Below are 57,909 nucleotides of genomic sequence, written 5' to 3'. Positions count from 1 at the left end.
GCAAACAGGCAAAGGCAGTTGTGGCTATAGAGGTTTATATGGTAAGCTCCTTTGTTCTCATTTAGATGCTCATTTTATAAATAGTAGCCAGGTTCATTTATCCATTACTCTTGCGTTTTCTAGCTATCAGTTGGAAGTAAGTATAATGCAGCTAAAAACATTAAGCCGTTCTATCTGCCAGAGGGTTATATCTAGAACAAAACAAGATGTGACAGAGGTAAACATAGAAGTACAAACCAGCATTGCTCATTGTGACAGGCAATGATCTCAGACCACCAGCAGTATTGTCTACTTCTTAAACCTTTTCATTTGTTGTTGAGACAGAGGACAGTTTGGAAGGGATTCAGGTAGAGATTAACATGGACACTTTTAGTGGAAGTTTTACTAATATTTGTTATGGAAAGCCCAGAGGAATCTAAGAAATCTGTTGTAGTGAAATAAAACATTGTGAGACCTCTGCAGGCTGGGAGATGGTGAAAGTTGCTGTTGTGGGGTTTGATATCTCACTGTAAAGGGGTCAGAGGCACTAGACTGTGTTGAAGGAGAGATCAATAACATCTCACATGCTAGAACAGATAGTGGTGAAAGATGGGAGACTCAAAACAGACTTAAACCAAAACAAAGTCCTTGCCTCAGCACGTCATCAGAATGTAGGAAGGTTTGCTAAGAATAGAGAGGAACATGCTATAGTAAAGGAGATGTGAAAGCGTTACAATCTGAGGAGCGGGTTTAGTGTGGATGGAAAGAAAGAACTAAATCTCTTATAGTTTTCATTGAAGGTCAGCTTGTGAAATATAGACACCTTTTGGATGTAAGGACATTTACAGAGGTCTAGATGATATCCACACTGTGGGTATTGCCCTGAGTCACAGCAAGACAGTGGTGATGCCTGCAGTAGTCAGAAAGAAAAAGCTCAAACACTGTGCTAAGGTGGACATTGACATGGTGCCAGCAAGACTTTCATTTGGAGGGAGGGATAACAGAATGAGGATGCTAAAGTGTGTGCATAAAGACACTTTTGTTCGAGGCTTTGTAGGCAAGGTTTCCTACAGCTAAGCTGTAGAGGAGGAAGAAAATGGCATCAAAATCCCTATGATCTTGGCAGAAGCTTCTCAGACCATTAGAGAAGTATCTTCCAGCAAACACTGCTGAAGGGCAGACAAAGGGTTAGACAATGACAGCATCACAGAAAGAAAAGAACGGGTTTTGGAGAGGAAAAACATAGGGAGGGTTATGGAAGGCCACTACTTGGTCCAGAAGGATGAAGAGGGTGTGCTTGATATGAGTCTGAGGAGCTTTAGCAGCATGAGGAGAATTACTAGAGAGAAAAAATAAACAACTAGAGAAAAAGAGCCCTAGAGAAAAAGGCCAAGCTGGGAGGAAAGGGACTCCTGACAGCAAGGACAGACAGCAGTCACATCACAGCAGCAAAGGGGAAAGCAGCCAGAAACAGAAGAAGCAGATGGAGATCATAGGTAGGTTTCTAAGGACCATTCTTTCACATTTTATGTTACCAGCTAGCAGATGCACCTTTCACCTTGTCAAGGTTGAGTTACAGCTTCTATTATAACACCTTTTTCACTTCATCACTTTCTGAAACAAAGTATTTAAGGTTTGTTGTTTTGCACATTTGGTTGCAGCATAGAGGATGAAAGCTGCAGAGATCTGAGGTTCAGGATATGCATGCAAAGCTCGTGGTCCCCCCCCATACTACATTTCTGCAGATGCATACACATGTTTCACATGCTGTATACACAACTGGTAGTGTATTGTTTGACAAATAACATGCAATAGAGAGGTGCTATCACATAAAATTAAAATAATTATTAAAATAATTTTAAAATTAATTATAAATTAAAAATTATTTATTAAAATAAATGAAAAATATCTAAAAATTAATATAATTATAAAAATTTACACAGTTCATCTGGGCTTTGACCCTGAGTTCTGCATTTCAATCACATTGTATTTCCTGATAAATGCTTTATTATTAATTTTATTAATCATATTACAATTATATATACAAAACATGAAAAAGGATAAGTACATTTATATATGAAATATACCTACAAAATAACATTCTAACACTAGATGGAAGAAAGTATTTCCCAGATGTAATGTAAAATTGGTTTAGATTTTATGCTGAAAAATGCCACCATTATTTCTTCCTAACCTGTTTTTTCTAACAATATATTCTGGAAGTCCTATCGTTTTCCTGGTAACAGCTATTTCAATTTTCCATACGTAGTTGCTCCCAAATAAGAACATGGATTTGGACTGGAGAAGTTAACAAAATAACAATAAAGTATTTTCTTGAAAATATGAGTGCAGGTGACAGCTTTGCACTGAAATATTGAGTATTGACCTTGTTTTGCAGAAGGGTAAAAAAAATAAGATTCATGGAGAGATCTCAAAATGAGCCAGCATGGGCAGATTTGTTGCCTGCAGCCTTGTGCTCAACCCCCATTGTCATGACTCTCCAGACACCATCCAAGCTGCTTGCTATGGACTCTGATAACAACTCATGCATCATGCAAGTTCACCAATAGTAACACTGTGCATAACTGCTGTAACAAACTTCATAAATAGCATATTAACTGGCCAATACTTCTATCCTCAGATCTGGGACAGCAGAATAGATGGAGATTCCCCAGCTACAGGAAGCTGACAAGGATTTCAGCCTGCTCCAGCAAGTGACCCAAATGTGTGGTATCCTCCAGCTCCAAGAGTTCAGCAGCATTAGTCTGCATATCCTCCCAGACAGGGACCTCTGGAGTGTCTACGTGTTGAAATAGTGACTAACACAGTGAGGCCATGACTAGGGCTTATAGGAATAAGCAGCAAGAAGTCAGGAAATGCAGAGTCATCTTTATCCAAGCCTGTGCAAAATGCCTGTCTGAAGAGGTGGAGTAAGACAGACTAACACCCCTCCCAGTGCAGGACAGACAACATCTGGCAATGAGAGAAGGATGTGGCATAAGAGAAAGTGAAGTGGCAAGAGGATTAAAACAGTGGGTGAAAATTCCATGTTAATCCTAGAGCATAAACATTTTTCGTTGATGCTTTCAAGCACTAGCTTTATATATACATTCTTCAAAGTAATTTTTTCCAGCTATGAAATCCCTTTATGACTGCTTTTATGGCTTTGTTTTTACTAAAAGCCTAATTACAGCTTTTATTCATTTCTACAGAAGATGCCATCAAGGATGTGAAACAACATACATTGTTAATGAATACTAAATAAAACCAGCAGTCATTTACATCACTGTCAAGCTTTAAATGCAAATGTTTTAATCATAAAACAAAACAAATTTGCATTGAAAGGTTTTCTGGTTTTTTTTTTTTCCTGTCATAGGCCTCCTTGTCATCCGAAGTGCAGCTCTTCTCCCACACTTTGAGCTCAGCCTGACAGCCAAACTTGTTTCGGTATTAACCTTTCATTTACTACCCTCTGCTGGCCAAAACAAGCACAGACAGGCAAGCGAAAACCCCAGCCTCCAGTAATGAAAAAGATGCTGAAACTCATCAGTGACCTTCAGCAGATATGACCTAATCTGTCACAGGGGAGAAAGCTAACAAGCACACTCAACCCAAAGTAGAAAAAATCAATATAACGCAATGCAATGCATCTCTCAAAGCCTAAGCAGATTTTCACAATGCAGGAAGTGACACAAGCGCTCTCAGATGTATCATCAGCTCTATTCACTTTCCTAGCGTTAGCTTTTGTTAAAAACAAAATTGCCGCTTAGTCACCTGGAAGGAATGGTGAAAGCCTGAGGTATTTGTCTGCTCTTTCCTCCTCCTACTCAAGGAGGATTGTATGCGAATTGCATTGTAACTTGCTCTTCCCTTCTTCCTCCTTTCTACAGTGCAACCTTTCAGTGAGAAATTTTTCAGTAGCTATCATGTATGAAGATTTCCTACCATGAACTGTACTGTCTACAGCTGAAGACAGTCACTGAGCAGGCAGGCAGGGAGCACCTCTCCACCCCTGCAGCCTCTCCTTCTAACTCATGAAGTGCTCTCCTTTGAGCATGCTTTCAGGCACAGGCCACCTTTGAGCAGCGCCCTGCTTTGCACAGTGATTTGCAGCTCAGGCCTCTTGGAGGCACATTGTTTTGCCTTCACTGGTAAAGGGGCTGTACCTTGGCTATATTCACATTCTGGACACACCTGGGTGACATACAGGATGACTCAGCAGGGTATGCCTGCTCCAGGTTTTGCCATCAAATGACAGGAAGTCCCTCCCATGCATAGCTGACTATGAGCAGACTGAATAGTTAGCCCTTATCCAGCAGGCTCTCACACATCCCAAAACTATGGTCAAGGTAAACTCTGTGCAATTACCCTCAGCCTGTGCTCTTCTCAAATTTCACTGCGGCTTTTCAAGCCCAGGAAAAAGACTGCCTGCATCTTGTATTAATCCAGCTATCCTAGCCTTTATCTCTCCCTACAAGCTGCTTGGATGACTGGCTTGACCCAAGAGAAAGTCACCAACCAAGCAGAGCAACACATTTATTACTCTCAGCTCCCGATCCATGGCTCCAGTGCAATGTAACTACTGGCCTTGGCAGCCAATATTGCAAAAGGGTCTGCTTTCCTCTTGAAGTTGCCATCCCTGGCACGAGTGTGTGAAGGCCAAGGCAGACTTCTCCTCTTGCGTTTTCTTTCCCATTTCACGAAAAAGCTTTGCAGGCTCACAAAAAAAGCAGCAAAGCTGTCAGGCACTCATGTCAAATAACAAATGCCAAGCAGAAGTCTGAAGTGTATGTGTGCATTTACAGGCCTGCCTCAGGTCAGGATGCAGCATGCAATCCAAACACCCCACAGAAACCTGTCGCTGTAGAACAATACCAGAAAGCTCTTGAACCTTGCTTATTACTTCCTCATAACAACACCAGGGAAGCACATTACTGGCAAGTGACACTGTGGTCACCATGTCAGACAGTGGTTTTTAACTATGTCCTCCTCTTTAGGGTAAAACCCCAAAGACCTGGTTTTGGTGTCCTATATAATCTTGCTAACCATGCTTTAAGCAGTCATCAGACTGGCATTTTGTAACAAGGCCATGATCTTGGCAATTGCTGAACTCCAAAGTAACCACTGGCTGAACTGGGCTCTTGACCCTTGATCCTGCCTTGACCAGGATCCACAGGGAGCCCTCCTTGAAATAAGTCTCTGTCAGCAGAGGAGAAGCTCTAGCAAGCAGCAAGGTGGGGGTCTTGTCACAGGCTTTGCCAGATGCAAACATTTATTCAGTTTTTTTTCAACCCTTTATCCCCAGACAATGGAAGGCTTCCTGACCACCACAGGTAACTGTCAGCTCTCCAGATCTCATGGGATCCTCCACCAGAAGGATTTTGGTTTTCCCTCCCAGCATGTCCATGCCTGATTTTGAAAGGATAAGGCCCCTAAGAAAAGTACCTCATCTTTCCTATATCATCTTTGAGGGTGGCATGGAAAGAAGGAAAAACAGAAAGCAGGTGCTGGGCATCACCTACTTAGAAGTGCCTAGAAAGACTGCCAGCAGGAGTAAGGTCAAGGCGGCTCAAGAAGTGTTAGCCCAGACAAGCAGTTCCCTATCTTTCTGTTACTGCTGTGTACCAAGAAGGTGAACACCTCCTGACCAAGCCTGGCTCAGCAGAGGTAATGCACCAGCTCTCCTCATGTCTTCCAGAGTGGCTCTGTGCCAGGCAGGTAATGGCAATCAGTGGAGCAGACAAGCACTGCTCCACTGTGAGCTGGGCCAAAATTTGGCCAGGGCTCAAACAGGGAAGCTGTGCCCATCATTTTCCACAGAACTACTTTGTCTCTAACAGCAATACGCAATACAGCCACTTAAACTTCCCAGGATGATTACCAGCCCCAAATCATGTCTGTGCTATATTTTAGGGTACTCAGGCAAGAAACCAGATTATAATAAAGTAAAACCAGAAGAGGGGCAGAAAAATATTCTTCCTAGCTATGGTTCATCTTCTTGAAAACTCCATTTCAATAACAGGTTCATTATGAGAGCTTCTGGAGTTCATTTCCTGCTTAAGTCCCTGGTTTCTAATGCATCTCCCTGGTTGTTGAGGACCAAACATGGCATCAGGTAAGAGCACTCACATGTTCTGGCATGCTGCCAGTCCTTTTTTCTGTCCTGTATATGCTAGTTGCTTGTCTTTTTCTTTCTCACACACTGTTTGCTGAGCAATGCATGACAATATCCAGGCTTTTTCCTGAGTAATTACTTAATCAGTTAACAACTCTTCAGTATTGTTGCATGATTTAAATTAATTCATTGTTCTCACTGGCATTATATAGCATTTATTGATTCTGTATTTAATTTGCCATTGGAAAGCACTGAAATCTGAAAGCTCCTTGGAGTTCCTATCATCTCCATCTCACTTAACCTCAAAAACACCCTTCCTTGCATCCTGCGTAATTGAACCTGGGCTTAAACAAAACCTTGATGTATGCCATAATTAACACACCTTTGTGCTGAAATTTAACTAAAAAGCTTTTAATCAGTTTTCAACCTGTATGTAAGCCAGGACATTGCTTTAATCCATAATAGCTTAGTACTTTAATAAGCTCTTAAGAGCTGTGTTGGCAACAGATATTTTTTGAGATCACAAGGAAAGTATGCCTTTGTCCACTGTATTGCTGGTGTACTTGAAGTTCAGCAAATTAGAGGAACACGATTTCCTCTGAAAAAGCCATTATCCAACCAGGTTTATAGAAGGACTTTAAAAGTAACTGTTTAACTACTATTCCAGCCAAAATGTGTGATGGTTGAAGTAAGACTTAAATCTCTGAACCTTTCTGTCACTCTTACTTTCTCACATTTTAAAAAATACATACAATAGGCATAAACTACCAGTATTACAAAAATGTTTTGATTCTCTAAGCTTATTCCTTCCTTCCCTTTTGGGAATATTGCAGTGGAGAACCCACACCTCAGAACATAACAGAAACCATAGATGTGGCCAGCAAAAGCTGAAAAAGCTTCATTATCTACACCTTCCCCTAGCATAGTATGCTGAAGCATTTTTCCACTAAAGCTTCAAGTGAAAATCCTTCCTGTTGAACAACAAACACATCATTTCTAAAAATTGGTCAGGTAGAAAGTTCTGCTTCCTTTTCCAGATGTGCTTGTCTGTTTTCACTCCTCTTAAATGCAATGCATTTTATTTCCAGGTGCATTATCTGAGACCCAGGGGATGTGAAGGTACCTCCTGAAGGTTGCATTTCTGAAGACCTCCCCCATCCTTTTCTAAGTATGGTATTCAGCAGGCAGTAGTACCTCCTGGAATCTCAAGTTTAAGTAAAAGTACAAGAGGGATCTTTCAGCTACACATTTCCTCAGCGAATCTCTGACTAGAAAGTCTGAGGAACTCAGAAAGGTCCAAGCTGTTCTCTCTTCACCCTGCTGCAACCAAGATGATAAAATGTAAGAAAAGAAAATCAGGACAGCAGGGAGTAGAAGAAGCTTTGTGTTTGACAGAGAAACAGGACATTACTAGTGGGACGTCTAAGAAAGCTTTTTGCTGTTTTCCTCTGACTATTGACCATAACCCCTGCCTGTTATCCATGCCTGCAATGTCCCAGTTTTCATCATCCAACTAGAAGTAAGTGGAGCCCCATAAAAGTGAAACTCAAGACTCCAGTGAAGCAGAACATGCTAATACTCAATTCTGTGCACTGCTGGGCAGTCTTCAGCTATCCTGTCGCCTCATATAGCTGCACTGTCACCCTGGGAGGGAAGGGAGGGAGACACTGTGAAATGCTTTGCTGTCCATGCTACAGGAAGGGATAACACAGCACTGACCCTAGAGAGTTTTACACAGCCACCCAGTTAGGTGCACAATGCTGGTGAACTAGATCCTGTTTACCCATCCTGCCAATACAGTATAGCAACTTCAAGTTTATGGATTGCACTCTCATCTCACTGAGACAATTTTTATAGTAGCTTTGGGGCAATGTAAGGTAGAGTACAAGATATGAAAAACAAGCTGGTGAGTTGCTTGTTAGGGTGATGATATGCAGGTGTTCCTCAGAAGAGCCTGCTAAAAATACATAGTGCAGATAACATTACTGACAAACATTTGACACAGTCTAATTTAGGCTCACAGCTCATATTACTCTTGCTTTATTTGAACACTTTAGTGTTCAAATAGTGTTCAAAGCAGACTTTAGCTATGCTCATTTAAAGCCATTCACAAGTTATCAGCTATCAGACACTAAATAAGATGGTATTTCCAATTTACAGCTCTAGAAGTTTGCCAGTCTCTGTAGGTATTTGTATGCTCCTCATTCCTCTGAAACTCTCAGATGCTGTAAACATTAATGACTTACCTCTCCCACTTCTGGGAGAGGAATACTGTTTCTGTTGAACAGATGCACCGAGGTCAGATTTGCCAAAGGTCATTCAGAAGGATAGTGGAGAAGCAAAATATTTTTCAAGTCTTAGTTCAGCCTCAACTTGGAAGCTTTTTAACCTACACCAGAGAAGATAAACTGAACGATTAAACCTTGAGAACTATTCCAATCAACCAATAAGTCAAAGTCTCATGTTTAGCACAGATGATCTCTCTTTTGGCCCTGCTGAGCCAGGTTCATGAACTTTAAGACCAACTTTTCTCTAACACCACAGAAGCCAGTATTATATTCTTGGCCAAATATCCATACTGATAATCTATTTCAGTCACACAAATTACAGCCTAGAAGTGAGGTCCCTTAAACTCTAGTCTCTTCTACACATTTCTGGAGATGAAAAGCAGGATCAATATTTTCTAGCACTGTGTATTTGAACCTAAGCGGGGGAGAAGCAGGAAAGGACAGCAGAAGAAGGAACAGGAAAGGAATCAAGGAAACATATGAAAGAAACACTCATTGAAAAGTATGAATGGTGTAAGAATACTGTGTTTTTCCCCTCTCCTCTCTATTTCTTCTCCATCACTCAGTTCCCTTCCATACACCATTTCTGTTACTTTCTGATTCATTCCTGGCACTGGCAAGTCTAAGCATTCCTAAATTGAAAGTCAGACTCATAGAATTACTTGATTGACTTACAGATCACACAGATCTTGAAAACAGCCCTCCTGTGGTGTGCCTGCAAAGTTCATTTCTTCACACAGAGCATAGGCCCACAAGGAGCTTAGAGTAACAGCTGATACACTAAATGCTATTAAAGAAGAGGAAGAGCTTCTTATAGCTCCTGTTGGACCAGACCAAGGCCATCTATTGAAACCATAATGTTCTAGAGAGTTTTGCATTTAAACTTACACCTTAAAAGAATAGGCTTGCTTACGTGTACTAAACCTTTATTCTGGTTTCTGATTTTCAAGTTATTAGAATTTGCTCTGTTTATGTTTCTCTGCAGCCATATGGGCTTTTTTATACAGAAGCTGGAAATAAATCCCATGAGAACTAGAAGGAAAGCCAGAGTTAGTAATACCCTGGCTGTCTTTCAAAAGTAAGCTTACTTTAATTGATATTTAGCTCAGAGACGTGTTGCAAGCACTTGGGGCATTGCAGTGTTCCCACAATTCTTCAAAGAGAGCTGTTATTTACAATCCACTTTCAATCCTCTGAGTCCTGTGACACAGATGGAAACAAGAAGGTTAACCTGGATGAGTGGATCAGCTGTTCGGTAGATGGCTCAGAAACCTCGTATGAGGATTTCACTTATGTAGCAAATCCCTAAAATATTCGGTTAGCACAGGAATCAAATAAATAACCCCTGCTGGGACCCCTAGGTCAACCAAGCGCATCCTTGGAGTTTCAGTCTACAGGGTAAATTTCTTATATTTAATTAGCTCATAGCCAGAAGGCTATAACATTACTTGGTTGATAAGTTGCAGTTAAAACAAATAGCAGTTCTTGAGCTCCCAGAAATCAGCCATTTTAAGTGTCAGCAACACAAAGCAAAGAGAAACCGCATGGAATAAAAGAGTTATTTAGTAGCCAGGAAACAAGCAGGTTATTAAAATTGTGAAGGAGACCTTTAATTATGTGTAACATTTGTGGGAAACACTACCAGTTACATCTCTATAATAGATTTAAATTTACAAGTCATCACTGGAAGGCTGTAATCAATCCTGAAATTGTTTTGCAAGCCAGTTCAAATAGAAGTCTAAGTATGGAAGCAAATACTATATCTTTTCCATAGAAAGAACAGAGTATTTTTTATTTCTACCACCTCCACATTTCCATCAGATTATCTTTAAAAAAGCTTTTAAAATACAGATTCAATCATCAGGCTTGAGAGGTATTACAGAACATGGAACCATGCAAAGGGATTAACTCCTAATATCATCCAGCTGAACAGCATGAGCTCATCTGGGCTTAACCTTCTGAATCTGTTCCATTTGTAAAACCCAAGCAAAAACAATAAATCACAACTAACAAGCAGGAAGGTTTTATTTTAAATATTAAGGAATAGATTACTTCCCTTGAATCTCCAATAAGGAACCAAATTTTTCCTGGAAAGGGCATATTTATCCATTCATAGCTGCTATGTTCCCATTAATGGCAGGCAAATAATTCATAAGGGATCATATGACACAGCACATCCCTTTCAGCTCACAGATTTGACACAAACATACTGTATTTCTCTCTAATTCACTTGTGAACACAGAACAAGGAGCACGGGGATGTCAGGTGGGACAGACTGCCCACTGCAATTCCCAGTTAGCACATGCACTTGTGGACACAGCACTGCACAGGGCACAGATCCTTGCCTAGCCCAAATGAGAGAGAAATTCATCAAATTGGTTGCAGCGTGTGATAGAGAATTAAACCCATCTCTCACTTGTACTTTAGCTTTTCTATTTATAGTTGTATGGCTGGAGACAAAACTGCCCAGGATACCTGTTTCAGGTAGGCCTGCTCAGAGCACATAGATGGGAACAGCCCTTGGGCTGCAGTGAACTGTAAACACGGAGTAAGAGGGTCCCACGATAATCAAACTGTTTGGATAAATTGCCAGAGAAGGGAGAGTGGAATAGCAGGTAAAAGGCAATCCCAATGACTCAGTGTATTAATTACTTCAGTGCATCCCTTACTAGAAAGTCTGAGTAACTCAAAAAGGTCGAAACTGTTCCCCCTTCACAACGCTGCAACCAAGATGAAAAAGTATAAGAAAAAAAAAACCAGACAGGAAAGCTTAGAGGAAGACTTGTGTTTGAGAGAGAATAGGATATTACTAGTGGAACATGCGAGAAAGCCTTTTGCTGATGCACACAGGATGGAAGCCGAGCCGAGCCTAGCCTAGCCTAGCGCAGCCCAGCCCAGCCTACTCCAGCCCAGCCCAACCTAGCCCAGTCCAGACTGCTTGCCTTGTACTCACCATAAAGCAGGATGTCCTCCACATAGCCTAGCCTAGCCTAGCCTGCTTGCCTTGTGCTCACCAGAGGGCAGGATATGCTCCTCCGCCTAACCTAGCCTACCCTAGAATAGCCTTGCATAGGCTAGCGCCTAGCCCAGCCTAGCCTAGAATCGCCTTGAATAGCCTATAATAGAATAGCCTAGAATAGCCCAGTGTAGCCTAGCTTAGGCTAGAATAGCCTAGCCGAGCCCAGCCTAGCCTGCTTGCCTTGTGTTCACCACAGGGCTGGAGGTGTTCCTCTGCTGTCATGGTTTAAGCTCAGTCGTAAATCACATAGTCACTCTCCCACTGCCCCCCCCCCCCCCCTTTCCTTCCCCCACTTCTGGAGAGATGGGGAGGAGAATCGAAAGAATGTAACTCCCACAGGTTGAGATAAGAACAGTCCAGCAACTAAGGTATAACACAAATCACTACTGCTACCACCAATAATAATAATGATAAGGGAAATAACAAGGGAAGAGAATACAACCACTCACCACCTGCCAACCAATAATACCCAGCCCAACCCCGGCATTGAACTCGCTCTTCCAGGTAACTGTGGCATTTAATGACATGGACTCAAGTTGATGCAGAGACTCAAATCCTCATTTATTATCACCAAGCCGTTTTTAATCCCCTTGTTCGGTACTTTCCCAACCTGCACATACATATCACATTCAATCTCACTGGCCACTGTGAAACTCTCCAGGTAAACAGTCCAATCACAATGTTGCAGACCCTCTCACAACCCCCAGATCCTCTGGCCTACAACTGAGATTCCCGCCACAACTACATCCTGGCCCATCCTCCCAGCCCAGCCTATCCTAGCCCAGCCTAGCCCAGCCTACTCCAGCCCAGACCAGCCCAGCCTAGCCCTGCCCAGCCCCGTCCAGTCTAGCTCAGCCCAGCATAGCCTGTGCTAGCCCAGCCTAGCCTATCCTGCTTGCCTTGTGCTCACCACGGGCTGGGATGTGCTCCTCCATTTAGAGGACACACTTCTGAGCTGGGCAGTTGGGCCGGGGCAGAAGATGTTACAAGTTCTGAGGATCCACGTGAACTTCCCAACCACCCTCACGTTTCATGTTTTTGCTCCATGACCACTCTGGATGCCATTCTCGAGGGAACACAGTCAGCTCTGAGCCCAGGCATCCACAAATAAAGCCAGGAGTCCTGCAGCGTGCATCATTTCACGTTTATATGAATTCTACTCGATCTGCCGTTTTATTGCCCTATTTCTCGGTGTCATGCAACCCCTGCAGCCCTCCCCTGGTCTGCCCCCACCTGATAGCTATTTCACAGAGCCCCACCCCAGGCCGCTCGGGAGAGAGCACACCTCCACCCCTCAGACCTCTTTTCCTCTTCACGTCACATCCCACCTCCCTGCGCGCATTCTCTTCCCGCTCCCCGCCCACCGGCTCCCCCTCGCCGCGCCCCACCGCATCACGGCCGTGCCGCGCAGCCACTAGCGGGAGGCCTGGCGCACCACCGCAGTCACGCCGGCCGTCGCACTCAGTAACATGGTGCTGTTGCTGGCAGTGGAGTTGCTTTCTCTGGGCTTTGCGCCGTTAGTGAGAGCGACGCGGGGGACGTGGTACACGGCGTGCAAGGGCCCTCTGGGGCCGTGGGCCCTTCCTCTGCCCTTTACTCGGGGGTGGCCTTCCCAGCTGGGGCGGCGCGGTCCGTGGAGGCAGTTTACGGAGACTGACGGGCAGGGACGGCCCCTGCGGGGGAGCCGGCGGCGGGTGCTGGGCCCGGCGCGGGGAAAGGCTTCACAAAGACGAGCCTGGGGCTGGGTTGTCGGAGGGAGGGAGGGAAGGAAGGAGAGGCTCTGCGCCTTGGGAGGAGCGAGGGAGCTGGGCCGCCGCCTGCCCCGCTGCTGGAGGGTGTGTGCGTACGTGCGATGCTGGTGCCCTGGGCTCCTCTGTGGATAGTGTTAGTAGTTGATACAGGTTCCATGAAATTGTCTAGGGTGTTCGGGGTTTGAAAACTGTCGTTGCTAACCCTCCGCCACCTGGAAGCCTGTGCAATAGGAATTGGTGATTCCGACAGCGGTTTATTAGGGGCTTAGGAAACGCATAACTTCCCTCTCTTGTTATTGAAACTGAGCCTTTGGTTGTGTGGTGTCAACGATGTCTTGTGTCTTTTTGTCTAATACTGTTTTAAGAATTGCTGGACCTGATCCAAGATTCCAAAGTTGATGTATGTGTAAAATGAAAACAGTTCTAGGAATTTACAGTTTCTTCCAGACACTTAAGCTTTCACAATCTCATTTCTTTAGTATTAATTGGTTGAGGTTTAATTTTCAATTTCAGAATATAAATAGCTCCTCATAGCTCTTATTTCTTGTTATCTTTAACATTATTTATATCTACAGATTTCTCTGTACAAACAACTCCTATTTCCCATTTAAGCTTTTTTAAGTTCTGGTTGTTCATGTCTTCTTGCCCAAATACTTCAAGTTGCCGTCTCTAATAAATACCACTATCCACTAAAAGAGACTTTGAATGCTGGTAGAAAAGCAAGGGAATAATTTCTCTTGTGTCTAAATGCAAGCACTTAAGGAGAGATCTAGTGAAGTTTGCACAAACCTTCCTTGAACTTGAGTGTGTTCTGTGTAAGTAGTTGTATCATAGTTCTGTCCTTCTCTTACCTGAAAATAAAAGTAGAATGGTGGCCAGTTCTTCGTGTACTTTTCTAACACTGCTGTGTGTTTGTAATTGTACAGGCAATGGAACCAAGTACAAAGATTTGTGAAATGTGCCTCAACGATAGGTATGAAGTTGAACTTCATTAGCCACTATGTTTAATTGCTTGTGTAATGTGGGTGGTTTTACAATCAGATTTAGACCATTAGTTCCTGAAAAACTGTACATTTTAAAAATAAATATTAAATATTTGTATAGCTTTTGAAAACAGGAGTCTGTAGCTGACCTAACAGAAATATTCTTTAATGTGTAATCAACATTTTGAATAATTTTGTCTGCCATATTTAGGTATACTCAATAAAAAGTATTTATTTTATATTATAAAAAGTCCTTTTCTGATACAAATGTTGTAAAGTGTGACAGAATTGGATTTTTAAGTAAAATGGTACTTCAACAATATATGAAGAAAAGTAAGAAGTATATAGCAAGGTGATTTAAACTGACCGTGTTGTCAAGTTGTCTAAAAAGATATGCTTCAGAATTCAGAGGTATGTTTTGATTATATTAGTTAGTTTTAAGCTATTTAGTTATGCCTGTGCATATTTCTGGACCGTTGTAACTGTCATGAGACTTCATAAAAGCTAGTGAGTCACTACTTAAAAAAACCCCAAACAAAACCAACAAACAAGCCAACCCCCAAAGCCTTCATGCCTTGTTATTAGTTTGTGACTGTGCTCATCAAAGAAATGTAAATTACTTCTGTGGGGGGAGGAGCCAGTGAGGACAGGTGTTCCTTGTTCCCTAGTTGGTCCAGAAAGTACACAATAAGAACATAAGCATCAACTTTTATGTTTCAGTGTTTTAGTGTTAGAAAATATTTCTTAGTTCTATAAAGAAAAAAAAAGGAAAAAAGTTGAATTAAGCATACTTATGCATAAGGACTCTAAGGATAAAATTTGAAGACTAGCATGGAAATGCTTTTTGGTGAAGCATGGGTTTTTTCATTATTGGAAGAAATGCATAAATGCTATAAATGATTAAAAAGAAATCTGAATTTTAAAATGGCTTCATCCTTTCAAACAAGAGGTCACAACATAGGGAAGATTCTTATTGCAAACCAAGGAGAAATTGCATGCAGAGTGATGCGAACAGTAGAGAAAATGGGTGTGAAGTCTGTAGCAATTTATAGTGAAGCAGACAGAAATTCCATGCACATAGCAATGGTGAAGTATATTCATTTTTGACTGATGTTCATTAACAACACTATTTCTCATTGATAAGTTCAATGTGCAAGTAGATTTATGTGCTAATGCAGTTGATTTTCACCTCTGTAGACTTCCAAGATTTTCTTGAATCATTGAATATTTTGTCTAGTCTCTGTCTCAGCACTTGACAGATTTACAGGAAGTGCATTAAGGTTTGGCTTTCTAATGCTGGAGTAGCCAGGAAGTTAGAGGAGGGACTCTGGTTTTGGGAAAAACTGTTCACCCAGTTGAGTATGAAGAGAGGCACTGATGTAAACTGTTGCATGCTAGCAATCTGATAAACAATGTAACTAACTTAGAAATTCAGTTAAATTTGCTTTTTAATTATCTATTAAACAGCCTGTATTAAATGTATTTTTTCTATAACAGGCAGATGAAGCATATTGTATTGGTGCGGCACACTCACAGCAGAGTTACTTGGCTTCGGGAAAAATAATGCAGGTGGCCAAGGCCTCAGCAGCTCAGACAAGTAGATCATGACCTTAAATCTTCTGTTACTACGATGCTCTTTAGTTTATTTTTGCCTGTGGTGCTTCTTGCTTGTGTTGTCTTAGTGAAACTCTGTGGAAGTTTCAGGGTTTTCTAAGGTAAGCATATAAAAATAGGCTGGTAACATTATTCTGTTGTAGGCTATTCATCCAGGTTATGGTTTTCTGTCGGAAAACACAGAGTTTGCAGAGTAGTGCAAGCAAGAAGGAATCATCTTCATAGGTCCACCTTCATCTTCTATCAGAGATATGGGTATTAAGAGGTATCTATTTCTGCTTTTTACTTGGCTGTGCAGTTTACAGTTTGCCAAAACTTATTTTGTTAGGGAATGACCAGCTGCTCCATACTTGTTTTATTCTGTCAGTTTTTGTTGTCTTTTATGGCTTTCTTCAAAGGAATAAGCTCTAGGTTTATAGATTATCTATAGATTCATATAGACTTAGAAACAGTCAAGACTGTTCAGTAATTAAAATTTTGGTAGTTAAATATGTAACTGATTCTAGTTTTCCAGAACTGGGGCATTGCAATGTTACATAGGTAAGGGTTCAGCAGTCAGATCAGATATCTGTATACAGGTCAAAAGAACAGTGGAAGAGAAACACCCATATCATCAAGGGTTAGTGTGTTTATTTAAAATGGGGTGATAAGTTTTGTCCATCACAAAGGATCTTAGTTACTTAATTCAAAGAAATGTTTCCAGGGTATGAAGTATAACTCGAGAATATGGAAATAAGGTGATTACTAACACATGAACTATGTAATACTAATTTTAGATAATTAATTTTTTTATCACTTCCTAATGTGAGAGTAAATTAACTCTGTAATTTAACTAACTTTGCATGCATACTGGAAGCCAGAGCTGTTATGCTGAGGTGTTTTATGTCGAGTGTGAATCCAGCCTGTATCATAAAGAGTTTTGCCTTTGTACAACTTTAAATATAGCTTTGGCAGGATACAGAGTTGTAATTTGAAAATGCTAGGTTTAGCCTATATGATGTGGCTCAAAAGATAGGAAAAAAGCATAAGCCTGAAATTGACTATGCTTTTGTGTAGAGGGCTTGCAGGAAAAAAAACAACCAAACAAATATTTGAAGCATTTTATAATTACAGTCCTACTGTATGTAACCCACTTGTGTAAGTAGTCCTTTTGAGGTCAGTGGAACTACTTATGTGAGGAGAATTAACACTGAAAACATAGACGGGTTTGGAGCTTAAAGCAAAAAAAAAAAAAGGAATATTATCATTCTAAACATGAAACTGTTCTGTCAAAGCACTTCCAAAGCTATAATGTCTGCTGCTGGCATTCCTGTTGTTGAAGGGTATCTTGGAGGAGAGATCAATCAGAGGAGTGTCTAAAGGAACATGCCAAAAGAATAGGATATCCAGTAATGATTAAAGCTGTTCATGGAGGTGGAGGAAAGGTAAAGAAACTAATCTGTTCATCACATGCTGTAAAGTTATCGTGTCTCAGTGTCTGTAACAGAATATTCTAAAATAAATCTAAAACCAAAGAAAATAGAAAACTGCTTTTCCTTAAAATTTATTATTAATATCCAGTCTAGCACTATGAAATCTCACTTCCTTTTGTTGTGTGGTGAGGCACAAGGTAAGTAGCTGGCATGAATTGGAAGAGTTTTGTTTATTTAAAGGGATCTCTAGTAATTCACATCAGCAGAAAAGTTGTTTGATGGTTTTGTGTAAAATTAGATGACTTTAAATTGTTACTTCGATGGTTTCTATGACTTTTGTTTTTGCTAACAGTTTTAAATCATGTTGCATAAGAAGTGATTAGAAATACCATTTAAGAATTTGGCATCAAGACACCATGTATAGTGAATTCCCTGTCTAAAGCTGATTTTACTCTGAAATTTCTTGCTCTTTGTGTACAAGGATTTTTATTGTGTACCAGATTATTAGACATTTAGGTATGCTTTTTTTCTGTATTTTAGGGCATGAGAATTGCTCACTCGAAAAAGGAGTTTCTGGACCAACTAGAATCAGCTAGAAGAGAAGCAAGGTCTTTCAATGATGATGCAATGCTGATTGGGAAATTCGTAGATAATCCAAGGTGAGAAATAGATGTTTTAGTATAAACACTAATATTTCTTCTCACATTAAAAAAAAAAAAAAACAAAAACAAAACAGCAAAGAAGTACCACACAGCTGCTTGTTCCCCCACTGTGGGATGGGGAGGAGAATCAGGAAAAGGTAAAACTCATGGGCTGAGCTAAGAACAGTTTAATAATTGAAATGAAACAAAGTAAAATATAATGATATATTTAATAATATATAATAATTATATACTATATATTATGTAATATATATAATATATGTTATTGTATGTCATGTATATAATATATAATAATAAATTTTGTATTATAAAAATGATTATAATAGCAGCAGTAATAACAATAGTAATGACAGAGAGAGTGAGAAAGGAATAAAACCGAGAAACGAAAGTGGTGTACAATACAGTAGCTCACCACCGATGTCCAGGCTGTCCCTGGGCAGTGATTAGTGGCTCCCAGCCAACTCCCCCCAGTTTTTATACTGAGCATGATGATCTATGGTGTGGAATGTCCCTTTGAAAAGTCCTTGACTTAGGATGAGCACTGCTTAGCAACAACTAAAACATTGGTGTGTTATCAACATTATTCTTGTAGTACAGACGAAACACAGCACTGTACCAGCTAGTAGGAAAAAAAAATGAACTCCATCTCAGCCAAAACAAGGATGCTTGTTTATCCTATGGTGTTTCGCAGCAGTAGCTGGCATTTAGAATTCTGTTTCATTTAGGACATTGAGGAAGTCTAAACCAATTTAAATCCTGCATAATAGCAGCCACATTTCTACATTTTTGGTTATCTGAGGACAGACACTTAAACCTATAAAGTCCTACTGAAGTATACAGGACTATATACAAGTTCAAAGTCTGTTGGGGTGAAGTCAGTCACAGGGTTAGGGCTTTACTGAAACATTTATTATTACAGAACAGGCATGTTGAAGTCCAAGTATTTGGTGACCAGCATGGCAATGCAGTGTACTCGTTTGAAAGAGAGTGTACAAAGGAGACATCGGAAGATCATTGAAGAGGCACCGGGGGCGAGCAGAAAGTTCTTACAGTACCTACATATTTTTAAAATAATTGCTAACCCTCATGAAATTTATTTAGCAGGTAGTAATTTATTTCTAAATCTCAGTACCTGTTTTAATTTTGCAGCAGAAAATGTTCTAAATGAAAAAATTACTTTAGGAAAATGATTCTTGGGGGAAAAATATGTAGATTTCATTGGTAAGGATTTCACTACAGTTACTAAAGATTGCAAAATGTTCATGCATAGTAGGTTTAATATCACCAAAATTCACAATAATAATATTTTGTAGTATTATTATTATTATTATTTACAGCCAGGAATTAATGCTAAAGTTCGAAAGAGACTTGGAGAAGCTGCTGTCAAAGCAGCTAAAGCAGTTAATTATGTGGGAGCAGGTAAGTCTATGGAGGTATGGCTGCTCCAGAGGTATGCTTTTAACTTGGTAAGACTATAAGACTCAAGGCAAATAGCATCTGTTTGTTTTGGACTATGATACACATCCCCCAATTTTTTATTTTTTTTTTTTGAGGTTTGAGGAAGTAATCACATGGTTAAATTTGATGCAGTTACAAATTTAAATTTGCACACCTGGTCTGAGCTCAAGACTAATGACAGCTGAAGAATAGAAGGAAAAAATTTCAGAGCAGATAATTCAATCAGCTAGACTGTCTGATGAAAGATAAATTATCTTTTCCTTGCTCTGATCAAACTTACTAATGTTCATAATGCTCACTTTCCAACAACAAAGAAAAATATTTTATATTCAAACAGTAAAGCCTTTAAGAGAAAAACAGCTCACTGTGAAGTTCACCCTATTTCCCAAATGAAAAATAACCTGCTAAAATTATTTGTCACTTTTTCTCACTTATTTCCTTGGAATTTTATTTTATTTTTTTCCCAGTAATTGCATATCTTATACATAAACACAATAATTTAAACAGTTTTGAGGCACTTTTTACAGCTCGTAATGAAATGCATCTTTTATTGTAGAAGAGAATCATAGAATAGTTAGGGTTGGAAAGGACCGTAAGATCATCTAGTTCCAACCCCGCTGTCAAGGGCAGGAGTGCCTTACCCTAGACCATGTCATCCAAGGCTCCATCCAACCTGACCTTGAACACTGCCGGGGATGGAGCATTTATCACTGCTTTGGGCAACCTGTTCTAGTGCCTCACCACCCTCACAGTAAAGAGCTTCTTCCTTGTGTCTAATCTGAACTTCCCCTATTTAAGTTTGAACTGGTTAAGCACAGGATGTGTAAATGTGCAAGGAAACAATGTGTTTTCAAATTTCAATTGTGTGACCCTTTAAGATAATTTATATAGAATTTAATGAAACTCATGGTATCTGATTTTGAAATAATAGTCTTGTCCTGACGTAAATTAGGTGTGTTAAGTATCCATTCTGAAGAAGTCTTGGTTTAAAGTGCTCTTTTATTACTTCAGGAACAGTGGAATTTATTATTGACTCCCAGCAAAATTTTTACTTCATGGAGATGAATACCAGACTGCAAGTAGAGCACCCAGTTACAGAGATGATCACTGGAATAGACTTGGTGGAATGGCAGCTTAGGGTGAGTGTTAATTGATTTTACATGTAGAATTCCTCTTATCTGGTGAATAGTGCTCCTTGATATTGCCTGTGAGAGACCAGGTAGCTTTTCATATCCACACCTCTTACTCAGCTAATAGGGTAGAGTTTCCTTTGCTCTGAAGGAACATCTTGTATTACTGTATTTGTAGAGCATTGTATAGATGCTCAGAATTCCAACAAATTCTTCCAGTTGTATAAAGAAAAAGCATTTTAAAAAATTGTATTTGAAGAGATTATAGAGAATGCGGAAAGTGGGAGGAATAAGCTCCTGATCTTTCCCTTGCCATGCTGAATTTTTTTGGAAACTCTAGCTGAAGTGTATCTCTGGCACAAAAATTCTTGGATCAGGCTGTAGGAGGAAAAAATCTTCACAAAAACATGTGTCTGGTGTTATACCAGTATAGTCACATTCTAGAATAAATGTATAGTTGTGTGGACTGGAAGCAGGCTATTTCCTCACACACCCAATTTGCAGAGAGATTACCCATGCATTCAAATGATAACAGGAAGTTTTGGACCTTAGGGGACTGGAAATGGAAAACATTTTTTGTCAGATAAATCAAAAAGTGAGGACAGCAGCATGCATTGAGCTTAAGTAGGTGGCAGGGAGGGGAGTGTCTATGTAACCAGACAGAAAACTAAAATGGCAAATGCTTTTACAAAAAAGAAGAACTTCTGGCTTCCTGATGTGGGAATAGAAATTGAGCATTGAGTGCTAAGTTAGAACAGGAATCAAACAATACTTGAAGAAAGAGATAAGGTGGAAAGATATAGTGCTGTTGGCATGTGGCGTAATGAGTCAATAGACGAAAAATGTCTGTCAGTGCTTGGAGAGATTTTTTTTGCCAATCTGTATAGTACTACTTTTTCTTTGAAGACTAAGTTATATTCTGCTGTCTGTGCTGAAATCCATAGTTTGGTGGTAGAAGGCAGGGTATGGAAAACCCCTGACACTTAAAAGATGAATTGTTGCTATTTTTTCAATAGGAATTTGTATTTTCCCATGTAGATGAAAACTGTGTTAGCTTCCTGGTAAAGTCTCCTCTGTGCTTAATTGCAGCAGACTTCTTGTTATTATTTTGTCCTCAAAAGCCCTGTTTTTTTCAAACTGATGTGTTGCTAGTGTTTGTTGGTATTCTTATATTTGTAATTTTAATTCCTTTGAGTAATAAAATGATGCTTCCTGCCCCATTAAAGGGTCTTAAATTGTTTAAAGAAAAATTCTTTAAAGAAACATTCCCTGAAATGTGCAGGTCTGACAGTATACAGAAGAATCAACAGTGTATGCTAGTAGTGCTGGCTGCCAGTAATCCATTTTATTATCTGCTCTTGCAGCAATTTTTCTCTAATAAAATATTGTCTTAGTTGACCAGGCTTTAACTTAAAAATTTAATTATTTTTTGACATAACTAGTAGGAAAAAACCCCCACTATTTTTCTGTCATGTTTTAGATCTGTGAAATATTAGGGGTCAAATTACACAATAATAATTCAAAATCCTTTGATTGGTGACTCCCAGGCAAAAGGAATAAGTAACTTCAGAACTTTTCATGATGTACCACTTTTTTCTCCTTGTGCATTTTGAATGTGTTTTCTATGTATTCATGTTTAGAAGAAAGATACTTACTATTTTGTACACTGGCACTCCAGAATATTGATCCCACATTAAAGAAAAAAAACTATTGTTTTCAGGTTGCAGCAGGAGAGAAGATTCACCTAATGCAGGAAGAGATTCTGCTCCAGGGCCATGCATTTGAAGCTAGAATATATATTGAAGACCCTAATAATAACTTCATGCCAGGGGCCGGGCCATTGTTGCACTTATCCACCCCACCACCAGATAGTTTCACCAGGATAGAAACTGGAGTCAGACAAGGTAAAAACAAGGCAGAAATGTTTTGCATCAAAAGCTTTTCTTTGTTAGCATTTCCCTCTTTGGCCTAAATAAGTTTGTCTGTCAGGGTGTTGTTATAAAGACAAATCTCTACAGAATTATTCTTCCTTGTCATTGTCTGTTTACTTTTGGTCAGTCGCTGAATATTTTATTTACTTCTTTACTTACTTACTTACCTGTATCCAAATTATTGTCCATTGGACCATGCTGATTATATACGCATCACAATTTATCAATCCTGCATTCTGACTGCAAGAGTGAAAACTGAATTTGAGTAATGTTACCTCTTGAAAAGTCTGTACTGAAGTTGTCCTTGGAATTGAAATGCCAGGTCACATCATTAAAGATTATTATTCTTTAAGGACACAGAAATGTGGCCATCGATTGTGTCAAAGTTAGTGCCATATGGTGTGCAGTACTATGCATTACCAACTTTCAGAAATACTTGGGTTAGTCCTACAGCATATTTTATATTTATTTTAGGTGATGAGGTTTCTGTTCTGTGAGGCACTAGAACAGGTTGCCCAAAGCAGTGATAGATGCTCCATCCCTGGCAGTATTCAAGGCTAGACTGGATGGAGCCTTGGATGACATGCTCTAGGTGCTAGGTGAGGCTAGGCACTAGGCTAGGCTAAGCTAGGCACTTGGCAATTCTAGGAGCTAGTAGGCGAGGCCAAGCTAGGCTAGGGCAGGGCAGGCCAGGCCAGACCAGGCAAGGAGAAGGAGCACATCCTGCCCTGTGGTGAACACAAGGCAAGCAGGCTGGGCTGGGATAGGATAGGCTTCCATCCCACCCTGCATCCTGTGTTGAGCACAAGGCAAGCAGGCTAGGAGTGCACATTTCATATGAGTGAAAAACCCTGATATGAATAATCATCCCATGGCACTTGAACTGCAAATAGTCATGTGTGACTATGACATTCACTTGTTCAAAAGGCTTTTCTAGAAAGAACAGCTATGAGTTTCTGGAGAAATCCTGTAGCAGCTGATAAGTGGCAGTGTTCTCCCTTCCAAACAATACTGAATGAACAATCCTGAACAGGCATAAACAGCTTCATGCAGAAACACTATCCCAGTAGAAGAAAATTTCTAGGGCAACAAGCAGAAGGGACATCTGCCTTCAGTCAAGAGCCAGGCCTCTGGCCCTTCACTCCCAATTACAAGGTAAACACGCAAGATGAGAAGCATACAACCAACAGAGTAAGGCAATGTAGGAGCAAGATTCACAAAAAATAAAAACTAGACAGATCTTGTTGAGCAGTAAGTAATTCGAATTCACCTGCAGGACCACTGCTTGCTGCATATGTGCACAGTTGCTGCAAAATTACTTTTCACTGAGGTAATTTGGCAAGTTGAATATCAAATTTAACTGCTATTTTGCTCTAACCAAGGCAGTGCATATGCTCTGTGGAACTCTTCCTTACTGTTAGTTTTCCCTATTGATCCCACTGGAAATGGTGAGTGTCTAAGAGCAGAGGCTTGCTCCAGGCCTTTTGGGAGAACAGCCTGCCAAGGTCATTGCCCTGTCTGCATCCTTTCTGCCTGTTATGTATGTCCCCTGTTGCCCTGATAAGAAACACTAATGCACGAAGGCCAAGCAGCAGGCTCCAGATAGTTCTCACTGTATTGTGTGCCAAGTTTCAGGTGACAGAGGAGACAAGCAGCATTCACACACCTGCTGGACTGGCTCACAAAGCATATGTAGGGGTGCTGCTGAACAGAAACTTTCAGGAGTTAGCTGTAAAGGCAGATTCAAAATGGATGCCTCTAGCTACTTCCACACACTTCCACACACCTTTTCCATGCCTGAGCTGGAAGAGGGCCCAGCACAGCTGCAGTCATGATGGTTGAACTACATATTTGATTTTCCTTTTCTTGCTTTACCAAAAGAATTGTTAATTTCCTATTTTTCCTCAGCTATCAAACTGGGGCCCAGCAGTCTACCGCATAACAGGCAGCCAGCAATGAGATACTGAATCCACAGTAGCACAATCCTTTTCCTCTTTACCATTAAGAAGAGGAGCCAGACCAAAAGTTAAGCACAACTGCTGAGACTCACAGCTTCTAGCCATTGCATGGAGCCTCATCTTTCCCTGCTCCCTGTCAACAGCTCTCCAAAGCTGTATGCAGTGCTCCTGAACAGTGCCTAGTTGATTGCAAGTTCAAAGCATTCTAAAATTGTAAACGTGGTTATACTCTACATGTCTTCCTGAAGGCATTGCAGTAAGTCAGCACAAAATCCACCTTGTAGAATGCTGAAATCCAAACAGCATGTTCCAGCTTTAGCATCTAGGTGTGGCATGGGGATCTCAACTCCAGGCAGCCTCCTGGGGGAAGGAACACCCGTAAGCTACCTCTTCAGATGCAAGCACCTTTTCCACCAATGCACAACAAAGCAGTTAGTGCTTGAGTGACAGAAACCATGTTGCTTCTATAGTTACATGCATCCTTAGCTTGCAATGATCTGGGAGAAGGGGAAGTCATCCAAATTTTTAATGCCATCTGCACATTTATACTTTATTAATGGAGTGGAATTTCTTCCCAGAGCTTTCATTTGGAAAAATGTAACTGTCAGCACTAAAGATTGCCCTGGCTGGTTGTTGAGCTTTGATCAGGAAGCAGCAAGGGCCATTTGCTGCCTAAGGGACAGCAAGGGAGGCAGGTACAGTGACAAGACTAGCAGGACAGGTGCCTTACCAGCCACAGCCCCATCTCATAGTACCTGAACAAAGCAAGCTGGGGATAGCAGCCTAGATCACACAACTTCATAGTGATGAGGAAGGTCATGATTAAGCCAGTCCACAAGCATGAAGCAGCAGGGTCCACAGCCAGGCCCAAACATGGCTAACCTGGAGACCAGCATTTCTTCAGCACAGCTCTGGTTAGAGCTGAAGGCCCAGGGCTGAACTTAAAAAGAACTCCTGGGTCCATGGGCATGGGCTGTGGGTGTAGCCTCAAGGTGAGGCTGGTCAGGGCCATTAAGGCTTATTAGTGAGACTAGTAAAAACTAATTTTTCTACAGAAGGTTTGTAGAGGTTTTTTATCCAGCAAAAAGACAAGTGAACAATTCAGAGACTTTTTGCGTGTGCTTCTAAACAGAACTGACAGAGAGATAATAGCAAAACAGGCCAAGACATCTAGCACACTGACTTATTACCTTATGGTGCAGTGTGATTGTTCTTTACTCTAAAAATTAAGTGACTGTTGATGAGTTATTGATTGACAGCTCTGCAGATAGATATTCTGTGTCCATCCACAGAGCAGCAACTGCAAATAAAGACATGACAATAAAACATCAACAGATGCAGCAAGACAGTGGCAATTATTTTCCTGTGCTGTCAGGTCTGTAGAGTGGTTTCATCACCACACAGTGCAAGCAGTGTGCTTGCTTAGGTTTTAGCCAAAAAACACAATAGAACTGCATAGACTAACTACTTAAAAATCACTTTCAAAACTATTTAAAGTGTTCATATAAGGTGATCCTTTCAGATCTCGCAGGGTAAGAAAGATTTCCACCCAGTTTGCGTAACCTCCTTGTGCCCTTTCCCATTTCCCATGTGGCAGCAGGTTCTGCACAGTCTCTGTCTCTGCTAGTGAAACATTTGTATACTCTCCTCATCAAAAGTACCAAAACCTGATTATAATGAGAGGTTTATCTGTCTGGGGACAGGTGAGCAGTCAATAGAGAGTTTGTGGGCCAGGGTTAAAGGGATAACAGCGATGGGAGACATTACTGTGGGGATCTGTTACAGACCGCCTGATCAAGAGGACTCTGTGGATGAAGTGCTCTATCGGCAGATAGGAACAGCCTCACGCTCGCAGGCCCTTGTCCTCATGGGGAACTTCAACCCCCCCGATATCTGCTGGAGGGATGGTACGGCCCAGCACAAGCAATCCAGGAGGTTCCTTGATTGTGTGGAAGAAAACTTCCTTCTGCAAGTAATAGAGGAGCTGACAAGGAGAAGTGCCATGCTTGACCTTGTGCTCACCAACAGGGAAGGGCTGGTTGGAAATGTGATGCTCCAGGGCAGCCTTGGTTGCAGCGATCATGAGATGGTTGAATTTGAGATCTTCAGGACAGTGAGAAGAGCGTGCAGCAAGCTCACTGCCCTGGACTTCAAGAGAGCAGACTTTGGCCTCTTCAGGAACCTGCTTAGTAAGGTTCCGTAGGATATAGCCCTAGAGGACAGGGGGGCCTAAGACTGTTGGTTGATATTCAAGGATCACCTGCTCCAAGCTCAGGAGTGTTGCATCCCAACTAGAAGGAAGTGCAGCAGGAGGGCCAGGAGACCTCCTTGGATGGATAAGGAGCTGCTCAGGAAAATTCAAAGGAAAAAAGAGGCTTATAGAAGGTGGAAGCAGGGACAGGCGGCCTGGGAAGAATACAAGGATGTTGTCTGGGAAGCTAGGGACCAGGTTAGGAAAGCTAAGGCCCAGTTAGAATTAAGCTTTGCTAGAGATGTTAAAGGTAACAGGAAGGGATTCTATAGGTACATTGCAAATAAAAGACAGACTAGGGACAATGTGGGCCCCCTCCAGAAGCTATCAGGACAAGTGGCTACCCAGGATTTGGAAAAGGCTGAGGTTCTTAATAACTTCTTTGCCTCAGTCTTCACTGGCAAATTCTCTGACCACACCACCCAAGTCTTGGAAGGCAGACACAGAGACTGTGAGAATGAAGACCCTAGGCCCACTGTAGCAGAGGACCTGGTTCGAGACCATCTTAAGAACCTGAACGTGCACAAGTCCATGGGACCTGATGAAATCCATCCATGGGTCCTGAGGGAGCTGGCAAATGAAGTTGTTAAGCCACTGGCCACCATATTTGAAAAATCATGGCAGTCAGGTGAAGTTCCTGACAACTGGAAAAAGGGAAATATAACTCCCATTTTCAAGAAGGGGAAAATGGATGACCCGGGGAATTGCAGACCAGTCAGTCTCACCTCTGTGCCTGGCAAAATCTTGGAGCAGATTCTCCTGGAAGGCATGCTAAGGCACATGAAAAACAAGGAGGCGGTTGGTGACAGCCAGCATGGCTTCACTAAGGGGAAATCCTGCCTGACCAATTTGGTGGCCTTCTATGATGGGGCTATGGAACTGATGGACAGGGGCAGAGCAGTTGATGTCATCTACTTGGATTTGTGCAAAGCGTTCGACACTGTCCCAGGTGACATCCTTGTCTCTAAATTGGAGAGACATCAATTTGATGGGTGGGCCACTCGGTGGATAAAGAACTGGCTGGATGGCCACACGCAAAGAGTTGTGGTCAATGGCTCGATGTCTGGCTGGAGACTGGTAACGAGTGGTGTCCCTCAGGGATTGGTGTTGGGACCTGTCTTGTTCAACATCTTTGCTGGTGACATGGACAGTGGGATTGAGTGCGCCCTCAGCAAGTTTCTCAGTGACACCAAGCTGTGTGGTTCGGTTGATATGCTGGAGGGAAGGGATGCCATCCAGAGGGACCTTGACACGCTTGTGAAGTGGGCTGATGCCAACCTTATGAATTTTAACCATGACAAGTGCAAGGTTCTACACCTGGGTTGGAGCAATCCCAGGCACAGCTACAGGTTGGGCAGAGAAGAGATTCAGAGCAGCCCTGCAGAGAAGGACTTGGGAGTGTTGGTCGATGAGAAAATGAACATGAGCCGGCTTCAGTGTGCGCTCCCAGCCCAGAAAGCCAACTGTATCCTGAGCTGCATCGAGGAGCGTGACCAGCAGGTCGAAGGAGGTGATCCTGCCCCTCTCCTCTGCTCTCGGGAGACCTCACTTGGAGTATTGTGTGCAGTTCTGTTGTCCTCAACATAAAAAGTATGTGGAACTGTTGGAACAAGTTCAGAGGAGGGCCATGAGGATGATCAGGGGAGTGGAGCACCTCCTATATGAAGACAGGCCAAGAAAGTTGGGGCTGTTCAGCCTGGAGAAGAGAAGGCTGCATGGAGACCTCATAGCAGCCTTCCAGTATCTGAAGGGGGCCTACAAGGATGCTGGGGAAGGACGAGGGACTCTTCATTAGGGACTGTAGTGATAGGACAAGGGGTAGCGAGTTCAAACTTAAACAGGGGAAGTTTAGATTGGATATGAGGAAGAAGTTCTTTACTGTAAGGGTGGTGAGGCACTGGAATGGGTTGCCCAGGGAAGTTGTGAATGCTCCATCCCTGGCAGTGTTCAAGGCCAGGTTGGACAGAGCCTTGAGTGACATGGTTTAGTGTGAGGTGTCCCTGCCCGTGGCAGGGGAGTTTGAACTATATGATCTTAAGGTCCTTTCCAACCCTAACTATTCTATGATTCTGTATCTCACCTGGATAATAGGACCATCTCACAGAGAACAGTCATAACTCTCAATTACATTAGTAGATCCCAAAGTTACCTAGGGTTGAGAAGCTCCATATTCCATTACCAGAGATAAGGAAATTGAGATGCCTTGTAATTTAACCCCTCACACAGTGGCATTTTGTCTCCTACTCAAATAACCCAGGTACTTGAAAAGTGCTGTTAAATCTTTGGAGTGATGCTAAACTACTGGCATTTTGCTGTTTCTACTACATATTGATTTTTTAATGGTACTGTAATTTATCTTGCAAATCAATGCTTGAACTTGTGGATTTATATTTTTATCAACTTGCACTCTTTTAGAGAGATTATTTTGATGTAGTTCTTCACTGTACTATTAAAAAATAAGTGAAATGGTGTTAGAAAAACCTAGCCATTATTGTCAGCTATTACTACTGAGGAGAAGTACCCGTCTGACTGCCTATGCCTCCATTACCAAAACTGCCCAGAGGCCCATCAACTTGTCCTGAGCTAAATGAATGCCTTTCAGCTCTATTGGGAGCTCTGTGAACTCCATAAACACTCAACCATTCCTCTCCTACGCACCCAGAGGGAAATGAGTTAGAGGGAAGAATGAAATTTTTGGAACGTAAGGCCTGAATTTAAGACTTAGACTGCTCAGGCATTCCCCAAATAGGGATGTTACTTGTGATCAGGTTGTTTATCCAAGGTCAGAAAACAGACCTGAGAGCTGAGGACCTGTTTGGAAACACACAGCAAAAATATTTAGGACTTCAGTGGAGGTCAGGAAATAGAGGACTTTTTTTTTTTTTGGCATTATCTGCTTTCTGAACGGCAGCATTGTGGTGTTAAAGTGAATCAATAACAAGAATAAAGGATGAAAACCTAAATGGACTGTCAACATCAAGCTGTTCCATACAAATCTGTCTACCAGTCCATCTCAGATGACACTGCATCTCAGATAACATTGATAAATACTCTGAAACAAACCATAGGCAGGAATAGATTAACTGATTATCATTCATTTCAGAATGCAGCCACCTACTTGTAAATATCAGTCTTAAGGAAACAGTCTTGTCTCCTACTTAATCTGCTGTCTTCTGGAAATCAAAGCAGTGACTTAACTTTTCTGGCCGTGACTCCCCACAAAAAAGCACCATTCACACTACTATGGGTCCCAGACAGATCTTCACGCCACCCTGCTCCATTTAGCAATGCAGAAAGGCTGAAAGGGTCATGATCTGCAAACAGAAAATAGTTGACTTAAATGCAGGAGGAGCTGCATACTCACATACTTGAAGTCTCAAGACTAATTCATGAGAGAGACAGGCAACCTGTGCTCTCATTTATGTCCACTCTATGAAATAAGTGGCGTCACTAAGTGTGCAAGTTCTCATTCCTGTCTAAAGTGAGGATTTTTTTTCCATCTGTGGAGAAAAGCACATGCTTCCCAAAGGCTCCAGGGTTGAAGACACAAGCAAGAGGAATTCCTCCCTGAACTCCTCAGTGCATAATTAGATGTTGCATACGATGTACTTTCTCAGGAGCTGTATTTTTTACTTTGCATTTTCTGGAGGGGGCTGATATCCCTGTTAAAACTGGTACTATTATTATTTCTTTCTATTACATTTATTTTTGCTTCATTATGATAATGTATCTGTTATCCCTAGCATGGCTCCTTTCCAGCATTGTAAATACACGTGTTCTTCTATATGCAAGGACACTGGCTGGGTAGCTCACATATTACAAATTAACTTGCTATTAATAAAGGTTCCCTCTTTCCTCATACCTGTGTCAGAGAGACACAAGAGTCATGCTGTCTGGTATTTGTCGTTTGGTTAGCAGCAGCTCTGCAAGGAAGGAATCTCTTCCTCCTAAAATACAGAGACACAGCAGGTGGGGCAAGAATCTAGGCTAAAATCTTTTGAATGACAGGCTGCCTGAATGACAGAATGAGAAGCAAGTACCAAATTTGTCACCAAGTATTAGTGCCAGTGTCCAAAAAGCCTACATGCCCTTCTCTATTATTTTAGTATTAAAGGCTGCTTTAGTTTAAAGAGATTTCCCACATAGAAAGGGTTTCTCTCTGTCCACCCCTTTCTGTCTCACAGGGACTTTTCCTCATGAGGAATACCTCCATGTCTGGTGTAACACCGGCTTGAGATAAGTCTCATTTCTGGCATTGCTCTCCACTGATCGTGTTCCCATCACTACACTGTATGTCTCATTCCTGCACACAGAAAATGCTTGTAGATCTGTGCTGGGAGCTAAGAGAAGGGCCCAGCTTCAATAATCCTACTGGAAGGGTTCACACTGCAGAGCCAGAAATGGCTTTATCCGTTGTCACAGGAGAGGGGAAAGGGTTATCACAGAAGAAACATGCATGTTGCACAGGGATTTTGCTTCTAAAGTAAAAAAAGTTATTCAAGTTTACCTAGTAACTAGATCTGATCATAGTCTTTATTTACTGTTACAGTTCTTTATGTACATGTTAAATACAAAGGCAGTACCCCCAGAGCATATATCTGGGCTCACACTACAGAGCATCCAGAGCCACCAGAACTTGAGCCCTCTCCCAAAAAACTTTTCCTTGTGTCAGGCCAGAGTGTTTTACATCCAAGGCTTGCACGTCAGTCAGTCAAGCTTTCATCGTTGCCTGTCTGCCTGAAAGTCCCATCAGGGGCTGATGTAAAGTGTTAAAGCTGAGTCTGACTGTATCATCTCCTGCCAAAAGTAGTAGGGAAACATGCTGTCTCAGGACTCTCAAGGTTAAAGACAGAGGCCTTTAGTGGACAGACTACTGTGCTGCAGAAACTATATACATTACAATACAATTAAGAAGTTGATATACCATCTCTCACAGGTGCCTGCTGTCCATTACTGATGGACAGAAATAGAGGTAATATCACCACACAGCAATCATCAATCGGCTTTTTAAGATATGCTTGATGGCAAAATTTTCAAGGGCAGCACGACCCGTCAAATGGCAGCTTAACTTCTCTACATGTGCATAAAAAATTGGTATTTTAATATAGGGAAAAGGTAGGCAGCTTCAGCCACACTATGATTATTATAAGTTATGCTTTTCTGTTGCTGTGAATCTATTGCTATTATTTCCAGATGGTTATTTAGTTGTTTTAATTACTGGCACCTACAACAGTTTGTGGGTTTGCCAGGGTTTTTGCAAACATTTCTGAAACTTTCTTTAATCTTCCTGATGCTGGGTTTAGTTAGAAGGCAAAAGTATTGTATTTCCCACAGAACAGAAAGGGCAGACCAAAGACACGCACCTGCCCAGAATGATAGAATAATAATGGAGATAAAATTAGAAACAGGGAGAAAATAGGGAGAAAACTGGAAACCCCTGTACTGTACTCGGTGTTCTTCACGGGGAAGTGTCATCTTTACAAATGGTATCACAGGGCATCATGATCAGGACTGACCAAGGGTGTATGTTCCCGTGTGCCAGGCACAGGGCCTGCTCACACTCAACTCAGTGCAAAGTCTCCCAGTGATGGGTATAAAATGAAATTAATTGGGGTGGGAACATGTAGAGAGAATAGGAAAGTGGAAAAGTAAGAGAGAGGGCTCAAAGTAAATGTAACCAGCAAAGTTCCACATGTGACTTGCCTTCCTCTGTTTTGACCAGTGAATATTATGCTATCCCCATTGCCTGTGGAAGAAAAAGCCTGGAGAGGGCATCTAAGAGAAAGCAGATTTTTCTCATTTAACCAAACAAAGCACCATCATCAACAAAAGCTAAAACAGATTTTAATTAGATAGAAGACCTCTATAAGAGAACCTTAACAGCATGTACAGTTTGGAGCCTTTGCATACTTAAATGCTTATATACATTGTCACTTGTGTAATAAAATGAAGGCACGTTCCTCATGAGTGCTTGGACTACATCAGCTAAAAGATCCTGAAAGAAACTGAGCTCTGGGTCTGCAGCAGCTTGGGAAGGGTTGGTGACTTCACAGAGAATTCACCAACTTTTCAGGAAAAAGAGTTTTTTCCTTTTTTGAGGAAAAAGTTTTATCCTCTACTTCCAGAGAAGGCTCTTAGCATTCCTTGCAAACCACATTTGACATTCAACTTATCCTACAAGGAAAGAGAAGCTTCTGAACCGTTTCTTACCAGCTTCCACTCTTTTTTTCTCCCTATTTAGCTGGAAGTAGTGTGGACACGTCAGCAGAGCGCAGGCTGTTATTTAGCAGGAGCAGTCAGGGAGGTAAGTTAAGACTACTGAGCCAGTCTTTGCCACCAGAAACCTCTTTCCAGTATTGTTTATGGTGGGGAGCTCAGAGGGGGCAGGTTTTCCGTTAAGGCATCATAGCAATATCTTTCTCTGAGCATTAATATTAATCTGCACCTGCACTCCCTTTGCATAGCCTTTAGAAACCTCCAGCCAAGAACAAAGCTGCTCCCCAGGGCCATGCTCAGCCTCTGTGAAAATGCTCAGCCTGCTTCTATTGTGCGGCTACCCAGAACACCACAATGTTATGAGTGGCCTGCTGGTGGTGACCCAGCATACGGGCCTGGCACTTCTCCACTGTATCACAATATGCAGTGTGCACTTACATCCCTCAGGCTTTCCAGATAATGAAGGTAGCTGCAGTCTCAGATCCTCCTGCAGGAGCTGCCAACATGGAAAAGGTTTTTTTGAGAAGTGGAAAATCTCAGGGAAATCTCTTATGTGGAAAGTTAATAGGCAGATACTCTCAAAGCACCTTGGAGAAAAGGTTACATACATTTCATTTTAATAAGTGGAAACTATGTGGTCAAACTGCCAGATTTTTCAGCCTCTTTTGTGCATTAAGCAGCTATATAGAGATGATGAAGTTGTGAGGGGTTTCTGTCTCAAAGACAAGGGGCTCGCCTCTGGTTAAACTGTTCTGTTTGCAGCATTAATAATTTTTTAATTGGCTTTTTAAACCATGCAATTACAAACACACTCTTAGCACCTTTCTAAGCCAGAATGGGCTCTCTGGGCCAAAGACTCAGCTTCATAACTACTCACCCCTATGCATAACTTCACTGTCAGGAGAAGACTTGTTAATAATTCATGAGTAACGCTTGCAGATTGAGCCCCTTGAGTACTTTTACTGTTGTGAAGAAAGGAAAAAAAGGGTTCACTCTGTAAAGGTGTGACATTTATATTAAAAAAAAAACAAAACTGAGAACCCCAAATTTGGAAAGATATTTTTGGCTTGCTCATCAGAGCACAATGGAGCTAACTTGATCATCTGCTCTAAAGTTCAGAGAGCTCATGTGTGGGCTTCTGAAACCCAGGAATAAAGCCAGCTTGGCCCAAACAATGTCTCATTTGTCTTGATCATTCAGACTGCTGACTTTCTTTAGCTGCCTGTTAGATTTTACATCTTCATACGAGTGCAATGTGCATTCTCTACTTTAGCTTCCTTCTATGGCTGGATCAGATTGGCATGTTGGAGTGTGAAGGTGGATTTAATTTCCTTGTGGTCTTGTAATGAGACATTATTCCTTTGAAAGCATTTCTCTGACAACCTGCTTTGTATTTTGAAGTAGATTCTTTGAGGAAAATCTACTTTCTTTCTCCACCATTCTCCCCTGCTCTCTTTTAGCATCTTTCTCTGAGCCAAGATGCTTTATCAGGCTTTTTCCCTTCATCATATAAATGAGTTAGGTGCATACTGCAGTGAAAAAAACATTTTTAATCAATTAACAGAAGTCCCCTGCTGGCAGCAGTGCAATCACTCAGCTAGTACAATAAAGATGCTCATCAGAGGAGATTATGAAGAGATTAATTCCTTTAGGAATTGACTGTTGCTTCCCTGACAATAGTGCTAGGAGCAGTTTTGCCTAGAAAGGTATTCTCCCAGAGCAGACATTTATCAGCGTCTGGTTTCCCAGCAGTTGCTTGTGCTTCTGATTCTGATTCTTCCCATATTCCCCTGTGAAAAGGGGATTTATTAGCATAAATCAGGAATATAAATCTAGGATATAAATCTGGGATATCATGTGTCAGACAAATTCACCCCAGAAGCCAGGTGAGGGGGGACATGTTTTTATTCTTTGGCCTGTGTAGTTCCAGGTTGCGGAAGCTAATAAAACACATTGCACGTTCACTCAAGTTGCTCCAGCCAAAAAAATCTGATAAGCCTGCATTGTAAAAATGCTCGCCCCACCCGCCAGCACCTAGCCTTTAGAGGCAATGACCTGTAGCTAAAATGGGGTGGCGGTTCTTGCTCCCTCCTCTTCCTGACCTCCTGGCTCTCTATTCATCAACTCATTCCCTTTGCTCCTCAGACAACAGCTTCCCTCTCTTCCCCTCTGCTCCTCTTTATGTCACAGGGAGAAGATACTGCTCCTGTGCTGCCCTTGCCATCTGGAGCAGCATACCTATTGCTTTGCACCTAATTGAATTTGAAGAGAAGCAGGGAGTTGATCTCGGGAAGAGACATTTCCTGATCCTGCCTTATGACTCCTCCAAACACAGCATCTGCTGGGAGAATTAAACACCTCCTGAAGCTCTGTTCCTTTCTGCCTTCACAAATACAACAGTTGCCTGCTATTCACCCTGTGGCACATCATATCTTGAAATGATGCTTTTCTCTTACAGCTGACTTGCACTGTTGCTTCCTTCTAGGGTAGCCCCTTCTGTGACAGGAACATCCCGCCCTCGGCTCAGTCCCAGTCCTGTGTCTTCAGAGGAATTAAATCTGTTTTTTCCTATGTGGAAGAGTCAGACATAGCCCTCAGCTCCCCCCTCACTCTCGAGTTGTGTGCAACACAACAGACAGAAAAACGAGTTCTGAAGTTCCTAACAGCCTGGTAGAGAAACAGTACACAAACATGAAAAACCCCCCACATGAAGCATTCAGTGCAGTAAATGTCAAAACCTAATGGTTTTGCACCCTGTTTGCACAAGGTAGGCCGTGCTGATAGGTAACCTGTTTTACAAACCAACAGTTTCTAATCACTGCTCAAGGAAAGTATGAAAAAGCATAAATTGACATGCAGTCCAGATGCACTTATAGCTGCCAAGGATCTGGCAACATCATGACATTAGGTAACTTAGTGTCCATCCTAATATTAGACAGACATAAATTAGAATCAAGTCTGACTCAACCCAAAAGAATTCCATATAGGGAACCAACAACGAGGCATTAAATTAAGTTCACAGAAGCTCACAGATAGAGAAGGAAAGCTCAAGGATTTCAGATGATTGTTCCTCTTTGACAACATGTTCTTCAGGGCCTTGAAAAAACTTCAGCCTGAAATGGTTTGGCATTACATTACCAGAACACCCAAAAGAAAACTGGACTTGGGAGCAAGAAACAAGGGGTCGTCAGTGAGTGGGGCTGGCTGTGTGGGCCACCACTTATGGAACGGGCCTCTCAGACCACCCTGTGCAGAAGTAGGCCCACTCTGACTGCTTCCTGGAAAGCTGTGCACTGGTGGGGAGCTCTAACAAGGTGGTGAAATTCCATTTCATGCTGAAACCTAAGGACAAGACTCAGTAAGAAATGGCCACTGGCCAAGTGGTAAAATAAATGAGGCCACTGTCAGGAATAAATCTGAAAAGCTGGGCAACACAAGAGCTAATCTAACATCAGAAACAGTATTTTAACACAGACCAAGTCTGACACATAAGTAGCTGTGTCAGTGAAGGGAGAATACCGAATTAGTCTCACCTGAGTTTGTGGTTGCACTTTCTTTGCGTGCATTTGCCTTTGAATCGGTGCAAACCCAGTCCTAGTGAGCATCATGTAAATGGTGGAATTTCCCCAAATCCTCTGCAGTCCTACATTTGCAGTGCCATCACTGCTTTTTCTCCTGTCATAGGCCTCTCCAGAGGCCTGTGCCTGTGTCGAGGAACTTGCCCATGGAGACTAGGAGTCACATGAATACAGCAGAGGCTCAGAAAGGGCAGTTTCTCTTATCCTTGCCCCAGATAACTCACATAATTCCCCAGAATGAATTTGCCATTGAAGCTCTTCTGGTTTTCCCTAGTTCCCCTTGGAGCTGCAGAAGCCCCAAGGGGTGATTTGGAAGTCTTTTCGTTAGGGATGGAGATGAAGCCACATGGTTCCGGAGTCAGGACAGTGACACAGCTTCTACCCAGACCATGCTGGGGATCCAATGGATAAGCTGCTATCTGTAGAATGTGAGGACCAAACATCTAAAGGAAAGAAGGAACACAAGGAAAATGAGCTGAGAATATTGCAAAGGAAACCCTTCTTCTACCCAAGGGCTGAGCAGTGCTCAGTCACGGCTGTTAGAAACAGCCTAGAAGTGTAAGTGTTAATGCTATGCCAGATCCAGTGTAAAAGCAGAGAGATTCATTCCATTTCATTATGAAATGATACAAGTACCATAAAGTATCAGTTTTCAAGTTCATCACTTATAAATTAAGTGTAAATAGCCCATATTCTGAGCTCTTCTCCAGCCACTCATTTATCTTCCCCCTTGAAAAATTAATAAGTCTATAAAATAGCTTGTAAATTTAGAGCAGTCCTTCAGCAGGGTGTTTTGGGTTTTTTTAAATCAACAGTGTGATTTTCATGAACACCCTGAAGCATTAGCTGCCTCCAGCCACTGCTGTTAATCACTGGTCTTAGGTGTGCTACTATGCCACAGGAAAGCTTTTCCAGCTCCTGCTAAGATTCCTGCTGCAGACCAACGCCAAAGACAAGATAAAGCATTCTGCAGTTATTAGGCTGTCCTAGTACAGCAATCCCTGCTTTCAGCAGCCTGGAAGACTGCTTCCTTCAGGGGATGCTTGAGGACTTAACATCTTATCCAAGACATCAGGAGAAGAATTAGCAAGACAATTTTTATAATAAAATTTTCTAAGTGGAAAATTCACCCCAGGCAAAACCTGTGGTCTGTGGGAAGGAATACGAGCAGAACCAGATCAGTTAGCTCTGTATTTCCACTAAGAGGATTCTCTAAGGGAACCTTTTAGGCTTGCCTCTGCACAAGAAGCCTTGTGGGTCATTTTCCAAGGCCCTCTGTAACTTTACAAGGACCTGTATCCCTGCCCATTGGTGTGTGCATTTACCAATCCCATGTAAAGATCAGAGAGCAGAAGATAATCAGAAGGCAGTAAGTAGGCTGAGGGAATGGATGGAGCAGGCTCAGCACTCCAGGTTTGGGATCATGAAAGGCCACAACAGAGGAGCGTAGAGAGCAGGCAAGAGACTGGTCTGGAGGTGCTCATGTGGGTGTGAAGGCAGCTTTTTATACAGTTGAAGACATACCCCAGCCTACCTCCATTCTCTTCTAGCACTTCTGGGGACTTTGCTCAATGCCTAAATAAATTCAAAATTCAAACCCGAAGATGTTCTTGTATAAAAACTCCGTATCAAAATGAATTGTTGCTTGCTGGTCTGAGCTCACTCAGAGGTGCTGGAAGAGGTGGCAGGATTTCATGGCTGCTAGGGCATCACAGGAGGGGATATTCTGTATCACAAGGGAGGGTGATATCAAGAGATGCAGGGTGAGACGGCTGTAGGATGAGTGCCATGATTTTCTCTTATTTTTTATACTTACGCTCAATATTTGTAGGGATTTGCTCAAGAAATAATTTTGGCGCTTTTTTTTTCCACAGAAATAAACTCTTATTGTTAAGCTTTCTCATGAAATATCCAGTTCTTTTTAATGGAACAGAAAAAAACCCAAACCAACAAATCATATTAGAATAAACAAGGTGGAATAAACAAAGCACAGAGATTACTTTTCCCCTTCTGTATATGTATGTATGACCATGTTTTGTATTCCTTCTTCTCTACAGTCTATCATGAACAGCAAGTCACTGTGACTATTTATGACAAAAGTGGAAGATTTTATTGGATGTAATGGTAGCTTATTCATCAGATTCCTACAATCAAACATTAAAATTGATATTATTCCTCTGGGGACAAGTTGGAGAGGCAAACATAGTTACTTTATCTCTGTTGCACGTAAAATACTTGTAATTGAGCAGAAAGCCTGATCCCAAATGCTTAAAAATATAAGGCTGGGGCAGCAAATGTGATTGGATTTCTTATAATCTAATCATTTTACTCCATATGTGGCGCCCAATCTGTTTAGGATTGTTGAAATTCCTGGATATTACAGTGCCTTCCCCAGAGAATGCTGGGAAGAGCTACAAACAGCCTGGGCCAGATGGGATGCCAGTGACTCCAGCCAGCAAAGGCAAAAAAGAGGACAGTGGTTAACTCCTTCTCTGCTGGCCTCCAAAGAGGAGGTCTGGACAGGAAATAAAATGCAGGCTGCTTTCCAATACTGTAAAAGGCAATTTACAGTATAAAACTCCTGGGAGCAAACTGCTGCAGTCCATGGGGACAAACAAACCAAGTACCGATAATCACATCCTTCTGAGAAATTGTTCAGCATTGTAGGTGGAAATTTTGGTTGCTTGCAGATTCCCCTGGGTATGTGAAGGAAGGAGGGCTCCAAGGAGCCCAAGAGGAAAATGAAATGCTGTAAGTGAAACCAGCATCCTCAAGATGAAAGGCCTCTTGATCAGATTGAGGGTGTTTTTAAAAAGCTTACAGAGTAACACAGGATCAGAGAGTCTCCCTCCAGATGCATGGAATTTCACAAGCCCTTGGTTGATTTAAGAGCAAGAGTCTGTCTGCTCAGCATTCCCTTCCCCTAACTTGTCACTGAAAGGAGTTAAACACTTGAGAACTTCCACCATAAGAAACACTTGGATGCTTGTTGTCCACCAGGGCGGATTAGTCCTCTGTATATGAGTTTAATCCTTTGGCATATAAAGCAAGCAACACTGTAGCTAAAACCCAAATATAGGATTACACTATTAAAATGGCACACTGATTACAGAAAATGCCACTTCTTTCCTTTCTGGGACTTTCTTAACTGAGATACTCAATAGCTTTTAATTAAGTTGAAAATCTCACCTTATTGTTCCATACCTGCCCAAACTGTTAGGCTGCTTCGATGGCTTGAAGGGAATTTTGTAGGTGTCTTCTAAGGCATTGTTTAACAGGACTTAACCTAAAATCCTGAAAGCCTAGAGGTATGGTAAAAGGAAAAGGAAATGAAAATAGCAGCTCAGGACCTTCAATATGGTTTCCTCTTTAATTCAAAAAGAAGCTGTTATTGTAATACTGTCTCCTGGCCAGGGGCTTGAAGATTTTTCTGTTGCACTGAATCTACACTTACGGATGAAAAAATTCTGTTTAAAAAAATGAATTTTCCTATAAGTTTAATATAGCAACCTCAGAAGCAATCACTTATATCCCACAAGATCAGAGCTTTGCACAGGAGATCTCCCCTACATCACATGTATTATTTCTTGACAGACTTCTTAATTCTTAAAAACATGGAATACAGGAATAGTGAAAGGTAATCATGTGTCCATAATGTCTACATTGTTGCTTACTAAAAGACCCTTCAAGTCTATCTTTAATTTCAACAGCATGAGAAAAAGGTAATTTTCAAGTGTTAAGGTGCCAGTGTCTGATCATGAAGAGGGACTGCTAAGCAAGAAACTCGTGTAATTTTAGTAGATACAGCAATTATCACAATAATTCCCTGGAGAACTTTTCAACATAGACATGCCATAACTGGGGCTATGGATCCAAAATGTAGAAGCCCACTGGCTTTTTATCCTATAAAACCAATATGTGCTGCCAGGACAACCCACCAGCTTCCAAAACAACCTATTCCTATACTCTCACCTGGATATATGCCGCAGGAAAATTTCAAGTCTGCCTCAGACTTACAAGCAATTCCCTGTCTCTCCTGGTTATTAATGCCTCTGAATAGGAACAGACTATGGCTTTTCTTATCAGACAGTCCTTTGAGTGCTTGTACATTGCCAGGATTTGACAAAACCTGGAAGAAATAGAAGCAGCTGCCCCACTACAGTACCCTCAATAGGTTTTAAGTGCCAGACTTTACCTTAGGCTTGTCTTTCACAGCTTCAAAGGAAAGTGTGATTCTTTCTGGAGCCCAGCTGTGTGTCTAAGAAGATGTTTTTTGAGCAGTAATACTAACCAGAAGTATGCGAACTTCTCAAGGACAACTAGCTCCAGTTGCTGTCAAGAAACAATTCAATCACTCCACCTGGGAGAGGATTTTTACAGAAATCTACTCCCACCTTCTCATAGCCATAAGGACAAGTCAGAAGTTAGATTCTTTTGCCAAGAGGAAAAGATTGCAACTTGCAGCCATGAAAAATGCAAAAAGTATTTGAATGCTGTAATTCTCCCTGCAGATCTGACATGGAACGCATTTTCAAAACATCAGACATCCATAGCCACTTTCACCCAGGGCTATGATGATAGTTTATAAATGCTAGTTAGTTAAGAAGGTATTTTGCAGGCAGGAAGATTAACAATTTCAATTCAGTTATTCATAGGATATATGTGTGCATATGTAAAAGACAGAAAAGCAGAGTGTGTCTTGTCTCATAACTGAAAGATTAGATTTCTGTTTCCCCATGCATTTTTAATGTGCTTACAGAGTTTCACGGGCCAGAACTCCCTGGACAGGGCTGGGAGTGCAGGAAAGTTGTCTGTGTTCGGGTAATTGCAGTTACAGCCAGAGCCTGATCTGGCTGGGTGATGGATGGGAAGACTGTGCAGTTCTGTTACCACTCTCTCATGTATCATACAAATGGGGGAGACTGGAGCTCTCTTGACCCTTCACATAGATACAATTTCTTGATGAAGGTGACCTGACCATCTCAAGGTTGCCAGGTCAGGGGAGCTGCCTCATCAGAAATATGCGTGGTCAACTTTTTGCATCCCCCCTACTAAGTACAAAGCAGTGTGATATGGTTATCAGAGAACTGTGTAGGGCAAGCCAAGGCCAGCTGCACAGCTCCGAGAGGCACTCAGAGCATCTTTTTGCAAGGCATGCTATGAAAGGAGCAACCAAATGCTGCAGGCAGGGAGTGCTGTGGGACACTGTGCTGTCAGGAGTGTTGTCAGGACCTTGGAATGCTCCTCTGACTTGGAGAATCCCTCACCTGAGTACAGAAATGGGGACTGCAGTTCCAAAAAGAATACATATCTGAATTGTCAGAGAGAGCTTCAAGCTAAATCCTCAATGGTCTGACTTCTTGCTGCCATTTCAACAAAGCTCCTTTGTTTTCAGAGTTACTGATCTTTTAGCAAAGCAACTACATAACAGAATATAAATCAAGCCTCTAGTGACAACGGTGGTCATCTCTTGCATTTATGAAAGGTGTTGATGGCCAGCAGGGATGGGACAAAAGTAGGATCTCTAAACAGCCCTCCTGAAGTCACTGACTGAGGTCTGAAGTGCAGCAGAGCCTATTCATTACAGATTACAGTTTTCTAGTGAGAAGTCTGCTGTATCAATTTTGTGCCAAATCAAGGGTTTGATTTATCCCTGTTGTAACTCCACTGAGTTAATTCAAGCTATATGAGTCATGAATTTAACTCTTAACTTGCTCCATAGAGAATATTGTTTTTTCCTTTGATACTACTTCAGTGAAGCTCTAAATTTATGAACAATCATCCTGCGCCAGCAAAGCATGTGAGCGCACACGTGGGAAGTATGTGACAAACTGTTATGAGAGGAACTGGACTACTTCCATACTTAAACCATTTTGTCAGCCTCTTTCACCTGACATCCTTGCTCATATTTTACTCAGCGGGAGACAGAGTGCTTCTCCAAACATTTGGCGTAACATAACTGAAATGATGGCCAGCAGAAAGACTCCCATTGCCTTCCCTGGAAACTGAATTAGCAGAATTGTGCCCTGGGAAATGGCTTGTCTTGATATCAGTGGAGAGTTTCAGGGAGAATGAGACAGTGAGTACATCCCTTCTCTAAAAAACATGTCCACTGTGTCCATATTGACCAGGGATTTTACCAAACATGAGTGACATCTGCTCCTGAGCCCTGGCCAAAGATCTACTTTACAACACTGCTTACTTCCACCCACGAATCCCTCCAAATCTCAGAAAATCACACTGTAGTCCCTGCACTTGTATTACTGCCAATATCTTTTCTCTCATGCCCTGGTGTTAGTGCACATTTTTTGAAGCATCCTCTTCCGGCCTACATTTCCCTCATCCAGGCCTGCTCTGGGAACTTTCTGGACTTTACAGCACTTTTTTCTCATGCTTCTATTAGGAGAATGGTTTGCTTCTGGCTAGGTGCTTATATTTTCATTAGTTCCTATGTCTGTTACTCAGACACTACCTGTTCTGGACTTCACACCAGAATGACCGTTTAGCTGAAAGATCCTATTTGCTTACTACCCTACTTTTGCTAGCTGTCTAGCAAACAACTTGCAGTGTCCCTTCCTATCTCCACAGTGCCAATATTGTGACCGTACAGTGCCTGTATCAAGTCTCCCACACACTGTCAATTTTTTAAAAGCCCAATTGCTCAGCAAAACTTTCCTGCAAACATTTTTAGCAGATGTTTGATGAACAAAATCATAATTACTCCTACCATCTTCTGCCATAAGAGAAACACTGCAAATATTTCTCTCCATTACATTAGCTGAGGAGAAAATTTACATTTTCATTTAAACCTGCTATGTAGAATCTGTTGAAGCCTCTTTCTACTTCTCCCTCACCTGCCCCTCTTCTTAGCAAGCCTTTCACCTCAGGAAATCTTACATAATACATCTTAAAATTCAGGGGGACAACGGCAAAGGGATACTGCAATTCACTCAAACACTGAACGAGAGACTCTTGTTAAAAGCCCAGCCTCTCTCATATACTCTGCCCCCTGAAAAGTGCGTACATAGAAGCTCATGCAGCTTTCTGGGGCTTGCCTTTCTAAGCAGACTTGAAGCTGAGTAGACGTCACAACAGGGATGATCTCAGGGCTCCTTTCATGACATCTCAGGCCAAGAGGCCAAGAAGTACAAGCAGCACATGAACCCTGGCCATACGCCATTCTCATTCAGTGGGAGCAGGCCTTTTCAGGACCATGGCTTGTTACAACTGCTTTGTAACCCCAATTGTTTGCACTTGCTGTGAGCTGTTTCCCGTGCACCCTTTTCTTGCCTGCTCCCTCAGCCACAATACTTTCACACCAGAAATACTCCCCCAGCCCATACGCTTTTGGAGTTTCTTTCTTACACAGCCTCTGCAAGCCAGGAAATCTGCTCAGCTCTATTCAGTAGATTCCTGTCGGTCTTCAAAAGATCACTAATTCCAGTCTGCTTAAAAAATGCAGAGCATTCCCTCCTTTGCAGCTTTTCAGCCTTTCCTTCTTTCTGTAAGCCAGCCAGCACCTGTTGGACCATAAAAACCACACCAGAAACACAATACACCTGAAACTACCAGAAACTTCTGCAGTGCTGTGAGGAGATCTCATGGCTCCATGGAAGGGCCATCAGTCTGCTAATGCAACACTAGTTTTCTGGAGGAGACCGGTGTGCCCCTGGCTGGTTTGTATTAAGGGCAAACAAGGGTTAACAGTGTTTGCTCTTTCCTTCTCACCCCCTCCTCCTTTCTGTGCATTTCTGTCAAAGACCTGCTCTCTGGCCAGCCACTGCTGGGATTAGGCTGCTCTAAGAGTCTGGCTGACACTCTGTGCAGGAATAAAGTCCTGCTGTCTGGAGGCAGCACACTTGAACCTGCCTCACAGCCCTCCACAAGGAACTCTAGAACTGAAAAGGCAGCGATCAGGACTTTGAAGATTTCAAATTTACGCAAGTTTAAAATAACCTTTTAAAACACCCAATGTAAGATAATGCCAAAACTCTGTGTTGTTGGGGTTTTTTTCTGTTTTCTTTTCTTTTCTTGAAAAACTGTAAGCATTTTAGTTACTATGTCTGTTCAGGAGCCATATGGAAAAATCAGTTCTGTCCTGTTAAACTGGTTGCGTAGTTTTGGTTTTCATCTGCCTACAGAGATCTGAAAAGTCTATGTTGTTTTATTTTATGCTTTTTCGGCAAAGAAAGAGAGCAGTCTGGGGATCATCTGGCCAAGAACACAATTGGTAAGCATAGTATTTTTTATGTAGCATATTTCGGAGAGTCAGAGAGTAAACTGTTTGTGTAATTGAGTGAAATCAGCCTTTAGGATGATGTTCTCTTTGGGATAAGCTGATTATAGGTTGGTTGCTTGCTTGGCTTGTTTGTTTTCCTGATCAAGAAAAGCTGAGCAGCCGTGGCATCAGTGTGGTTTGCAAGATCCTGTCATTTAAGCAGCAGAAAGGCTTTTTCTTTTTTTTTAATCCTTTCTGAAGCACGGAGCAACTCAGATTCCACTGTCAAAGGTAAAACAAAATTTTTGGGGTTATATTTTGAATCTGTAATCTATAATTAGACTACAAGAATAACAAAGTGGCAAAGTGACTCAGAGTTGTAAGTAAAGCTCTTTTATAAGACCATTAAAAATGGAATTGATATAGTAATCTTAACTATTCTTTCAGCTTGTTCAGATGGTTGTTTAATCTTGCATTCAGGGGATAAAAATATTACAAAGAAGAAGATAATATCTTAACTTTATTAGGATGTCAGGTATTGAGACTTAGATGACCCAGTAGTGCTAATTTCAACAACAATCTCACTGATACTAAAGATGTGATTTACTTTGGGAATCACAGATGAAAACAAATTTTGTGAAGCAAAATCTTCAGGTGTATTCAATGCTATGTTTAAATGTACATGTTTGAAATATTTATAAAGGAAGTGGTCCTTTTATAAAATCACTTTCATTGTAATGGACAGCAGATCTGCTGAATTGTAGATATTTTGACTGCCTAAGATCTTCTGCACATTTGCAGGCATCATGAGGAAAGGGCTGAGCTCAGAAACAAATAAAACTTACAAAGGATTGAGCCTTTGTCTTTAATGTTCTCTTCTATCATTAACCAATAATCAGATTTAACCAGGATCTTTACTGCTTGCTGCTTGTAAGATGCCATAAGCTACTTTTTCCTCAAAAAAAGGATCTTGCTCACACAGCTCCCTCTGCTTTCCAAATCCCTGAGCTACAGCTTGACACCTGTGTTAAACGTCTATGCCTTTCTTCTCCCCTTTTCACTTTTGCACTTTGCTCCCTTTCTGAAACTGGATGTGGCAGACAAAACAGTTGTAAGGATAATCAACAATCTCACATAGTAGTGTACTGTGAAAATTTATTGTCCTAACTGGAATCTTCTATTGTGTAGCTCTGTGCAAAGTACACAGCAGTTTAAATAATGCCAGCTGTGATGGTAGATGTAATGCCAGAGATGTACATGCTTTTTTAAATAAAATATCTCTTAACAGAGTGAATATAATAGAGCTGTTATAGTTCCAGTGAGCAGCAAATGTTTAGATGAGCTGCAAGTGATGCAGGTGGGAAAGGCAAAACACAAATCTTTAAATGATTTATCCATCTGCTCTACAGCAATAAAGCCTTCTTTTAAATGAGAAGAAGAGCTTGAAGTGTCCTAAATATCAGTTTAGGGATTCTTATCCAGAGTTCTCCATTTTTCACCAAACAGTATCTTACACTGCTCTGAGTAAGTTATGCTGATCTTCTTCTCTACACATACCTACAGTCACAATGGATGAAATAAAAATTAAATCATTTCTGACAGAACAGCAGAAGCAGTGTTTGGGATGTAGTGACCTCCTTTGAGTTTGAAAGTGACAGTTAAATTACAAGTAACCCAGTCCTGAAATTTAGCAAATTTGTTTATAATTCAACATTATAAACTAGGAAAAATATTTTAAATTTAATTCTCCATTCATTTTGTTAGCAGTGAAAGTAATTTTATAACTGTCTTGTAATATTACACTTGTGCTATATTGACTATATCTTTCTGTAATAAAAAACTTCATAGAAGCTTCTGACATCAAATTTTTGCAGAAAAATCCTTTAAGAAATGTTTCTTTGTGAACTTCAAGCAATTTGGCAAACTGGAGACTGGCACTGTTTGAGTGTCTGGCTTGCTGTAATTATGATTAGTAGCAAGAAAAGAACAGAAAGAGAGGGTCACTGATTATTTTCACTGCCTCCAAGTCAGCCATTTCCATTCACTTTTGCCATTTCACTTTGCAGTACTGAAGATGTTCTGGTTTTATCAGCCTCTCCACCTTTTCATGGTGGCTTGTTTGTGTCATTCCATAAAAGCACCCACCGCCAGTTCCCGTCAGAGTTTCAACACCAATCTCTTCAACTTCTACCACTCCCTGATACTTGCTGATGGTAAGGAAACCACAGTTCACCTGCTGAAGGACATACCTAAGAGGTAAGAGCAAATCAGTCACTTCTAGTCTCAGATACTTCTTATGACACTGATAGCTGTATTCTACCAGTACAAGAATTGCTATGCACGTGCAAAGCTCTATAAGTGTACACTGAATTTCCAGAGAAATGCTCCACTGCTGTCATGCTTAAGTGTCATCACATCGCCCAGAAACTGGAATGAGCCTCTGAGATGAAGTTTGTATTCATGTATGCATTTCAGGCAGCTTTCTGTGGTGTTTGTCAGAGCAGTAGCAGAGCTGACACAAAGTGGGTGGGCTCCAACAGTAAACAGTTGTATCACAAACAGCCTGGCTTCAGAACTGCAGACATATCGGTAGTTCTATGTTCAGTGTAAAATACAATAATTTTACCTTGCAAATTAACTATCCCCAAAATCAATAGAATATCTGCATAGAGTTCTTATTAGAAAATGTCTGCCAATGTCCTGCATGCTGGAAGTGTTTTGTTGAATAGCACTAAAGCTTGCTAAGATCAAAAGAGTTTTGCATGCAGACATTCCGCAGATTCTTCACTTCCCCAAAATATCTACAATGTTTTCTGTCATATCCAGGTATGTAGATGATCTAGATATTGCAACTGGCACTGTATCTTGGGTAGCGAAGACCAATTGGCTTCTTTGGGAAGACATGCACTTCAAGTGGTTTAATCAGACTCCACTTTGAACAGTGACCAATATGTACAGATTTTGACATACACCCAAGTGGAGTGGCCATGGAGCAGATGGTTCAGTCTTGATATGCGTTGCACAGAAAGAAACCAGAACATGGCAAAAGTTATATAATGTGATGATGCTCACAAGAGCAAAACTAGGAGCTCTCCTTGTTAAAAGAAAGTGAGTATTGAAATCTCAAAGAAGTTAATTTCACTGTGCTCTTGTGGCATAACATTGAGATTGCAATCAGGAAGCCAAACCCCTTTCAGTTTAGCATAATCAGGTAAGGACCTTATGAACCCCAGAGCCATCCAAACAGGAAACCCAGAGATGACAAATTTTGCCTTAAAGTAGAATACTCAAGAATGTGAAACTGTTTCCAGTGAAGCTTGACTGTGGCCCAGTACACAGATCTTGAAAGTAAGCCAGACCTCAAGGCTCACATGATCTATCCATAATGACTAGGCTTGTCTCACTGTTGAATAAAACCCCTTGAATTGCCTTCATTTAACTGCAGAGTGAGTGACACAAGTGGAAACATTTCTGTGTCTGTATACAGTCCACATAGGCCAAAACAACAGAAATAAACAGAAAACCAAAGGAATGGGGCAGGAGGCTGGGATCAAAACCTAACAGAGTAGAACAGATGTCACTTCATACTGCTTACATGCAGCAGCTTCTGTCATGAAGGCAAGTAATTTAGGACTGACCTGTTCCAAAACTGCCATTGATGTCTGATAATGTTCAGGACTGGCTAAAACCATTCTGTTACACCCACTTTATTTGATACCCGGGAAGACCCAGGTATGTAACCACATATGAGGGAAGATAGGCTCTAAGAAGTTTCACTGAACTCCAGTAAGGAAATCCTGGGGAAAAGCATACCAAATTCCCCATAGTTAGCCAGCTAGTAGTTATCTAAAAGGCATTCAGTTTAATCACATCCATCGTCCAAAATAACCAGGTAAGTACTGAGATAATATATATAATATATAATACAATAATAAGTATAATAACAGGATAGTTGGCTAGCATTCAAGGACTGCTTCTACCAAGCTCAAGATCAGAGCATCCCGACACATAGGAAGTCAAGGAAGGGAGCCAGGAGACCTGTGTGGTTAGACAAGGAACTGCTGGGTAAGCTCAAATGGAAGAGGAGAGTTTACAGATCATGGAAGGAGGAGCTGGCCACTTGGGAAGAATATAAGGCTGTTGTCAGAGGATGTAGGGAGGCAACTAGGAAAGCTAAGGCCTCCTTAGAATTAAACCTGGCGAGAGGGGTCAAGGACAACAAAAAGAGCTTTTTCAAATATATGGTAGATAAAACCAACACCAGAGGTAATGTAGGCCCACTGATGAATGGGGTGGGTGCCCTGGTGACAGAAGATACAGAGATGGCAGAGTTGCTGAATGCTTTCTTTGTCTCTGTCTACTCTGCTGGAGGCTGTCCTGAGGAGCCCCGTACCCCTGAGGCCCCAGAGGAAGTCAGGAAATTGGAGAAGTTTGCCTTAGTCGATGAGGAATGGGTTAGAGACCAGTTGAGCAATCTGGACATCCATAAATCCATGGGTCCAGATGGGATGCACCCACGGGTACTGAGGGAACTGGCTGAAGTCATTGCTGGACCACTCTCCATCATCTTTACCAAGTCTTGGGAAACGGGAGAGGTGCCTGAGGACTGGAGGAAAGCAAATGTCACTCTCCAGTCTTCAAAAAGGGCAAGAAGGAGGACCCGGGTAACTATGGACTGGTCAGCCTCACCTCCATCCCTGGGAAAGTGATGGAACACCTTATCCTTGGTGCCATCTCAAGGCATATCAAGGATAAGAGGGTTATGAGGGGCAGTCAACATGGCTTTACCAAGGGGAAATCGTGCTTGACCAACCTCATAGCCTTTTATGAAGACATAACAAGGTGGTTGGATTATGGCACAGCAGTGGATGTGGTTTACCTTGACTTCAGCAAAGCATTTGACACAGTCTCCCACAGCATCCTCATAGATAAATTGAGGAAGTGTGGACTGGACGGTCAGGTGGTGAGGTGGACTGCGAACTGGCTGAAGGACAGAAGCCAGAGAGTTGTAGTCTATGGGGCAGAGTCTAGTTGGAGGCCTGTATCTAGTGGAGTGCCTCAAGGGTCAGTATTGGGACCAGTATTATTTAATATATTCATCAATGATTTAGATGAGGGAATTGAGTGTACTATCAGCAAGTTTGCTGATGACACTAAGCTGGGAGGAGTGGCTGACATGCCAGAAGGCTGTGCTGCCATCCAGCGGGACCTGGACAGGCTGGAGAGTTGGGCAGGGAGAAACTTGATGAAATATAACAAGGGAAAGTGTAGAGTCCTGCATCTGGGCAGGAACAACCCCAGGTTCCAATATAGGTTGGGGAATAACCTGTTAGAGAGCAGTGTAGGGGAGAGGGACCTGGGGGTCCTAGTGGATGGCAGGATGACCATGAGCCAACACTGTGCCCTTGTGGCCAAGAAGGCCAATGGCATCCTGGGGTGTATTAGAAGGGGGGTGGTCAGTAGGTCGAGAGAGGTCCTCCTTCCCCTCTACTCTGCCCTGGTGAGACCGCACCTGGAATATTGTGTCCAGTTCTGGGCCCCTCAGTTCAAGAAGGACAGGGACCTGCTGGAGAGAGTCCAGCGCAGGGCAACTAAGATAATTAAGGGAGTGGAGCATCTCTCTTATGAGGAAAGGCTGAGGGAGCTGGGTCTCTATAGTTTGGAGAAGAGGAGACTGAGGGGTGACCTTATTAGTGTATATAAATATATAAAGGGGGAGTGTCACGAGGATGGAGCCAGGCTCTTCTCAGTGGCAAACAATGATAGGACAAGGGGTAATGGGTACAAACTGGAACACAAGAGGTTCCACTTAAACTTGAGAAGAAACTTCTTCTCAGTGAGGGTGACGGAACACTGGAACAGGCTGCCCAGGGGGGTTGTGGAGTCTCGTTCTCTGGACACATTCAATACCCGCCTGGACACATTCCTGTGTAACCTCATCTAGGTGTTCCTGCTCTGGCGGGGGGATTGGACTAGATGATCTTTTGAGGTCCCTTCCAATTCCTAATATTCTGTGATTCTGTGAATATATCTTAAGGTGGGAAAAATAGTGCCTATAAGTGCATAAATCTTTCAGCAAATATTTGTGGATCAGAAAAAAACCCACACTAAGTATTCTTCCCACAGCTGAAGATTTCAGACATTCATCATCCCCTTATGTTGATGAACCTCAAGTGACAAGTCATTTCTACCCACAGTGGAGTGACCCACACCAGAATGGCTGATTCCAAGGAGTCTCAGTTAGACTTGAATTTCCTAACACTTTCCCTCTGGTTTTAATCTACATTTACAGGTATTACTTTGCCTTGGAGGAAAGCAGAGCCCTCGCACCTTTCACAATAACAGTGACTCCCTGTGATGTTCCCATCGAATGGAGCATACTTGTGCACAAGGCTTCGGCAAGTTTCCTTGGAAAAGCAGAACGAGGTAAGACCCTCAGTCTGCCTAAGCAGAGATAAAGAAAGCGTAAGCTATTCTTAAGGAGTTGTGTTATAGGAAATTCCCTGCAAGCTTAAACAACTCATGCTTTCCTCTCCTGTAAACTGACATGAGCTGAAGAGGACATCTCTGTCTCCATGAGTAAAGCATGGGAGCCCATGGGATTTTGCAGTTGAGTCAAGTAAACTAAGGATTAAATGCCAAAGTCTAAATCTAAGATTAATATCTGGGAGAAACCCTGTGTCTTCAGGGCTCCGCAAATACAGATCAGCTTCATAAACCATTTGTACTGGCTCAGATTTCCCTCTGCTGCCTCAGCTTTTTTTCTGTGGCTCAGGCCACTTCAACCTATCATTTTGCTCCCTACAGCAATGCAGAGAAGATTTGGCTGTTTATTTTTCTTGGAATACCACCTACCATGGCAGTGGGCATTATGCTGCCTTTAGCCTAAAAGGAAATTCCATTCTCTTTCATGATTTTTTGAATTAATTTTTCAAACTAAAATCTGAAAGCTGCCCTTAACAAGTTCTTACCTGTCAGGCAGGTACACCTTACTGAGGAATTCAAATATGTTCCCTTGAAGTGATAAATTTTCCTTCTTCACAAGAGATGATGACACAAACCTAAACCAAATCAACCCCCTTTCACAGAAAGTGTGAGTCTCCTTGAAGTAAAGTACATGAAGAGATAGCCATTGGAGAAGAAAATTATAGGGACATCAGGGACAATGCAAGTCAGGCTTTTGCAAGTTGTGGGTTTATAATTATTGTCCTTTTGAAAACATAATTCTACAACTGCACTGCTAAAATAAAAGCTAGTCAATTTTTATTTTAATAAATTGCTAGTAGCAAAAAGAATTTTTAGTTATAATTGTTTTCAAGAAGAAAATATGATGTTCCCTGGCATATGAACAATAAAAGCTATGCAATGTGCTTTATTTCACATCTGTTTTAAAAAATAAGCTACAAGTCTGCTTTTTGCCTGCAGGTGATCATAGCACACAAGAGGTCTCAATGTTTCAGAAGGCTCCAAGCATGGTGTCCACCATTTTTAACTATAAAGGAAATTCTGTAGAGACTTACATGGGTATGTCTTCTCATTCTGCCCTTTATATGCTAGAGTTCTTATCCACTGAGCGAGACACTCACATTACTGTATACTTAACAACTGACACAACATCTGGGCACCTCTATCCAGAACTTCCAATGGATCCACGGATAGATGTTATTGGCATTGGGCATACAACTGTGACTCTAACCTGGAAACACAGTCCCTCTGTCTTGCAACGTAGAGATAACATTCAGTACTGTCTTCTGGTTAATGAAAAGCACAACTATAAGAGCTTATGTGCCGCTGAGACAGCAATCAGATCCTCTGGAATGAAACTGCCGCCTACATTAGCTTTGTCTCTCTCTCCATACCTTCTTGAACCGCAGCAGGTGATGATATTGTCCAAAAGCGAATTGAGTGTCATCAACAAAGTGAGTAGTGGAGAAGTCAGGCAGATATGCATGGGTACCAAGAACACTTACACAGTGCCCAATCTCAGTCCCAGCACCCAGTATTACTTTGACGTTTTTGTTGTCAATCTCCTCACAAACGCCAGTGCTGCTTACACTGGGACATTTGCAAGAACTCTGGAAGAACCTGAACCTAAGGTGAGGGAGCTGAAAGATGGGAAAATGATTCAGATTATCTTGGATGGGAAAAAGCAGAAATTTTACAGCCTGCGGTACCAGGCAAGGCACAAGAAAATACAATTCACCTTTCAGTTGTGTCGTGGCCAAGTACGGGTTCACATAACTAAGAATGGCAAACCAGTGGCATCGGAAAACATCTCAGGGCTGAGGTATTTCTCACTGAAGGGAAAGATGTTGGACACATATTTGGTGCAGCTTAGTTCCACAGAGGAGTCTAACTCCTCTGTGAAAGTACAGGTGTCAACCCATTTCCACAAGCCCTTATTCCCACTTCTTCCAGAGAGCTTAAAAATCAAGTCCTTCAGTAAACTGAGGACCTGCAACTCTGTCACTGTTGCCTGGCTAGGAACACAAGAGAAGAGCAAGTACTGTGTGTACAAGAAAAGGATTGAAGAACATCAGGTCTGGACGGAACTGCAGAGCGTGGACAGGTGCTCTGGGCCTGAATCTCGACCCAAGTCAGAGAAAGTGCTGTGCAAGTATTTCTATGATATAAATCTTCAGCGAGCTGTCACCACAGAGACCATCAAAGGGCTGGATGCAGGGACCCTTTACCTGTTTGATATATATCTCTTTGGGCCATCTGGCATCCCCATCAGATATCACAGCAAAATTGTGAAGACCAGAAAAAAATGTTGAAGGTTTTAAAGAAACGTTTTGCAGTGAATGAATGAAGACTATTATCAAAATATATGCCAATCAATGCCATAGCCTGTGCAGTTTAAATTATGCTGACACACAAAAGATTTAAAGCTGTGAAATTCTAAGGAGGAAACCTCTTGTTTGTCTAGATTATTATGCTTACTTTTGCATCTTCTTTCCTGTTTAAGTTTTTTTTTTCCTCTCAGCTGATTCATTCAGACATTGAAAACAGACCTGCAAAACAAATCTGTGCACATGGAAATAAAACACCCACAATGGCACCCATGAGAAATAGATTGGTTACCTAAAAAGCTTCCAATACAGAAGTGATGGGAAATGCCTCTCAAGAAACACACATCATTATTTTAAAGTCCCAGAGAGTTTTCTACTTTTTGTAACTGCATCAGCTAATGAGGAACTGAGTGACACCACAAGTCAAGCTGCTTTTGAGAAGCTGAACTTCTCCACTGCTTGAACAGGGATGGAGACAAAAAAGAAATTAATAAAAGGAATGAAACTGGTATAGAGCTCCATGCCTTCAGTAAAGCAGGCTGAAATACATCTTCCCCTATCACCTGCATGCTTGCTTGGCTTTCCTTTCCATAGATAAAATATACTTGCTTAGAAACAGACAACATTCAGCCCAGGTCTGGATCCAGCTTTCCTAAGAAACATACAAACACACTGCTGTGCTGCTGTCCATTGAGGAAAGCAACATGTAAGGAATCTGGCCACAGAAATGAGGTTTTTATCTATAATCTCTGATATCAAACCCAATCTATTACTGTGCGACTCCTGAGTGTAATATACTCACTTTTTATATCCTTAACCCAGCCTTTATCAATGAATGAATTGATTTAGGAAAAATTAAATGTGGTTTTGTATTAAGTATCATAGAAGGAAAATATTTGTAGTAAAAATCCTGACAAATACTTTTTTTGTTGTCTTTTTTCCATGATAACCTTCCTCAGATGACAAGGGAGACAGTATAAAGAAAATTTGAAAAAAAAAAAAAACCCAAACAAACCAACAACTCATAAAAGCCTCCATATGCTCAGTTATCAGCAGAAAATATTTTGAACATAGGCTCCTGGCAGGACTGGAATTTACATATAAGGAGATACGATAGATCCACTGACCCAGAGGTTACCAAGAAAATCTTGCCTACCATAATTCTTTTTCCTCTACAGTTACACTAAGCAAAGATACAGATGATTAATTCTGTTACTGTATATTTCAGAAGTTCACTTGCAATTCTTTGTCATCAAGGTCCTAGTTTACTCTGAATAATTATTACCTCCCATCATGCTCAGATGCACTTGGTAAGGACTGAATCAGTCCTCTGTGCAGAGGATCATGCATTTCCTTCTCCAAAGCCTTCATAGAATTGTGCACCCTGTACAGTGCATGCTATACATTAGCAGACTCACTAGCCCAGAAAGGTTCTGGCCTTCACACAGGAACAGCTGCAATATATGGGCTTTGGCTAGGCTTTACATTCCTGCAGGCACTACTCTGGATTGAGCAGTGCCATGGCAGAAGCTGTGCACTTTGTGACCTCCTCTCCACACTCTGCAGGCTTTTTGGCTAATTACACGGGCTGGCAGCTGCGCTGCCTTCTTTCCAAGGCAAGCCTTCTCTTCACCACCCAGTCACTCTGGCAAACTTCCTAATTTTCCTGCTTGTTGGTCATTTTCTTAATTTGCATGAAATTTACTTCTTTAGGAAAGACTACAGAAAGAATATGAAGCCATCAAGTATCCTGATGACCCACACTGCTCAGGGACTCCATTCTGCAGCCATCTCACAGGATGAGGACTGATGGCTACAGCCAAGTCACATAAGAGGTCATCATGCGCTCACATAGTCTGAGCTCAAAGAGCAACAGATGTCATCTTCACTTGGAAATCTTCATGTTTTATTCTGCTTTCCTCCTCAATTTCAAGCATCTCTATTCTGGATGAACTTCACTTAGATGCCCTACAAATGACTGTAGTAACAACCATAATACTAATAGAGGAGGAACAGGAAGATCTGATTAACTGCAGATGCAATATATTCTTAATTCACTGCCCTCAGCTGGTCAGAGCATTGCTTTTGCCCTGTGTACACAAATGCCACAAAAATGTCACTTGGAAGAGGAAGACACATTGGCACCTTTCCTGATACCAATGCCTCTAAGAAAATGTGTCTTTCATAACAGAACTGACTTTAGACTTCTCAGCAAAAATTTGGTTTAAGGCTGTAGGCAAGAGGTTTTGAGGAAGGGCTAAAAGGAGAGTCTGGAAGAGGGCAGAAGGAGAGCTGAGCTGTCAGAGATGAGCAGCAAAAGCTTGGTGTAGCACTGAGCTGACTGACAGTTAATATCTGGAGGGAAAAAAGGGCAGGTTTGGAGATCAGCAGATATTTCAGGAGGACTTTGGGAAGAGCCAAGAGATTCTCCTTCTCCTCCCAGCTTCACCAGCTCCTCTTCACCTCTCCCTTCCTACTGCCACACATAAGAGGACTGGCTGAGGCAGAGACCAGAGGGGAACTCTGAAGACTCTGACTTCCTGCTCCTGCAGCCTGGGCTGTGACAGAAGCACAGCAGCTGCTACTGCTGCTGCTGGGAGAAGTGATGCTAGTCCCTCACTCACAGGAGAAACTGCCACCCACACATACCAGTCCTTCCATCAGCAAAGGCCCCTGCACATGGGGGGGAGAGCTTGGCTATAGAGAGGAACATGCTGTTCTGTCACAACCCATTGCCTCTAATATAAGCAGAGCAGGCAGCCTGCCCTCCAGTTATCAGCCCTCCTCCCCTACACATGCAGTCAGCCATGGTCTGTAATACAGACCCCAGGAGCAGCAGAGAACATTCCTCTCTGTTGATCTTTCTACTGTGTTTCTGCCTGTGTGCGCCAAACTGCAAAACTGTTTTCAATTCAGTCATGCCCATACCCTGCTTATGAGGCACCCTTTGTATTAAAAGTTATTTTAAGTTGGGTGTCACTTTGATGACTTCTGTCCTGGAAGTGAAGTTTCAGAGCTCTGTCCACAACAAAACCATAGGTGCTGCATTATGCCATTGGTGCTCTTCCTACCCCCTACCAACTGCACCTGTGTGGAGATCTGTCTTCAACAATCAGAAGTCCTTCTTCAAAGCAGTTTGGCATCTTTCCATCTTCTCGCCATCCCATTTGACTAGTGCTTGCCTGCTGCAGTCTGACCATACATAGTTCCCAAGCCACATGTACCTCCTTTCTTAATGCTTTCTTCAGTCTTCCTTACTGGATTTCTAGGGAAGCCCACTTCCTTCTGCCCAGCCTGCCCTAAGCTGTCATCAGTTCTTCCCATCTGCTACCCATCCCCATTGAATATGAGTCACATAGAATATGCAGAGAGATATCTTCATGAAGAACAGCATTTCAAGAGCAATGTTTTGCTTTTGTGGATCATTTAAAGTAAGTCCTCAACATCGTTATCATCAAGCCAAAGTATTTTTCCTAGTGTTCAGTGGTAAGTGCCAGCTTTTGTGTGCTTCCAGCTATCATAGCTCAAGACCTGTCACAGCTGAGATCAAAGCCTGAGACCATACATCTCTTCCCAGCATTTTTACAGAATCGCTCCATTGCCAAACCACCTCTCCAAATGGGAAAATGGGATGTCAGGTACCAAAAATAAAGAAGGCAAGTAGTAAAAGAAAACAGGTTTCATATCCACATCCCCTTTTGCTGTGCTTATCCTCACAAATCACCACTTACATTCGGGAAATGAGGTTCTGGTATCTGAAACAATGAAATAGCAAAGCATGGGCTTCTAAGTTTGCCACTGTGTATACCTGTAAGCTGCAAACCAGTACAAGGGGCTCTTCAGCATCTCCTTCCAGTATTTCATACAACTGCTATTACTGGAAACTTTAAAATTAACTTAAGGCAGTAATCGATTGTTTAAGTTATACACTTTGAAAGATACTACTGCCTTAAACTGGTGTAGAGGTTGCTGACACTGGGTTCAAGGACTGATAACATTTATGTGTTAAAATTTAACTGACATTGAGAATCATGTATTTTGTCATTCCTTTTTCCTCCTGTATTTAACAGCCCATTTATTCATTCCCTATTACTTTGATTTTTCTAACAAATGTAAATAAACCCTTCAAAGTGGTTCTGGTAGTCTTAGAAATTGTTCCCTATGTGCCCACAAGTACATGCAGTGATGCAGCCACAGCTTTGAGCAGCTTTTTTATTTATTTCATCTTTGCATGTTTTTTTCTGGCTTAAGCCTTCCCACTTGGAAGACTTGCTTCAAGCTTAAAGCAATATGTTGAAAATAGTCTTGCTATTTTGGCTCGGCTGAAATCTTGCTCACTAACTGCTTTCAAAGACACAGAGCTGATGCGTTTGTTTACATGTCTACACATCGCCCCCACGTTGGGTTCATTACTATTAGTTGTTGGGGTTTGGTGGGTGGAGTTTATGAACCACGGACACTGCAGTTAATCATCCTGGCTACATGCAGCTTTGCACAAGGCTTAAAATCTAATTTTGAAAGTCAGATAATATTAGCACTGACAGCAAGTCCAAA

General features: G+C 41.8%; 1 protein-coding gene and 1 pseudogene across 2 annotated transcripts; both read left to right on the top strand.

Moving 5' to 3' along the window:
* Window positions 1–12,870: 12,870 nt before the first annotated feature.
* Window positions 12,871–38,829, top strand: LOC308223258 (methylcrotonoyl-CoA carboxylase subunit alpha, mitochondrial-like; the record flags this gene model as incomplete). The annotated part of the gene is given in 15 exon segments (XM_080622013.1): window positions 12,871–13,244; window positions 14,079–14,125; window positions 15,085–15,221; window positions 15,633–15,728; window positions 15,893–15,943; window positions 15,947–16,014; window positions 17,024–17,081; window positions 17,084–17,173; window positions 17,702–17,820; window positions 18,748–18,811; window positions 18,816–18,854; window positions 19,161–19,242; window positions 20,293–20,420; window positions 22,132–22,315; window positions 38,702–38,829. Coding segments are annotated over 15 exon segments (1,665 nt in total).
* A 7,808-nt stretch (window positions 38,830–46,637) lies between these two features.
* On the top strand, window positions 46,638–53,340 carry LOC308223257 (protein NDNF pseudogene; annotated as a pseudogene). The gene is made up of 3 exons: window positions 46,638–46,819; window positions 50,856–50,989; window positions 51,989–53,340. The product of its transcript is annotated as a protein NDNF pseudogene (transcript).
* Window positions 53,341–57,909: the final 4,569 nt, after the last annotated feature.

Source organism: Psittacula echo (genome assembly GCF_963264785.1).
Source record: "Psittacula echo genome assembly, chromosome: 6".
Taxonomy (NCBI): domain Eukaryota; kingdom Metazoa; phylum Chordata; class Aves; order Psittaciformes; family Psittacidae; genus Psittacula; species Psittacula echo.
Note: the sequence above shows the minus strand (reverse complement) of the source record. Positions and strands in the feature narration are given on the sequence as shown.